General features: G+C 50.0%; 1 pseudogene; it reads left to right on the forward strand.

Annotated features, from left to right (window-relative positions):
• Window positions 1-26,399: 26,399 nt before the first annotated feature.
• LOC123068044 (cationic peroxidase SPC4-like) lies at window positions 26,400-47,877 on the forward strand (annotated as a pseudogene).
• The last annotated feature ends 24,212 nt before the right edge of the window (window positions 47,878-72,089 follow it).

Consider the following 72,089-nt stretch of genomic DNA (forward strand, 5'->3'; position numbering starts at 1 on the left):
AAGCAAGTGAATTACGTCACTGCTGACCTCTTACTACTTAGCTACTAAGGCACGCCTGCTGCTCTTGCAAGTAAATTTTTTTTTACTTGCTGCCGTGCCGACATGCAGCCATGCATGCATCTGAGACGTAAATGCTGCTGCTGCTGTTGTGTGAATCGCAAGACCAAGTTTGACTCAACAATCTCCCCCTCAAACTTGTCGAAGGAGTTTGGTGTCGATGATCCCGACCTTGTCGCGCAGCTCCTGGAACCGGACACGACCAAGTGACTTGGTCAGGATGTCCGCCTTCTGCTCACCAGTCCGGATGAACTCCACTATCACCGTGCCTTTCTCGACGCAGTCACGTATGAAGTGATAGCGGAGATCGATGTGCTTGCTGCGGTCGTGAAGCACTGGATTCTTGCAGAGGGAAATCGCCGACTTGTTGTCGATGAAGATGAGCGCAGGGGCGGTGTCCTGATTCAGCATCTCACTGAGAAGGCGAGCAAGCCAAATGCCTTGACAGGCCGCTGTAGCTGCCGCGATGTACTCTGCCTCGCACGAAGATACGGCGACAACCTTCTGCCTCACCGATTGCCAGCTGACGGGACTATTCCCGAGAAGGAATAGTATGCCCGAGGTGCTCTTCCGGGAGTCCACGTCACCAGGGGGTCGGACTCGCTGTACCCGACCAAGCTCTTGCCGTCGCCACGACGATACACGCATCCATGCGTGAGCGTACCCGCGATGTACCGGAGCAGGTGCTTGATGGCAGCCAGGTGATCGCTTGCCGGAGCTTCCATGAACCTACTCAGGTACCCGACAACAAACGTGATGTCCGGTCGAGTGTGCACGAGGTACCTGAGACTCCCGATGATGCTACGGTAGAGTGTAGCATCTACCGTCTTCTTGGAGCTCTCCTTGCTGAGTTTCAGCCGTGCTTCCATTGGAGCGTGCACGGCATGGCAGTCCTTCATGCCCGCTCGCTCAAGCATCTTGGTAGCGTAGGCCGTTTGTGTGATCGTGATGCAACCACCCTCCTGGTTCACCTCCAGCCCAAGGTAGTACCGGAGCAGCCCGAGGTCGCTCATACTGAAGAGACGATGCATCTCTCCCTTGAAGCATTGAACCTCTTCAGGCTCTGCCCCGGCGATGACCAGGTCGTCGACGTAGATGCCGACGATGAGCAGCGTGTTCGCGGTGCCACGCGAGTACACACCGTGCTTAGAAGCGCTGCGTGAGAACCCAAGGGATGCGAGGCTTGCATCGAGCTTGGAGTTCCACGCCCTTGGGGCTTGCCGGAGACCATACAGGGCCTTGTGTAGTCGATACACGCCCTGCTCGTGGCCCTTTGCAACGAACCCGGGTGGCTGGGAGACGTACACCTCCTCGTTAAGGTCACCGTTGAGAAATGCCGACTTGACATCCATGTGGTGTACCTCCCACCCGCGGTGAGCGGCCACGGCAAGGATGGGCCGTACCGACTCCAGCCTTGCCACCGGAGCGAAGACTTCCTCGAAGTCCACTCCCTCACGCTGCACGTAGCCCTTTGCGACGAGGCGCGCCTTGTGGTTGACAATGGCACCGTGCTCGTCCTTCTTTACCTTGAACACCCACTTGAGCCCGATGGCTCGGTGCCCAGCAGGCAGTGTGGTGAGTGTCCAAGTGGCGTTGTCGTTGATCGACGCCAGCTCGTCCAGCATCGCGTGGCGCCAGCAATCCTCTTGCTCGGCCTCCGCGAACGTGGTCGGCTCCTCGCCGGCCATCAGATGCAAGACCTCGTCGTCATCAGCGTCCTCATCCTCGGGCTGTTGCGGTGTTGCCGCAGCCTCGCCGAGGAGATCCCCCATGCGCCGAAACCTGTGGGGGGCGCCAACGCTGTCGGCGGCGTCGAATAGCTCCGACCTCGCCATTGGCGGGGTTGCGAACTGCCTCCCGAGACCCACGTTGCTTGACGTCGTGGTGTCCGGCGACACCGTACCTGGGTACGATGTTCTCGGGGTCGCTGTTCCCGGATCCACACCTCCCGAGCTTCCCGGGGTGGTACTTCCCGGGGTCTTGCTTCCCGGGGTTGTAGAGTACATCGGGTAGTCCACAGTGAAGGAACTGCTTGCCGGGGCCTCCCCCTATGCCTCCCAAGTCCATCGCGCGTCTTCGTCGAAGATGACGTCACGAGAGACATGCACACACTTTGAGACGGGGTCATACATCTTGTACGCCTTAGAGCCCATCTCGTAGCCCATGAACACCATTGGGGTGCTCCTGTCGTCGAGCTTCTTCAGCTGTGGGCGCGTCATCTTGACGTGCCCGACACAGCCAAAGATACGGAGGAAGCGTACATCTGGCTTCCTCCCATACCACGCCTTGTAAGGCGTCTTTCCGTCGACGCTCCTTGTGAAGGAGCGGTTGAGGATGAAGACGGCCGTGAGCACGGCCTCCCCCAATACGTGCTCGGCACCTGCTTTGCCTTGAGCATGCAGCGTGCCATCCCGAGCACCGTCTGGTTCCTCCGCTCAACGACGCCATTCTGCTGCGGCGAGTAAGGGGCTGTGAGATGACGTTGGACCCCTTTCTCGTCGCAGTGCTTGTAGAACGTGGCCGACGTGAACTCGCCGCCACGGTCCGTGCGCAGCACGCGCAGCTTGTGGCCGCACTCGACCTCTGCTGCCGCTTGCTGCTTGACAAAGGCTTGCTCCGCCTCGTCCTTGGAGGCGAGGAGCAGCACCCACATGAACCTGCTATAGTCGTCGACGAGCAGCAGGATGTAGCGACGCCCTCCTGGCGTTGCCGGGGTGATTGGGCCGCAGAGGTCCCCGTGAACCAGCTCCAGGGGTTTCTGCGCCCGATAGCGTGCCTTCTCGGGAAACGGCAGACGCCGCTGCTTCCCCGCAAGTCATGCATCACACAGCTCGTCGGCGTGCTCGATGTGAGGTAGCCCACGAACGAGGTTGCCTCGCACCATATTTCGCAACCCGTCGAAGTGCTGGTGTCCTAGCCAGGCATGCCAACGCCACGCGTCGGAGACATGGCCCACGGCAAGGCACACAGGATGCACGGGTTGAAAGAAGAATTTATAGAGGCGGTTTGGCGAGCGGGTTACCTCGATGAGCAGCCTCTTCTGCTGGTCGCGCACGGTGAGGACACCGTGCCGGATGCCGATGTCGAACCAGCCCTCGTCGAGCTGTCCGACACTCACGATGCTGCTTTTGAGCGCCGTGATGAAGTAGACGTCCGTGAACTCCCTGTGATCACCCCCTTTGTCGGCGAAGACGACGATCCCACGCCCATGGATCTCCACCACGGATTCGTCCGCGAACCGCACCTTCCCAGTGATTGAGCGGTCCAGCTCCGCGAACGCGTCGACCGAACCAGTCATGTGGTTCGTGGCGCCGGTGTCGAGGAACCAACCCTCACTTTGCTTGCTGCCTGCAAGCGTGGGTGTGGTCACGGCTCTCTCCTCGTTGAGGAAGACGTAGCCGCACGCACACACCGTTGTCGGGGAGCCATCTCCCATCATCACGGTGGACCCCAAACACTTCGGTGTTGGGGTGTGGATGACCTGAGTCTCCGTGCGCTCCTGCACGGAGTCGATGGTCGCCAGCATCATGGTCGGAGCATGGTCCGCCATATGCGTCATTGCCCGCGCCAACTTGCACGACCTTGTCGGGTCCCGAGGTTGTCGGGGACGCCATCACCGGGGTGTGGCTCCCCCACACCCGGGCCTTCATCGCCTCCCAGTCGACAGGCCCCGAGAATGTCGTTGTCGAGGTGTGGCTTGTCACTGGAGTGATGGTTTCCGTGGACGGGTTCCGTGCCTCCTGCACGGATTGGGTGGTTGTCGGAGCCATGGTCGCAGGAGACGCCGAGCTCTCCTGCACGGGCTCGACTCTTGCCAGCATCATTGCCGGCCCGCCATCCACGTCAGCCTGGACGAGGTTTGCCGTTGCCGCGGCTGCCTCGTCGGCTTTCCTCTTGTGGCAATCCCGGATCCAGTGACCCGGCCGGCATGTTGCAGTAGCGGCACTTGCCACCGTTGCCAGCGCCTCGCCCTGCTTGGCTTGGCCTGCAACCGCGGTTGCCGCCACCGCTCTGGGCGCGGCCTCCTCCTCTGCCGTGACCTCTGCTTCCCGTGGGGGCGCCTCCCCCACTGCCGGAAGAGCCGTCGCGGCCGCGCTGCTGAAGCTGCGCGTCCCACTGCTCCTGGTGAGCAGTAGTTCGCCGCCAGCACGGTTGTTGGCGTCGTCGCCGCGCTCCTCGACGACCTTCAGCCGCCCTACCAGCTCCTCGATCGTCATGGTGGAGAGATCCACCAAGCTCTCGATGGACCAGGCCAGTTGCTTGTACTGCCTGGGGACGACGCGGAGAAACTTGAGAATCACCATCTTGTTGTCGATGGGATCTCCGAGCGTTGCGAGCTCGTTGACGAGACCTTGCAGCCGCAAGGCGAAGTCGTTGACTTGTTCACCGGCCATGAACCGGATCTCCTCGTACTGGAGGCGCAAGGTCTGGGCCTTCGACTCCCGTACGCGCTCCACGCCGATGCGCAGAGTCTTGATGGTCTCCCATGCTTCCTTGGCCGTCTTCTTGGCGCCAAGGGTGAGCACCATCTCCTTTGGGACGGAGCGCAAGATCGCCTCCATCGCCAGCCGGTCCTCCTCGTACTCGACATCGCCGGTTTCCACGGCTTTCCACATATGCCGCGCCTCCATGATGACTTTCATCATGACCGACCAACTGGGGTAGTTGGTCCGCGTGAGGAGGGGAAGGAGGTGCTGGACATGCCCACGTCTCGCACGGAGCGTGGCGCACCCAGCTCACCTCCCGGCCTGCCTCGCAGCACGAGCGCGTCCGCCGCACGGGTGTCCTCAGCCGAGCTCTGCTCGGCGGTCTTGGAACCGTCATCGGCGACGCCTCCTTTCGGCATATGCTTCGGCATAACCAAGGCTCTGATGCCAATTGTTAGCCCAGAACTACAAGCAACTAACTCTCACTTGTACTCTAACAGAGGAAGCCTAGCTAACCAGCGGCTGCACACAAGCTGTTCTTACTCTCCCTCGCACTCACGAACAGCTGAACTCACACACACTGGAGTACTAGTTGAGCAAGTTGAGCACACACATGTAGTACAACACTTGAGGCTGGATGGGTTCGAAAAATGAAATGGCCTAGCTTACAACGATGGGCATCGGCCCTATATATAGTGTAATGAACCGACTATACTACGCATAGGCTGACGTCAAGCAAGTGAATTACGTCACTGCTGACCTCTTACTACTTAGCTACTAAGGCACGCCTGCTGCTCTTGCAAGTAATTTTTTTTACTTGCTGCCGTGCCGACATGCAGCCATGCATGCATCTGAGACGTAAGTGCTGCTGCTGCTGTTGTGTGAATCGCAAGACCAAGTTTGACTCAACAATCTCCCCCTCAAACTTGTCGAAGGAGCTTGGTGTCGATGATCCCGACCTTGTCGCGCAGCTCCTGGAACCGGACACGACCAAGTGACTTGGTCAGGATGTCCGCCTTCTGCTCACCAGTCCGGATGAACTCCACTATCACCGTGCCTTTCTCGACGCAGTCACGTATGAAGTGATAGCGGAGATCGATGTGCTTGCTGCGGTCGTGAAGCACTGGATTCTTGCAGAGGGAAATCGCCGACTTGTTGTCGATGAAGATGAGCGCAGGGGCGGTGTCCTGATTCAGCATCTCGCTGAGAAGGCGAGCAAGCCAAATGCCTTGACAGGCCGCTGTAGCTGCCGCGATGTACTCTGCCTCGCACGAAGATACGGCGACAACCTTCTGCCTCACCGATTGCCAGCTGACGGGACTATTCCCGAGAAGGAATAGTATGCCCGAGGTGCTCTTCCGGGAGTCCACGTCACCAGCGTGGTCGGAGTCGCTGTACCTGACCAAGCTCTTGCCGTCGCGACGACGATACACGCATCCATGCGTGAGCGTACCCGCGATGTACCGGAGCAGGTGCTTGATGGCAGCCAGGTGATCGCTTGCCGGAGCTTCCATGAACCTACTCAGGTACCCGACAACAAACGTGATGTCCGGTCGAGTGTGCACGAGGTACCTGAGACTCCCGATGATGCTACGGTAGAGTGTAGCATCTACCGTCTTCTCGGAGCTCTCCTTGCTGAGTTTCAGCCGTGCCTCCATTGGAGCGTGCACGGCATGGCAGACCTTCATGCCCGCTCGCTCAAGCATCTTGGTAGCGTAGGCCGTTGTGTGATCGTGATGCGACCACCCTCCTGGTTCACCTCCAGCCCAAGGTAGTACCGGAGCAGCCCGAGGTCGCTCATACTGAAGAGACGATGCATCTCTCCCTTGAAGCGTTGAACCTCTTCAGGCTCTGCCCCAGCGATGACCAGGTCGTCGACGTAGATGCCAACGATGAGCAGCGTGTTCGCGGTGCCACGCGAGTACACACCGTGCTTAGAAGCGCTGCGTGAGAACCCAAGGGATGCGAGGCTTGCATCGAGCTTGGCGTTCCACGCCCTTGGGGCTTGCCGGAGACCATACAGGGCCTTGTGTAGTCGATACACGCCCTGCTCGTGGCCCTTTGCAACGAACCCGGGTGGCTGGGAGACGTACACCTCCTCGTTAAGGTCACCGTTGAGAAATGCCGACTTGACATCCATGTGGTGTACCTCCCACCCGCGGTGAGCGGCCACGGCAAGGATGGGCCGTACCGACTCCAGCCTTGCCACCGGAGCGAAGACTTCCTCGAAGTCCACTCCCTCACGCTGCACGTAGCCCTTTGCGACGAGGCGCGCCTTGTGGTTGACAATGGCACCGTGCTCGTCCTTCTTTACCTTGAACACCCACTTGAGCCCGATGGCTCGGTGCCCAGCAGGCAGTGTGTTGAGTGTCCAAGTGGCGTTGTCGTTGATCGACGCCAGCTCGTCCAGCATCGCGTGGCGCCAGCAATCCTCTTGCTCGGCCTCCGCGAACGTGGTCGGCTCCTCGTCGGCCATCAGATGCAAGACCTCGTCGTCATCAGCGTCCTCATCCTCGGGCTGTTGCGGTGTTGCCGCAGCCTCGCTGAGGAGATCCCCCATGCGCCGAAACCTGTGGGGGGCGCCAACGCTGTCGGCGGCGTCGAATAGCTCCGACCTCGCCGTTGGCGGGGTTGCGAACTGCCTCCCGAGACCCACGTTGCTTGACGTCGTGGTGTCCGGCGACACCGTACCTGGGTACGATGTTCTCGGGGTCGCTGTTCCCAGATCCACACCTCCCGAGCTTCCCGGGGTGGTACTTCCCGGGGTCTTGCTTCCCGGGGTTGTAGAGTACATCGGGTAGTCCACAATGAAGGAACTGCTTGCCGGGGCCTCCCCCGACGCCTCCCAAATCCATCGCGCGTCTTCGTCGAAGATGACGTCACGAGAGACATGCACACACTTTGAGACGGGGTCATACATCTTGTACGCCTTAGAGCCCATCTCGTAGCCCATGAACACCATTGGGGTGCTCCTGTCGTCGAGCTTCTTCAGCTGTGGGCGCGTCATCTTGACGTGCCCGACACAGCCAAAGATACGGAGGAAGCGTACATCTGGCTTCCTCCCATACCACGCCTCGTAAGGCGTCTTTCCGTCGACGCTCCTTGTGAAGGAGCGGTTGAGGATGAAGACGGCCGTGAGCACGGCCTCCCCCCAATACGTGCTCGGCACCTGCTTTGCCTTGAGCATGCAGCGTGCCATCCCGAGCACCGTCTGGTTCCTCCGCTCAACGACGCCATTCTGCTACGGCGAGTAAGGGACTGTGAGATGACGTTGCACCCCTTTCTCGTCGCAGTGCTTGTAGAACGTGGCCGACGTGAACTCGCCGCCACGGTCCGTGCGCAGCACGCGCAGCTTGTGGCCGCACTCGACCTCTGCTGCCGCTTGCTGCTTGACAAAGGCTTGCTCCGCCTCGTCCTTGGAGGCGAGGAGCAGCACCCACATGAACCTGCTATAGTCGTCGACGAGCAGCAGGATGTAGCAACGCCCTCCTGGCGTTGCCGGGGTGATTGGGCCGCAGAGGTCCCCGTGAACCAGCTCCAGGGGTTTCTGCGCCCGATAGCGTGCCTTCTCGGGAAACGGCAGACGCCGCTGCTTCCCCGCAAGACATGCATCACACAGCTCGTCGGCGTGCTCGATGTGAGGTAGCCCACGAACGAGGTTGCCTCGCGCCATCTTTCGCAACCCGTCGAAGTGCTGGTGTCCTAGCCGGGCATGCCAACGCCACGCGTCGGAGACATGGCCCATGGCAAGGCACACAGGATGCACGGGTTGAAAGAAGAATTTATAGAGGCGGTTTGGCGAGCAGGTTACCTCGATGAGCAGCCTCTTCTGCTGGTCGCGCACGGTGAGGACACCGTGCCGGATGCCGATGTCGAACCAGCCCTCGTCGAGCTGTCCGACACTCACGACGCTGCTTTTGAGCGCCGGGATGAAGTAGACGTCCGTGAACTCCCTGTGATCACCCCCTTTGTTGGCGAAGACGACGATCCCACGCCCGTGGATCTCCACCACGGATTCGTCCGCGAACCGCACCTTCCCAGTGATTGAGCGGTCCAGCTCCGCGAACGCGTCGACCGAACCAGTCATGTGGTTTGTGGCGCCGGTGTCGAGGAACCAACCCTCACTTTGCTTGCCGCCTGCAAGCGTGGGTGTGGTCACGGCTCTCTCCTCGTTGATGAAGACGTAGCCGCACGCACACACCGTTGTCGGGGAGCCATCTCCCATCATCACGGTGGACCCCAAACACTTCGGTGTTGGGGTGTGGATGACCTGAGTCTCCGTGCGCTCCTGCACGGAGTCGATGGTCGCCAGCATCATGGTCGGAGCATGGTCCGCCATATGCGTCATTGCCGCGCCAACTTGCACGACCTTGTCGGGTCCCGAGGTTGTCGGGGACGCCGTCGCCGGGGTGTGGCTCCCCCACACCCGGGCCTTCATCGCCTCCCAGTCGACAGGCCCCGAGAATGTCGTTGTCGAGGTGTGGCTTGTCACTGGAGTGATGGTTTCCGTGGACGGGTTCCGTGCCTCCTGCACGGATTGGGTGGTTGTCGGAGCCATGGTCGCAGGAGACGCCGAGCTCTCCTGCACGGGCTCGACTCTTGCCAGCATCATTGCCGGCCCGCCATCCACGTCAGCCTGGACGAGGTTTGCCGTTGCCGCGGCTGCCTCGTCGGCTTTCCTCTTGTGGCAATCCCGGATCCAGTGACCCGGCCGGCATGTTGCAGTAGCGACACTTGCCACCGTTGCCAGCGCCTCGCCCTGCTTGGCTTGGCCTGCAACCGCGGTTGCCGCCACCGCTCTGGGCGCTGCCTCCTCCTCTGCCGTGACCTCTGCTTCCCGTGGGGGCGCCTCCCCCACTGCCGGAAGAGCCGTCGCGGCCGCGCTGCTGAAGCTGCGCGTCCCACTGCTCCCTGGTGAGCAGTAGTTCGCCGCCAGCACGGTTGTTGGCGTCGTCGCCGCGCTCCTCGACGACCTTCAGCCGCCCTACCAGCTCCTCGATCGTCATGGTGGAGAGATCCACCAAGCTCTCGATGGACCAGGCCAGTTGCTTGTACTGCCTGGGGACGACGCGGAGAAACTTGAGAATCACCATCTTGTTGTCGATGGGATCTCCGAGCGTTGCGAGCTCGTTGACAAGACCTTGCAGCCGCAAGGCGAAGTCGTTGACTTGTTCACCGGCCATGAACCGGATCTCCTCGTACTGGAGGCGCAAGGTCTGGGCCTTCGACTCCCGTACGCGCTCCACGCCGATGCGCAGAGTCTTGATGGTCTCCCATGCTTCCTTGGCCGTCTTCTTGGCGCCAAGGGTGAGCACCATCTCCTTTGGGACGGAGCGCAAGATCGCCTCCATCGCCAGCCGGTCCTCCTCGTACTCGACATCGCCGGTTTCCACGGCTTTCCACATATGCCGCGCCTCCATGATGACTTTCATCATGACCGACCAACTGGGGTAGTTGGTCCGCGTGAGGAGGGGGAAGGAGGTGCTGGACATGCCCACGTCTTGCACGGAGCGTGGCGCACCCAGCTCACCTCCCGGCCTGCCTCGCAGCACGAGCGCGTCCGCCGCACGGGTGTCCTCAGCCGAGCTCTGCTCGGCGGTCTTGGAACCGTCATCGGCGACGCCTCCTTTCGGCATATGCTTCGGCATAACCCAAGGCTCTGATGCCAATTGTTAGCCCAGAACTACAAGCAACTAACTCTCACTTGTACTCTAACAGAGGAAGCCTAGCTAACCAGCGGCTGCACACAAGCTGTTCTTACTCTCCCTCGCACTCACGAACAGCTGAACTCACACACACTGGAGTACTAGTTGAGCAAGTTGAGCACACACATGTAGTACAACACTTGAGGCTGGATGGGTTCGAAAAATGAAATGGCCTAGCTTACAACGATGGGCATCGGCCCTATATATAGTGTAATGAACCGACTATACTACGCATAGGCTGATGTCAAGCAAGTGAATTACGTCACTGCTGACCTCTCACTACTTAGCTACTAAGGCACGCCTGCTGCTCTTGCAAGTAAATTTTTTTTTACTTGCTGCCGTGCCGACATGCAGCCATGCATGCATCTGAGACGTAAGTGCTGCTGCTGCTGTTGTGTGAATCGCAAGACCAAGTTTGACTCAACAATCTCCCCCTCAAACTTGTCGAAGGAGTTTGGTGTCGATGATCCCGACCTTGTCGCGCAGCTCCCGGAACCGGACACGACCAAGTGACTTGGTCAGGATGTCCGCCTTCTGCTCACCAGTCCGGATGAACTCCACTATCGCCGTGCCTTTCTCGACGCAGTCACGTATGAAGTGATAGCGGAGATCGATGTGCTTGCTGCGGTCGTGAAGCACTGGATTCTTGCAGAGGGAAATCGCCGACTTGTTGTCGATGAAGATGAGCGCAGGGGCGGTGTCCTGATTCAGCATCTCACTGAGAAGGCGAGCAAGCCAAATGCCTTGACAGGCCGCTGTAGCTGCCGCGATGTACTCTGCCTCGCACGAAGATACGGCGACAACCTTCTGCCTCACCGATTGCCAGCTGACGGGACTATTCCCGAGAAGGAATAGTGTGCCCGAGGTGCTCTTCCGGGAGTCCACGTCACCAGCGTGGTCGGAGTCGCTGTACCTGACCAAGCTCTTGCCGTCGCGACGACGATACACGCATCCATGCGTGAGCGTACCCGCGATGTACCGGAGCAGGTGCTTGATGGCAGCCAGGTGATCGCTTGCCGGAGCTTCCATGAACCTACTCAGGTACCCGACAACAAACGTGATGTCCGGTCGAGTGTGCACGAGGTACCTGAGACTCCCGATGATGCTACGGTAGAGTGTAGCATCTACCGTCTTCTCGGAGCTCTCCTTGCTGAGTTTCAGCCGTGCCTCCATTGGAGCGTGCACGGCATGGCAGACCTTCATGCCCGCTCGCTCAAGCATCTTGGTAGCGTAGGCCGTTTGTGTGATCGTGATGCGACCACCCTCCTGGTTCACCTCCAGCCCAAGGTAGTACCGGAGCAGCCCGAGGTCGCTCATACTGAAGAGACGATGCATCTCTCCCTTGAAGCGTTGAACCTCTTCAGGCTCTGCCCCAGCGATGACCAGGTCGTCGACGTAGATGCCAACGATGAGCAGCGTGTTCGCGGTGCCACGCGAGTACACACCGTGCTTAGAAGCGCTGCGTGAGAACCCAAGGGATGCGAGGCTTGCATCGAGCTTGGCGTTCCACGCCCTTGGGGCTTGCCGGAGACCATACAGGGCCTTGTGTAGTCGATACACGCCCTGCTCGTGGCCCTTTGCAACGAACCCGGGTGGCTGGGAGACGTACACCTCCTCGTTAAGGTCACCGTTGAGAAATGCCGACTTGACATCCATGTGGTGTACCTCCCACCCGCGGTGAGCGGCCACGGCAAGGATGGGCCGTACCGACTCCAGCCTTGCCACCGGAGCGAAGACTTCCTCGAAGTCCACTCCCTCACGCTGCACGTAGCCCTTTGCGACGAGGCGCGCCTTGTGGTTGACAATGGCACCGTGCTCGTCCTTCTTTACCTTGAACACCCACTTGAGCCCGATGGCTCGGTGCCCAGCAGGCAGTGTGTTGAGTGTCCAAGTGGCGTTGTCGTTGATCGACGCCAGCTCGTCCAGCATCGCGTGGCGCCAGCAATCCTCTTGCTCGGCCTCCGCGAACGTGGTCGGCTCCTCGTCGGCCATCAGATGCAAGACCTCGTCGTCATCAGCGTCCTCATCCTCGGGCTGTTGCGGTGTTGCCGCAGCCTCGCCGAGGAGATCCCCCATGCGCCGAAACCTGTGGGGGGCGCCAACGCTGTCGGCGGCGTCGAATAGCTTCGACCTCGCCATTGGCGGGGTTGCGAACTGCCTCCCGAGACCCACGTTGCTTGACGTCGTGGTGTCCGGCGACACCGTACCTGGGTACGATGTTCTCGGGGTCGCTGTTCCCGGATCCACACCTCCCGAGCTTCCCGGGGTGGTACTTCCCGGGGTCTTGCTTCCCGGGGTTGTAGAGTACATCGGGTAGTCCACAGTGAAGGAACTGCTTGCCGGGGCCTCCCCCTATGCCTCCCAAGTCCATCGCGCGTCTTCGTCGAAGATGACGTCACGAGAGACATGCACACACTTTGAGACGGGGTCATACATCTTGTACGCCTTAGAGCCCATCTCGTAGCCCATGAACACCATTGGGGTGCTCCTGTCGTCGAGCTTCTTCAGCTGTGGGCGCGTCATCTTGACGTGCCCGACACAGCCAAAGATACGGAGGAAGCGTACATCTGGCTTCCTCCCATACCACGCCTTGTAAGGCGTCTTTCCGTCGACGCTCCTTGTGAAGGAGCGGTTGAGGATGAAGACGGCCGTGAGCACGACCTCCCCCCAATACGTGCTCGGCACCTGCTTTGCCTTGAGCATGCAGCGTGCCATCCCGAGCACCGTCTGGTTCCTCCGCTCAACGACGCCATTCTGCTGCGGCGAGTAAGGGGCTGTGAGATGACGTTGGACCCCTTTCTCGTCGCAGTGCTTGTAGAACGTGGCCGACGTGAACTCGCCGCCACGGTCCGTGCGCAGCACGCGCAGCTTGTGGCCGCACTCGACCTCTGCTGCCGCTTGCTGCTTGACAAAGGCTTGCTCCGCCTCGTCCTTGGAGGCGAGGAGCAGCACCCACATGAACCTGCTATAGTCGTCGACGAGCAGCAGGATGTAGCGACGCCCTCCTGGCGTTGCCGGGGTGATTGGGCCGCAGAGGTCCCCGTGAACCAGCTCCAGGGGTTTCTGCGCCCGATAGCGTGCCTTCTCGGGAAACGGCAGACGCCGCTGCTTCCCCGCAAGTCATGCATCACACAGCTCGTCGGCGTGCTCGATGTGAGGTAGCCCACGAACGAGGTTGCCTCGCACCATATTTCGCAACCCGTCGAAGTGCTGGTGTCCTAGCCAGGCATGCCAACGCCACGCGTCGGAGACATGGCCCACGGCAAGGCACACAGGATGCACGGGTTGAAAGAAGAATTTATAGAGGCGGTTTGGCGAGCGGGTTACCTCGATGAGCAGCCTCTTCTGCTGGTCGCGCACGGTGAGGACACCGTGCCGGATGCCGATGTCGAACCAACCCTCGTCGAGCTGTCCGACACTCACGATGCTGCTTTTGAGCGCCGTGATGAAGTAGACGTCCGTGAACTCCCTGTGATCAGCCCCTTTGTCGGCGAAGACGACGATCCCACGCCCATGGATCTCCACCACGGATTCGTCCGCGAACCGCACCTTCCCAGTGATTGAGCGGTCCAGCTCCGCGAACGCGTCGACCGAACCAGTCATGTGGTTCGTGGCGCCGGTGTCGAGGAACCAACCCTCACTTTGCTTGCTGCCTGCAAGCGTGGGTGTGGTCACGGCTCTCTCCTCGTTGAGGAAGACGTAGCCGCACGCACACACCGTTGTCGGGGAGCCATCTCCCATCATCACGGTGGACCCCAAACACTTCGGTGTTGGGGTGTGGATGACCTGAGTCTCCGTGCGCTCCTGCACGGAGTCGATGGTCGCCAGCATCATGGTCGGAGCATGGTCCGCCATATGCGTCATTGCCGCGCCAACTTGCACGACCTTGTCGGGTCCCGAGGTTGTCGGGGACGCCATCACCGGGGTGTGGCTCCCCCACACCCGGGCCTTCATCGCCTCCCAGTCGACAGGCCCCGAGAATGTCGTTGTCGAGGTGTGGCTTGTCACTGGAGTGATGGTTTCCGTGGACGGGTTCCGTGCCTCCTGCACGGATTGGGTGGTTGTCGGAGCCATGGTCGCAGGAGACGCCGAGCTCTCCTGCACGGGCTCGACTCTTGCCAGCATCATTGCCGGCCCGCCATCCACGTCAGCCTGGACGAGGTTTGCCGTTGCCGCGGCTGCCTCGTCGGCTTTCCTCTTGTGGCAATCCCGGATCCAGTGACCCGGCCGGCATGTTGCAGTAGCGGCACTTGCCACCGTTGCCAGCGCCTCGCCCTGCTTGGCTTGGCCTGCAACCGCGGTTGCCGCCACCGCTCTGGGCGCGGCCTCCTCCTCTGCCGTGACCTCTGCTTCCCGTGGGGGCGCCTCCCCCACTGCCGGAAGAGCCGTCGCGGCCGCGCTGCTGAAGCTGCGCGTCCCACTGCTCCCTGGTGAGCAGTAGTTCGCCGCCAGCACGGTTGTTGGCGTCGTCGCCGCGCTCCTCGACGACCTTCAGCCGCCCTACCAGCTCCTCGATCGTCATGGTGGAGAGATCCACCAAGCTCTCGATGGACCAGGCCAGTTGCTTGTACTGCCTGGGGACGACGCGGAGAAACTTGAGAATCACCATCTTGTTGTCGATGGGATCTCCGAGCGTTGCGAGCTCGTTGACGAGACCTTGCAGCCGCAAGGCGAAGTCGTTGACTTGTTCACCGGCCATGAACCGGATCTCCTCGTACTGGAGGCGCAAGGTCTGGGCCTTCGACTCCCGTACGCGCTCCACGCCGATGCGCAGAGTCTTGATGGTCTCCCATGCTTCCTTGGCCGTCTTCTTGGCGCCAAGGGTGAGCACCATCTCCTTTGGGACGGAGCGCAAGATCGCCTCCATCGCCAGCCGGTCCTCCTCGTACTCGACATCGCCGGTTTCCACGGCTTTCCACATATGCCGCGCCTCCATGATGACTTTCATCATGACCGACCAACTGGGGTAGTTGGTCCGCGTGAGGAGGGGGAAGGAGGTGCTGGACATGCCCACGTCTTGCACGGAGCGTGGCGCACCCAGCTCACCTCCCGGCCTGCCTCGCAGCACGAGCGCGTCCGCCGCACGGGTGTCCTCAGCCGAGCTCTGCTCGGCGGTCTTGGAACCGTCATCGGCGACGCCTCCTTTCGGCATATGCTTCGGCATAACCCAAGGCTCTGATGCCAATTGTTAGCCCAGAACTACAAGCAACTAACTCTCACTTGTACTCTAACAGAGGAAGCCTAGCTAACCAGCGGCTGCACACAAGCTGTTCTTACTCTCCCTCGCACTCACGAACAGCTGAACTCACACACACTGGAGTACTAGTTGAGCAAGTTGAGCACACACATGTAGTACAACACTTGAGGCTGGATGGGTTCGAAAAATGAAATGGCCTAGCTTACAACGATGGGCATCGGCCCTATATATAGTGTAATGAACCGACTATACTACGCATAGGCTGACGTCAAGCAAGTGAATTACGTCACTGCTGACCTCTTACTACTTAGCTACTAAGGCACGCCTGCTGCTCTTGCAAGTAATTTTTTTTTTACTTGCTGCCGTGCCGACATGCAGCCATGCATGCATCTGAGACGTAAGTGCTGCTGCTGCTGTTGTGTGAATCGCAAGACCAAGTTTGACTCAACAATCTCCCCCTCAAACTTGTCGAAGGAGTTTGGTGTCGATGATCCCGACCTTGTCGCGCAGCTCCCGGAACCGGACACGACCAAGTGACTTGGTCAGGATGTCCGCCTTCTGCTCACCAGTCCGGATGAACTCCACTATCGCCGTGCCTTTCTCGACGCAGTCACGTATGAAGTGATAGCGGAGATCGATGTGCTTGCTGCGGTCGTGAAGCACTGGATTCTTGCAGAGGGAAATCGCCGACTTGTTGTCGATGAAGATGAGCGCAGGGGCGGTGTCCTGATTCAGCATCTCACTGAGAAGGCGAGCAAGCCAAATGCCTTGACAGGCCGCTGTAGCTGCCGCGATGTACTCTGCCTCGCACGAAGATACGGCGACAACCTTCTGCCTCACCGATTGCCAGCTGACGGGACTATTCCCGAGAAGGAATAGTGTGCCCGAGGTGCTCTTCCGGGAGTCCACGTCACCAGCGTGGTCGGAGTCGCTGTACCTGACCAAGCTCTTGCCGTCGCGACGACGATACACGCATCCATGCGTGAGCGTACCCGCGATGTACCGGAGCAGGTGCTTGATGGCAGCCAGGTGATCGCTTGCCGGAGCTTCCATGAACCTACTCAGGTACCCGACAACAAACGTGATGTCCGGTCGAGTGTGCACGAGGTACCTGAGACTCCCGATGATGCTACGGTAGAGTGTAGCATCTACCGTCTTCTCGGAGCTCTCCTTGCTGAGTTTCAGCCGTGCCTCCATTGGAGCGTGCACGGCATGGCAGACCTTCATGCCCGCTCGCTCAAGCATCTTGGTAGCGTAGGCCGTTTGTGTGATCGTGATGCGACCACCCTCCTGGTTCACCTCCAGCCCAAGGTAGTACCGGAGCAGCCCGAGTCGCTCATGCTGAAGAGACGATGCATCTCTCCCTTGAAGCGTCGAACCTCTTCGGGCTCTGCCCCGGCGATGACCAGGTCGTCGACGGAGATGCCGACGATGAGCAGCGTGTTCGCAGTGCCACGCGAGTACACGCCATGCTCAGAAGCGCTGCGTGAGAACCCAAGGGATGCGATGCTTGCATCGAGCTTGGGGTTCCATGCCCTTGGGGTTTGCCGGAGACCGTACGGGGCCTTGTGTAGCCTGTACACGCCCTGCTCGTGGCCCTTTGCAACGAACCCGGGTGGCTGGGAGACGTACACCTCCTCGTTAAGGTCACCGTTGAGAAATGCCGACTTGACATCCATGTGGTGTACCTCCCACCCGCGGTGAGCGGCCACGGCAAGGATGGGCCGTACCGACTCCAGCCTTGCCACCGGAGCGAAGACTTCCTCGAAGTCCACTCCCTCACGCTGCACGTAGCCCTTTGCGACGAGGCGCGCCTTGTGGTTGACAATGGCACCGTGCTCGTCCTTCTTTACCTTGAACACCCACTTGAGCCCGATGGCTCGGTGCCCAGCAGGCAGTGTGTTGAGTGTCCAAGTGGCGTTGTCGTTGATCGACGCCAGCTCGTCCAGCATCGCGTGGCGCCAGCAATCCTCTTGCTCGGCCTCCGCGAACGTGGTCGGCTCCTCGTCGGCCATCAGATGCAAGACCTCGTCGTCATCAGCGTCCTCATCCTCGGGCTGTTGCGGTGTTGCCGCAGCCTCGCTGAGGAGATCCCCCATGCGCCGAAACCTGTGGGGGGCGCCAACGCTGTCGGCGGCGTCGAATAGCTCCGACCTCGCCGTTGGCGGGGTTGCGAACTGCCTCCCGAGACCCACGTTGCTTGACGTCGTGGTGTCCGGCGACACCGTACCTGGGTACGATGTTCTCGGGGTCGCTGTTCCCAGATCCACACCTCCCGAGCTTCCCGGGGTGGTACTTCCCGGGGTCTTGCTTCCCGGGGTTGTAGAGTACATCGGGTAGTCCACAGTGAAGGAACTGCTTGCCGGGGCCTCCCCCGACGCCTCCCAAATCCATCGCGCGTCTTCGTCGAAGATGACGTCACGAGAGACATGCACACACTTTGAGACGGGGTCATACATCTTGTACGCCTTAGAGCCCATCTCGTAGCCCATGAACACCATTGGGGTGCTCCTGTCGTCGAGCTTCTTCAGCTGTGGGCGCGTCATCTTGACGTGCCCGACACAGCCAAAGATACGGAGGAAGCGTACATCTGGCTTCCTCCCATACCACGCCTCGTAAGGCGTCTTTCCGTCGACGCTCCTTGTGAAGGAGCGGTTGAGGATGAAGACGGCCGTGAGCACGGCCTCCCCCCAATACGTGGTCGGCACCTGCTTTGCCTTGAGCATGCAGCGTGCCATCCCGAGCACCGTCTGGTTCCTCCGCTCAACGACGCCATTCTGCTACGGCGAGTAAGGGACTGTGAGATGACGTTGCACCCCTTTCTCGTCGCAGTGCTTGTAGAACGTGGCCGACGTGAACTCGCCGCCACGGTCCGTGCGCAGCACGCGCAGCTTGTGGCCGCACTCGACCTCTGCTGCCGCTTGCTGCTTGACAAAGGCTTGCTCCGCCTCGTCCTTGGAGGCGAGGAGCAGCACCCACATGAACCTGCTATAGTCGTCGACGAGCAGCAGGATGTAGCGACGCCCTCCTGGTGTTGCCGGGGTGATTGGGCCGCAGAGGTCCCCGTGAACCAGCTCCAGGGGTTTCTGCGCCCGATAGCGTGCCTTCTCGGGAAACGGCAGACGCCGCTACTTCCCCGCAAGACATGCATCACACAGCTCGTCGGCGTGCTCGATGTGAGGTAGCCCACGAACGAGGTTGCCTCGCGCCATCTTTCGCAACCCGTCGAAGTGCTGGTGTCCTAGCCGGGCATGCCAACGCCACGCGTCGGAGACATGGCCCACGGCAAGGCACACAGGATGCACGGGTTGAAAGAAGAATTTATAGAGGCGGTTTGGCGAGCGGGTTACCTCGATGAGCAGCCTCTTCTGCTGGTCGCGCACGGTGAGGACACCGTGCCGGATGCCGATGTCGAACCAGCCCTCGTCGAGCTGTCCGACACTCACGACGCTGCTTTTGAGCGCCGGGATGAAGTAGACGTCCGTGAACTCCCTGTGATCACCCCCTTTGTCGGCGAAGACGACGATCCCACGCCCGTGGATCTCCACCACGGATTCGTCCGCGAACCGCACCTTCCCAGTGATTGAGCGGTCCAGCTCCGCGAACGCGTCGACCGAACCAGTCATGTGGTTCGTGGCGCCGGTGTCGAGGAACCAACCCTCACTTTGCTTGCCGCCTGCAAGCGTGGGTGTGGTCACGGCTCTCTCCTCGTTGAGGAAGACGTAGCCGCACGCACACACCGTTGTCGGGGAGCCATCTCCCATCATCACGGTGGACCCCAAACACTTCGGTGTTAGGGTGTGGATGACTTGAGTCTCCGTGCGCTCCTGCACGGAGTCGATGGTCGCCAGCATCATGGTCGGAGCATGGTCCGCCATATGCGTCATTGCCGCGCCAACTTGCACGACCTTGTCGGGTCCCGAGGTTGTCGGGGACGCCGTCGCCGGGGTGTGGCTCCCCCACACCCGGGCCTTCATCGCCTCCCAGTCGACAGGCCCCGAGAATGTCGTTGTCGAGGTGTGGCTTGTCACTGGAGTGATGGTTTCCATGGACGGGTTCCGTGCCTCCTGCACGGATTGGGTGGTTGTCGGAGCCATGGTCGCAGGAGACGCCGAGCTCTCCTGCACGGGCTCGACTCTTGCCAGCATCATTGCCGGCCCGCCATCCACGTCAGCCTGGACGAGGTTTGCCGTTGCCGCGGCTGCCTCGTCGGCTTTCCTCTTGTGGCAATCCCGGATCCAGTGACCCGGCCGGCATGTTGCAGTAGCGGCACTTGCCACCGTTGCCAGCGCCTCGCCCTGCTTGGCTTGGCCTGCAACCGCGGTTGCCGCCACCGCTCTGGGCGCGGCCTCCTCCTCTGCCGTGACCTCTGCTTCCCGTGGGGGCGCCTCCCCCACTGCCGGAAGAGCCGTCGCGGCCGCGCTGCTGAAGCTGCGCGTCCCACTGCTCCCTGGTGAGCAGTAGTTCGCCGCCAGCACGGTTGTTGGCGTCGTCGCCACGCTCCTCGACGACCTTCAGCCGCCCTACCAGCTCCTCGATCGTCATGGTGGAGAGATCCACCAAGCTCTCGATGGACCAGGCCAGTTGCTTGTACTGCCTGGGGACGACGCGGAGAAACTTGAGAATCACCATCTTGTTGTCGATGGGATCTCCGAGCGTTGCGAGCTCGTTGACGAGACCTTGCAGCCGCAAGGCGAAGTCGTCGACTTGTTCACCGGCCTTGAACCGGATCTCCTCGTACTGGAGGCGCAAGGTCTGGGCCTTCGACTCCCGTACGCGCTCCACGCCGATGCGCAGAGTCTTGATGGTCTCCCATGCTTCCTTGGCCGTCTTCTTGGCGCCAAGGGTGAGCACCATCTCCTTTGGGACGGAGCGCAAGATCGCCTCCATCGCCAGCCGGTCCTCCTCGTACTCGACATCGCCGGTTTCCACGGCTTTCCACATATGCCGCGCCTCCATGATGACTTTCATCATGACCGACCAACTGGGGTAGTTGGTCCGCGTGAGGAGGGGGAAGGAGGTGCTGGACATGCCCACGTCTTGCACGGAGCGTGGCGCACCCAGCTCACTTCCCGGCCTGCCTCGCAGCGCGAGCGCGTCCGCCGCACGGGTGTCCTCAGCCGAGCTCTGCTCGGCGGTCTTGGAACCGTCATCGGCGACGCCTCCTTTCGGCTTATGCTTCGGCATAACCCAAGGCTCTGATGCCAATTGTTAGCCCAGAACTACAAGCAACTAACTCTCACTTGTACTCTAACAGAGGAAGCCTAGCTAACCAGCGGCTGCACACAAGCTGTTCTTACTCTCCCTCGCACTCACGAACAGCTGAACTCACACACACTGGAGTACTAGTTGAGAAGTTGAGCACACACATGTAGTACAACACTTGAGGCTGGATGGGTTCGAAAAATGAAATGGCCTAGCTTACAACGATGGGTATCGGCCCTATATATAGTGTAATGAACCGACTATACTACGCATAGGCTGACGTCAAGCAAGTGAATTACGTCACTGCTGACCTCTTACTACTTAGCTACTAAGGCAGGCCTGCTGCTCTTGCAAGTAAATTCTTTTTTACTTGCTGCCGTGCCGACATGCAGCCATGCATGCATCTGAGACGTAAATGCTGCTGCTGCTGTTGTGTGAATCGCAAGACCAAGTTTGACTCAACACTAACAACTCTGGAATCTCTGGACTTGAGCAGCGAGGGAAGAATTGGGCCAGAGCGGCTCTGAAGGCACCCGCCTGATCGTGCACGACCGCCCCTCCTCCCCCGTTGCCTGTTACAGAGGATAGCGCCCCATCCACGTTAACCTTAACCCAGCCGTGCTCCGGAGGCATCCATTTTTCCGGTGGTGGCTTGATCGTAGACCTGGCCGCCTTCTTCACAGCTTCACTCCATTCATCCATGAATCTAGACACTGATGCAGCAATATCCGGTGCTGCCTTGATTCGGACACCGTCCCGCGTCTCATTCCGTGCAAGCCACAGGCCATAGATACCCTGCATAAGCATCTCATTCTCTTCGTCCTTTGCGTCTCCCATCCAGTTCTTGAGCCATCTCCCCACCTCATGATTAGTGACAACCCCGTCAGGCGGGCAAGCAGCAGCCACACTTCTCTTATCCGCAAGCTCCTTCCAAAATAACCTAGAGTGATAGCAGCTCCAGAAACGATGAGCCAAGGTCCCCTCCCTTCCACAGGATGCACAGAAGATGCCCGGCTTGATTCGCCGCCGATGGAGCTCAGACCCATTGGCCAAGCCGTTCGTCATGAGCCTCCAGGTATGCACCTTGATTTTGTTTGGCACATGAGGCCGCCCTCCTCCGATCCATAGCTAAGTGGTAAGCAGAGCGGCCACTTTTTGTATAGTTCCATGCCATAAAATCCTCCATGCCCGCTCCTCCAACAGGAATTTTCTTAATATCCTCGGCATCATCCGCTGTAGACATGGCCTCAACCTTTTCATCATTCCAGCCACCCCCATCTGCAGTGAGCAAGTCTGCTACCCGGAGATGCTCTAAGGTGCCTACCTTCACACAATGTTCCCCTTGGAAACGTGACGCCATGTCGCAGGGCTGTTAGTATCACAGTAAAGATAAGGAAATAATCCACAAAAACAACATTCATACAAATACAACAACTCACAGAACAAGAGTGATGTGATAAAGATGCAACTCATATGAATAAGCGAATAAATTTAGACAGGTAAGAATACATGTTGCTTTTCCTGAAAAAAATAAATATTCACTAATATGTATTAATGAAAAAAATTAAAATGACAATTTGCTTTTCCTGATATTTTTTTGGAATAGTTACTGAACTAATTATATTGAAATATTCAGTACAATAATTATTTCTATTTTTTTAATCTTGGGGTTATTTCTAATTTTGTCAGAAATGATAATATAGTATTATGACCTATTTATGGTACAGTACCGAAAATCAAACATCCATATTTCATAGTAGATATATGCATTACACAATACCCTGCCTGCCTTAACATGTGGCGGTGGCGCGGCGCTAGGGGACAATATGCAGGGGAATTTCTTTAATTTCTATGTACCACCAGGGGTCCTATATATATACCCCCTATTGGCGCTAGGGGACTCGCGCGCCGGTGTCGCAGGTCACGCCAGAAAAGAAGCAGTGTGCAGGCGAGGGCGCGGCCGGATCCCAGTCTCCGAGCGCGGTGGCGTTGCTGGTGGTGACGAGGGAAGCCTTGAGCTTCCCAAGGGCGTAGACGTCGCGCTCTGGGGATGCGGAGGAGGACGTTGTGCGGAGGAGGAGGAGGATGAAGACGACGAGGAAGGGAGGCATTGTTGTGAGAGTCTAGACTGGAGACTGGCCTCGAGAGCTAGCGGAGGAGGCTGGAATGTAAGGGGCAATAAAGGATTCGAACGAATCGAGGATGGCGGGGACGGCGTGCAAGACTAGCAAAAGTGGTCTCGCTGGGTGATTTGGGTGGATGTCACGGCCGGCTGCCGTCACCAAACTTCCCATGAACCTCATTGGGTTTCCGGTGATTCGGTGGGTGGCGCGTGTCAAGGGAGTCAAGGAACCTTTTCACATCATTTTAGACTTTCAGAGCCTGGGTAGATTTCTTTGTTCTTTTTTTTTTTAAAAAAAAGGGAAAGACCCTTCTTTGCGTTTGCATTGGAGTGATCGCAATGCACACAGCCATGATTGGCATATAGATGATAATCCTCTTTATATATTTAGACAATTGTGGGCTATAAGCTTGCTTACATGACATTTTGTCTATGTAAAAAAGAGATATAAGACAAAAAAGGACGAATTGGACTCTAATACAAGAGCCAGCCCTTACACGTGCTCTTAGAAAAAAATGACTAAATGAGAGGAAAGCGACGGAGAGAAAGTGAAAAAAATCACTAGCCTAAGAGTCAACCTTATAGTCTATCCTATTGTTTGATTGAATAATATTGCTAGCTCTTACTGACATGGTAATCTTATATACTCAGTTGTTGGCTATATTATTAATCATGCACTTAACGACACTTGACGCATACCCACATGCTAGTATTTATGAATTCGAGATAAAAGACATCTTTTTTCCTTTAACTAGCAAATAGGCTTGCGCAAATGCAAGGACAACACCATTGTACTTAGTTCATATTTAAAATGCGCAGGCAGCATAGTTCAAGAACACCTTTTCTAAAAAACATAGTTCAAGAACTGAGAAGAAATTTTAATTTCAAGAAATTACTATTTGAACTTGAAGACTACTCCCTCCGTTTCTAAATATTTGTCTTTCTAGATATTTCAACAAATGACTACATACGGAACAAAATGAGCGAATCTACACTCTAAAATATGTCTATACACATCCGTATGTGATAGTTCATTTGAAATCTTAAAAAAAACAAATATTTAAAAACAGAGGGAGTAATAATTAACTCAATATCATAATAACCAAGGAAACTACCTCGCACGCTCTCTTTTGCACCTAGGGCTCATTCAATTTTTTAGAAGATAGTCCTTAGGCTACAGAAAAATATATTTTTGTCTTGTGCTTACATATACGTCGTCGAGAATTTCATATCGATACAGTGGTCGCAGTTGCCACTGATTACGAGTACGCGTGTACGCCGTTAGATTGCTTACTAAATCTCCTCAACATATGTAAGCATTCTCCTATTTTTGCTGCCCTTCGCCTTCACATGTAATGTAAACTTATTAGTGGCAAGGCGAAGGTGGAGAGGTGGAGTGCAGACACTGAATGCATATGTTCGTTTCTCACATGGACGCTCGTGCACTACTCACTCACACGATCATCTTGTCTATCCATCATCGTGTCAATGTGTCATGCCAAGGCTTGTATCCACCGAGCCGTTAACGGCCGATTTGCCTCACGCCGTCACATCTCTCACCACGTGTCCACTTTGCCATGTCAAAATGAGGTTGAAATTTTGGTCGATGTTTTTTACCATTGTCAATAGTTTCATGCGGTGCATTTTTTCTCATGATTTCTATTCTGGCGTATTTTTTTTGCTAATTAGAACAATATTGCGGTGGTTTTATGCATTTCACTCTCTCCTCCTCCTTTTTCCCACGAACCGACTTATCCAAAATTTAAAATCATAAAAATATCTTTAGCTAAACTTAGAATAGTACTCCCTCTGTAAACTAATATAAGAGCGTTTAGATCACTAAAGTAGTGTTCTAAACGCTCTTATATTAGTTTACGGAGGGAGTACATGGCTAGTCTTGGTTCCTAAGATGGGCAGGTGGCGCGTCGATGAGTAGCTGTCACTGGTGCAAAGTGGTAGCATTTGCAACTGATTAGATTCCTTTCTAAACTCCTCGACAAATGTAAGCATTCTCCTATTTTTGCTGCCCTTTGCCTTCGCATGTAATGTAAACTTATTAGTGGCTAGGCGAAGATGGAGAGGTGGAGTGCGGACACTGAATTCCTATGTTCGTTTGTCAGATCGACGCTGGTGCACTACTCATTCCCATAATCATCTTGTCTATCCATCATTATGTCAATGTCTCATGCCAAGGCTTGTACCTGCCGAGTTCGTGCGGTGCATTTTGTCATGATTTTTATTGTGGCGTATATTTTTTTTTTTGCTAATCAAAACAATATTGTGGTGGTTTTATGCATTTCACTCTATCCTCCTCCTTTTGCTGCCCTTGGCCTTCATATGTACGCGCTTATCAGTGGCAAGGTGAAGGTGGCGACGTGGAGTGCGGACACTGGACTCCTGTGTTCAACTGCTACGTGCTAAATCTGGTCGTAAGGAAGAGATTGGACTCCCACCATCATCATGTCGGTTCATGTGTTAGTGTGTCATGCACGCTCGTACAGTGGCTGGGCTGAACGGTGGACAGGGTGGTCCATGGACCACCCTGTACATCGGCCCGATACTTGAGTATACCTGTAAGAAAAAATTAACCAGACCACTGTGCACATCTAGACCTAAGCCCAAAAATTATGAATCTGATAACTAGCTCGCTCGTTACTTCCTACGTTCTAGGTCTACGCTTTACCCAAGAAACATTCCCTCGTATGCTTAAAGCAGTTTTTTTTGTACACTAGAGGATGGACTTGATCACTCAAAGTATCCAACCGAACGCACCGCGACGGCAAACCCTAGCGTTCAGCGTGATAGAATCCGATGACGCATTGTGCCAGGTAGCCATAAGGCGGAGGAACGCCAGTGAGGCGGATGAGTAGTAATGCATGCACATGGGTAGAGCTAAACACCGAGGCAGGAGCTCCCACCGACTTCACACCTCTACAATTTAAAATATGATTTTCATTTTCAATTCAAAGTTTGACTTTGCCTTTAAGGTTTAATTATAGGGTTTTTTATTGTAGAATTGTTGCAAAAATTAAACTTCCACATACATTCTATTGATAAATTCTATACTAGTATGCAATGGCGGAGCAAGTCGACAAGTCAGTTTGGATTCTTTCTGTGCTCGCTATATGCCAATATTGGTGCGTCAAATAATTGGTAGAGGATTCTGCTGCCGGTCATGGCTTAGAAACCAACAGGGAAAGTTGTTGCGGCTGGGGCGAACCAAAAAAATTGAACAAGGTTCCGATAGAGGCCAACACTGAAGTCAACGCCAATTTTTTGCTAGATTGCTCGGAGTGCCAAACCAAACAGATCCTATATCTCTTCCCGCGGAGGGCAAAAACCATGAGTGTTTGGGGAGGAGGGGTGGGGGAGGCTATAACATTTCCTATCCAAGTCCTTCCATTATTATTTTAAAAAATAAGTTTAAAGCTAGGGGAGGGGGGCATTGGCCCCCTCATCTTAACACACATAGCTCTGCTTTTGTGGAGGGTGTGAGGGCATTGTATATATCAATTGGACCACCCTGGCCGAAAATCATGGCTACGCCATTACAATCGTGCCATCGTGTCAAAGAGAAGCATCGCCTATAAAACCAAGGCTCTACCCGTAGCAGAGCCGAGCAGACGAGTCACACACGGGAACACACAGGGATACATACACGAACAGTCAGAGGAAAGGAGAGATCGATGGCTCGTGCTCCTCTTCTCGCTGCAGCAGTTGCACTGCTACTCGTGGCGCTTGGGGCTGCAGATGCGGTGGCAGAGCAGGACGAGCTGAGGTTGAGGGAGCCTCCGGTGGCGCGCGGCCTCTCCTTGGACTTCTACCAGCGGAGCTTCCCCAACGCGGAGTCCATCATGCGCGACTTCGTCCACGACGCCGTCCGCAAGGACGCCAACCTTGGCGCCGGCCTCCTCCCATTACTAGGGAAAAGCCCAGCAGTAGCACGCGTATTAGGTGTATCAGTAGCGAGGGGCACTATGCTACTGATACGGCGCTACAGCTAACAAGTAGCGCGTGTTGACCCATGCTACTGCTATACATGGCTAGTAGCAGCAAGCTTTAGCACAACGTGCTACTACTAATATTTGCAGCAATTTAATCTAGGGCGCGCTGCTGCTAACTCTACTCTCCTTGCTACTGTCAGCTTTATTAGTTTTTTTTCTGCATATTTGTTTTGTATTTGAACAGGCTTTATACAATAATCTTTAGCATATCATACACATACAAATGTAATCATAGCATCAAATCATGTCATCATCATAATCATCATCTAACACAAAGTGGTCTCTCGTCATCATCTAGAAAATAGCGATACAAGTTCTTGCAACTACATCGTCATCCATCTAAATAATAATATACGCGAGAAGAGCTATCACTATGAGTGAGAGCGGAACTATGCAGTAGATGAGTTCGTATCCCTCTCTCGCACTAGCCTGAACCTAAACTAACTACTGGCTGTCGCTCGGAAACCGGAAACCGGTACACCTGGGCCTGACACTCTGGCCACTCATTATATACTCCTGGCATAGCACTTCTTCTCCATCGATGATCTATGCACCTGTATCGTCACATGAGTCGATGATATGCAACATATATAGTTGAGCAACAGAAAGAGACAGACATAGCAAAAATAGAAGCAACATATCATAAGCATAAATAACAAAGTTCATCGTACCCAAAATGCCCTAACTAGAGTGATCTTCGCTAGTCAAGGAGGACGATTGTATTACATCACAAATAAAGTTTTGTCATGCGTAACTCAAAGTTTTGTCATACATAAAGTATGGACTAAACAGACACATTATCATATATCGACAATCACAACATGTCGTGCCATCCATCAAAGTCAGGGAGATAGTCCCCGAGCTTAGCTTAATGAAAGGCTTCAGGTCGAGACGCTGAGCGGCTACGCATGTTCGGACGTCTTCCCGCGACATTTGCCCTTCCTCGTAGAACAACCCTTTTTTCGAGGACCTCCTTCATGATCATTTGGGCAAGTTCACGCTAGATTTCATAGAACTCAGCTCGAAGCCGATGATCCTCGATATCTCCTACGTTCCTTGCCCATTGCAGAATATGGGCATCCCCGGATGTAGGTGACATGCGAAGGTTCTGCTGATCCCGTCTGTACTCCAGCATGTGGTGTAGGACATAGAATCCATCACTAAGAGTATCACTCGGTTGCTGGATGCAGCAGAAGTCGGTGTTGTGGCTGAAGGCGGGCCTGCCGCTCCTCTTCTTCTTGTCCTTGATCTCTCCACCCCGTACGCCGTAGAAAAAGATAGCATTGTCGAGAACAGACTTGATGTGGGTGTAATCCTTTTTGTTCACATTCTTCGACGAGTCCAAGTAAACAGCGCGGGAGTATCGGGGGTAAAGGATGATGAGGATGGCGCGCTCGTCGCTGCGCAAAATAAGTACACCTCAAATTAATTAGCCTCCACCATGCAAATGAATGATTGGAATTAAAGGAAGGATATCCGCGCGGATGACTTACAGGGGATGATAAGGCACGAGAATCGTCTCCTTGTCCTTATTTGCTACCATGAAATCGATGATGTAGTCCCTCGCGTATTGACGGTGTTCTACGCAGACTGCCAAGAACCCTCGTGCATGAAGTACGGGTCAGCGACACAGATCTAAGGTATCTTCTCAATCCCAATGATGTAGTTCATGTACAAGGCACAAAGGACGTCACGCTCCTGCGGGACGGTGAAGTCCGCCAAGGGGTCTGGGATGCCCAGACTTTCGCGTTTCGCGTCCTCCATGGCCCATATGGACCTCTTCCCCGCGTAACCACGACTTCCGAGGTGGTGGCACCCCATGTTCCTCTCTTGAAGCCCCTTCATGTACTTCGACTTTTTTTGACATCTTCGGCATCGCAAGCCGCCATGAATATTTGAAACTGCTCTTCCGTGATTGTTGGATGATCCTTTACAATCTCGGAGTAGGGTTCTTTTTTGTTGATGGCGCGTTTCACCCTTACTTTCCAGGCGGCCAACGCGTCGCTAAACTTGGTCATGGAGCGTTTGTTTATCTTCTTCATTGCCGGTCTTTCTGTGGATCAGTAAATTGGATTTCATCACGGCCTGGGAACAAGAATATCTAGTGCAGTAGGGGTTAGGAGGGAGTGCTTCATATTTGGCCTCTTCTTTAGTTTCTCATCATTGATGGTGGTGCATGCTCGTACGATGCAGCCTATTTGATTGCCGTAGCAGGAGCGTGCTTCCACAGGCAGTTTTGGCTCAAAATTGCCGCCGTCCAACTCCGTGACCACTAGTCTAGTAATGAGGAGCTGGTTTGGGCGTCGACATCTCCTCTTCGGTTTCGGTTCTATGGCTTTGCCAGTCTCAGTGCCGGTCTCGGTGCCGGTATGGGTCTCAACGCCAGGTGGGCCCAGCAACAGCAACCGTTGATCGTTGGCAAGGTTCAAATATTCGTCTGCCGCCAGGTAGATGTCGTCGCAATCAGCAGAACCCTGTCCTTCATCGTTGCTAGCCATGTTTCCTATGATTAAATCTAGTCAATTAATTCTAGACCTAATAAAATGAATAATGACATAAAAAGACGTTGATTTCTTCCCGGTGCGGCAAATTCCGGGCACTCGATATGTCCTAGTTTGTAGCACAAGTCATCCCGAAATTCATGGAAAATTTCGGCATGACCTTTGCTAAAAAGTGGACAAATCAAGCACCTGAAATTTGCCGGAACGGAAATGAATCAATATTCTGGCAAAACATAAGCAACTCGACTTCATTCCCTGGAAACAACAAAAAGGCCACTTGGGCACAATCAAGGAATTTTCATATATCATTACCACTTCAATGTTTCACACTTCAAGAAAATCTACACAAATTTCAAATTATGAACCCTAGAACTCAATTCAAATTATGTCCTACTGCCCTAACCCTACTGCCCTAGTACTTAAGCAACTATATATACAACCCTATAATATATTTAATTAACTACTTAAGCATATACAAGTTTGTCCTAAAAATAATATTTAGTTAAGTACTTAAGCATATACAAATTTGTCCTAAAAATTCATTTAACTACTAATTTCATTCATTTAGGTCATTCATTTAACTTCACCTAATTAACCTAATAAAACCCTATTTTCCTAACTAGAAAACATCGAATTAACATCTACTAGTACCACTACTGCCCTAACCTAATTTACATGTACTTAGTTACCTGACCTAGTTAGTTAACCAAATTAACCTAAATTAACATCTACTTAGTTACCTAACCTAATTAACATCTACTTAGTTACCTAACCTAGTTCCCTAACTAAAAAACATCTAATTAACAGTACCACTACTGCCCTAACCTAATTAACATCTACTTAGTTACGTAACCTAGTTAGTTAACCAAATTAGTTAACCAAACATCTAAAAAATATCTAATTAACCTAGTTAGTAAACCAAATTAACCTAGCTAGTTCACTTAGTTACCTAATGAACTAAATTCACCTAAGTTAATTAACCTAGAGGGAGGGGTGTGGGGCTTACAGAGAGGATGGACGACGAGGGAGCAGGGGCGGTGAGGAGCGGACGAGGGTGGCAGGGGCGACGAGGGAGCAAGGGCGCGAGGGAGTAGGGGCGGCGAGGGAGCAGGGGATCTGGTGAGGGTGACGGTGGCTCTGGCGGTGATGGGGCAGGGGCGACGAGGGAGCAGGGGCGGCGAGGAGCAGACAAGGGTGGCTCCGCGGGCGCTCGGCTCCGGTGGCAGTGATGGTGTGCAGCTCTGATGGTGGCGACGGAGGCTGGGTGACGAGGGAGCGTCGGGGCGTCGAGGGAGAGGTTGGGGTCTGGCGAGAAGATTATGGAATTGGGGAAAGGAGGGACGCCCGTGAAGCGGTAAGTCAAACATAGTAGTAGCGGTTTTTCAAAACAAGCGCTATAGCTACTTAGCTATAGCCTTTCGCATAAACGCGCTACGGCTACAGATAAGTTAGCTATAGCGCATGTTGGGAGAACGCGCTATAGCTAAAGTAGCTACAACGCTTTTGCAGAAACGCGGTGCTTCTATTGCTCTCATTTTTTCTTTTTCTTTAATTTTCCTTTTCTTTTTTCCTTTTCTTTTTTCCTTTCTTTTTTTCCTTTCTTTTCCTTTTGTTAGTTGCAGCACTGTCGCCCTAAAACGTGCTGCTACTATTTTGTTAGCGGTAGCGCGGTCCTTAGAAGCGCGCTCCTACTATACCAAGCCTGGCAGCAACCGTTCTGTTCGTCGTAGTAGCAACGCGTTTTGTGGTGCACGCGCTACTGCTATCTTTGTAGTAGTAGAGTGCTGCCCTTACACGCGTTACTGCTATGTAGCAGTAGCGCTTCGCTTTAACAAGCGCTACTGATAAGTGTCTGTGTATAAGATTTTTTCTAGTAGTGTCCGCCTTCACTTCCACGACTGCTTCGTCCAGGTACCTGCCTTGCCTTGCCTCAGTTAATTGGCTCCCATCAACCCATTAAGGCCTTGTTTGGCCACAAGGCAAGATGTTCCCTGAAAAGATTTGCCCTGGGTGGAATATTCATACGAAAATAGAAACCCCGTCGAAAATTCGCTTCACCACTTGGGAGGAGAAAATGGTGAGGAGAGCGGCGTGGGCCAGAACGGAGTCGAGGAGGGCAACGTCAGCGTTTGCGAACAGAAGCGAGCGAGAGAGACAGCGAACTCGTCCCACGAGTCGGGACCAGTTGTTTCCCTTCCCGGGGATTAAACAGGGGTGGGCGAAGATTTCCCAGCTGCGGGCCACAACCAAATTTACTGGTAGTATACCGCGTACGTGCCTTTTCTTTCCGGGGATAGGGCAGGGATCCCGGAGTTTCCCCTGTCCACCAAACGAGCCCTAATTGATTCATGCATCCATGGGTGCCCGCGTCATGCATGAATGCAGGGCTGCGACGCGTCGGTGCTCCTGGACGGGTCGGCCATGGCGCCGGGGGAGCAGCAGGCGCCGCCCAACCTCACGCTCCGCCACTCCGCATTCAAGGCTGTTAGAGTTGTGTCGAATATTGTGTACAAGGTAGGTTACAGTTGGACTTGTAGTTGTATTCACTACAAGAAATATGTCAACTTGTGACCTTGACTATTGGTCACTGAAAGGTCATTGTTTTTCATTTGCGACCTTTTTTTGACCAAAAACAGAAGGTCAAAAGCTGGTGGTCGTAAACTGACTATAGCGACCTTCTCTGTGAGAAGGTCGTGGACGTTTACGACCAAAATATTCCTACTGTGGCGTTTTGGTCACTAGCAACCTCCCCAGGCCACGTAGGCATCCAGCGTGGCAAGCTGATGTGGCACAAGATTCAGCCCGGTCCATTTCGGTACTTTAGATGGGCCGAGCCCATTAATTCGGCCTTTTACATTTTTTTCTTCTATGAATTTTTTGTCAGCTTCACGGGCCAAGCCCAACATTTAAGCCTTTTTATTGCATGGGTCATGGCCTTTTTGTATCAACAGTTTTAGTTTTCTTTTTTATAAAATGGGTGCACTAGTCAAAACAGGTCCCACTTGTCAGGTTCTGATAAGTGGGCCGCAGCTATTAGGCCCAGATTTTTCATATTTCAATTTGACAATAAGAAAATAACTAGTAGTTAAAATGGCAAGCAAAAAACACACATGATACTTCAAATATCAATTGCCAGATTCAGTACAAGCTCTACAAATGACACGTACTACAAGCTGTAACATATATTCAAATAAGAGCCAAATCACCAATATACCAATCAAGTTTATTACATTCCACCAATCACAATATAACCATACAATATTACACCAATCACAATATAGCACTCTACAGATAAAACGCTCAACAAGTACAGGCACGTCTCCAACACCTTAGCGCCTTGAGCCTGCAAAACATCACATCCAGCCACATATTAATGATCAAATAAATTCACCCCTTGACGGCAATAAAAAACGATGCTAATCTATGAACGAAAATAAAATAAACAATCTTTGAGGCCATAGCATGTGCTACAAAAATCTTAGCAAATGCATAGATGTCCACACAGAGCACACATCCTACATGCACCAAGCATCAGGCATATGTTCAAGAAGACAAGTAATTTGAGATGGAAACAAGTACAGCTAACAATCTGACATGTGTAGTAGCACCAACAAAATAGCAAGACATGGAAGAATTTACAAGAACAACACCCTGGGAGTCCAATTACATGTACATGAGGTACTGCTGCTAGTGTATAACAAAGCATGAGTCCAGCTTGTGTAGGAGCAGAGCATGAGTCCAACAAAGCAAGCTAGCTATAGGAGCAGAAAAGAGGGAGCTAGGGGTAGGAGATGGAGCCAGCTCACCGAAGAACTTGGGAGTCCAGCTTGGGTCCTTGTTAATCTGTTGCTGCTCCGGTAGCTCTCGTGTGCGGGTATAAGATCAGATGAAGCGGCCATTTGTCGAGCGATCTTTCATTTCCTGGTCTGCAACAAGAGGTAAATGCTAGAGATTAGCAACTGCTACCAAACCCAATGTGACAAAGAGATTAGGCATTTGGCTCCTAATGGGTTCCTGATTCACCAAGTACACATGCATAATGATAATGAAACAAATCAATAGAAAAAACCTGAATCTTTCATCATGCCACACTAACAAGATGTCATCTAACCAGGGTGGATTCAAACAACAGAGGAGACATCTAATTTGACTGCCACAATCGTTGAGTGAATGCAAAATGAAAGCTAAATCCTTACTCCTAATTTTATGATATTAACGAACAAGAACACATGTTAAATAACTTATTACTGGACCTTACTTGAGTTACTACTGCCACTATCAAGCAAGGACTGCTGCAAGCAGTACAACACAATAGCAGCATGTTCTACCAGCCGCAATTGCTTGCAAGACCATGGCTGCATTCAAAAGAGAAATGCTTGCACAAAACCATGGTTCATCTGATGTCTGACGGTATTGACAAGGAATAAAGTTACATGCACAACAGCCCGACCTTACTCTACATCCCAACATTGGCAGGTGACAACTAATAACTCATTTCCAACAGAAAAACTGCAGGAATTCTTTGCTTATTTTTAAGAAAAAATGCTACAAGTTAAGCCTTTGTTTAACAGTAGGTCTAAGGAAATAAAATGTGCATTTAGTGAGAATTTAGCAACAGATTAACAACATATTGTTCAGCATCACACAGATAGTAGAACAATGGTACAGGCAGCTATTGGCATAAAGTAGAGATTTTACATGAATAAATCACATAAGTAACTATAACAGAGAAAGAAAACATAGAAGTGGTAGCAAGGCATGAACGGTGTCCTGAGTTATTGCTGCATCGGCCGTAACAGAGGCCGAGGAAGTCGCTGTGATGGGTTGCAGCATCTGTGCTGATGCAGTCTCAGCCACAGGCTCCTCCTCACACCTGAAGTGAAACACACAGGCTGGTCAGCAGAACTACAACAGTTTAGCTTTGAAGATGACGAATAACTCAAATTACCCTTGTAATCCGTTTCAAAAAAAATTAACCTTCTAGTATGGCCATGCTAATAGATAAAATTAACCTTTTCCCTTTTACTTTCAATGAAAAAGGTAAGAGGCCAGAATTCTACATGCAGCTTCTGTAGACACAAATCCAAGAGAAATACATCTCTATATGAGAACCACCCCAAATATGAACAGAACAATTCGATCTAAATTAAAGGCTGAACAAATATATGAGAACCACCCCAAATACATGCAGCTTCTAGTACGGCAAGTATTCAAGGGTCAGAGAAAAATCAGTGGTAAACGATATGTGGGCAGATCAACCAAACACATTACTGATGGATACATGGAAGATCGGGCAGTGCGTCACTTTGGCAGGCGGATAAACAAAACGGCACGAGAAGCTGGCGTTGATAGGAAACCCAACCCCCCGTATACATATACGTCGTCTGATGGAACTGCTCTCTGCAGCCAGGCGTGTCCCATCTGAACTAACGATCCGAAGACAAGGAAATCACGTAGCTGTATAATGCAGGATCGTGAAAGAGGAGGAGAAACAATTCGAGGGAGACCAACACCTGGCCGCTAGCAACGCAAGTGAACCCAACCGATCTATCTATTCTAATTCTAAAAGTGTTGTGCTACTGGTATTTTTGTCCAGGCAGACAGGTCACAGGAGGTAGTTTGCTAGAGTTGGTAATGTCAAGACTGAATCCACTCACAACTGATGTTCATCCCTCTGACCGCCAAACACGATCTTGTCGGAGACCATCTCTTCGTCCAGCATACATGTAATCAGCACAGCATACATGTAATCTTCAATATGGCAGACTGCATCTTAATTAGTGGGCAAGTGAAGTGCAAAAAAAGACTGTAAATCGACGGACTAGCTACAAACAACAAATGGCATGGCACATAGACTGACGAATCTCGTAACTGTTACACGGCCAACCCACGACAGCGCTACACGGCCAGGACGGAATGGGGCGCTCGCGAAATGGGGAGGGGAGCTGAGCGTACATGTCGGAAGGACGCGGAGACGGCCTCAAGGCCGTCGCCTGAGCGGAGGTCGGCGCAGAAGGCGCGGACGCTGGGGAGTGCGTTGAGCAGCGCCCGCGGCGCGGCCCTGCGGTGGTGGGTGAAGGCCACGTCGACGTAGACGCCGTTGCCCCCCGCACCCGGCGGCGAGCGCGGCGAGGGGGTGCTGGCCGAGGTAGCCGCTCCCGCCCACCACCAGCACCCGCTTGCTCTCCATCTCCGCCAACGCCCGCTGCTCCGGCGCCCTTCCTCTCTGGCGGAGCGAGCAAGCTAGAGTAGGTCGGATGCAGGCGCGGGGCGGATCTGAGGGGCGGGATCGGAGACGACGGGTTTGGGCACGCGGAGCAGGTGGAGGACGAGGGTGGGGTCGGGAGGAGGAAGCAACGGGGAGGGGGCTGCGGTGGATCTGGCCGGCGACAGTGTTCGGAGGGTAGGGGGAGGGGTGGAGGTGGCGCCGGCGGCGGAGTGGATGCGGTCACCAGCGTGTGGTTCGAGGGGATCCAGATCGTGGGGACGACACCATTCATGGGGGACGGCGGCGGCGCTTGGTAACAAGGTGAGGGCGTGTGGTGGGCTGGTTGGTTCGATTGGGTGGTGAGGGAAGGGCAGGGGCGAGAGGAGGGGCATGGGGGAGGCCATGAATGATGGCGAGCTCCTCCGGAGGGAGGTGGTGGCGGCGGCGATGGATCTGGAAGGGAGGAGGCGAGGTCTCTCCATCGGGCGAGATAGCGAGGAGACGGGGGATCTGGAATGGGATGGATGTGGAAACTGGAAAGAAAGGAGGCGGGGGGTGGAGGGATGCAAAATGACCATTTAGGGTTTCGGGGTTGGTGTGGAAGGGTTGAGGACGGCCATTGGATCCGCGAGCATTCATCGGCGTATGATGCATGATCCGCGTGAAACGTCTACAGACCAATCAGAATGCAGTATGATGCTATGACCATCTAAATTTGTCATAGTTGTCTAAAAATAATATGTTAAAATCATATCAGCTATTTTATGACCTGAGAAATTCAAAAAGAAAATAGAAAACCTTCTCATTGTGTCACAAAAATGTGAACGAGTTTTCGGAAAAAATAACAAACATGGAAAAATATAAATATCTTCAAAAAGGTGTAGTGAGAAATGAGTTTTCTTGCAAAAATAAATATTTTTCATTTTTCGAGAGCCCAAAATGAGTTTTTTTGTGAAGGACCTACCATATATTTGTTGCAAAATTGGACCAAATCATTTTTCTAAAATACTAGGCCATACTTAATGCACAATTGACAAAATGGTTGGGTGTCAAAAGTTTTGATCCACCTCTGGTGAAAAAGACAAATTCCCGCTGATTCACTTGGAAGCGGGTCAAATTTGAACTGCAGGTGCCTCATAGTTTGCTATTTATTTTTTCCAAAAATCATTTCTAGGTACATAAGTACCTATTTAATCAGAGAAACACCAAAAAAATTCCAAGATTCAATCACTAGCTAGGAACGGTCATTCCCACCGTTTTGACCGCATTTTGAAACGGGCATAAAAAATTTAAAAAAAATCAAAAAATTGGGAAACCTTCGCATTGTGTCATTATATGTGGCCAAGTTCCCAGGAAAAATAACAAACGTGTAATACTGCAATTATTTTTAAAAAGTGTTCTCAGAAACGAGCTATCACGTGTGGAGATCAACGGCTTTCAAGCCAAATGATCAATCTTATGGCCACATTCATGGCATAGTTTGTTCAAATGATCTCATATTGTGCACAAGGGTGCATATTGGAATGGCAAACAATGTTGCCTAAGGAAGTTTTCATTTTCTTTGGACGAAAAAACCATTTTCCATTTTTCGAGTGCCCAAAAGGAGGTTTTTTTGTGAAGGACCTCCCAAATAATTGTTGCAAAATTGGACCAAATCATTTTTATAAAATACTAGGCTATATTTAATGAATAATTGACAAAATGGTTGGGTGTCAAAAGTTTTGATCCACCTCTGGTGAAAAAGACAAATTCCCGCCGATTCAGGTGGAAGCGGGTCAAATTTGAACTGCATGTGCCTCATAGTTTGCTATTTACTTTTTCCAAAAATCAATTCTAGGTACATAAGTACCTATTTAATCAGAGAAACACCAAAAAAATTCCAAGATTCAACCACTAGCTAGGAACGGTCATTCCCGCCGTTCTGACCGCATTTTGAAACGGGCATAAAAAATTCAAAAAAATTAAAAAATTGGGAAACCTTCACATTGTGTCATTATATGTGGCCAAGTTCTCAGGAAAAATAACAAACCTGTAATACGGCGATTATTTTAAAAAAGTGTTCTCAGAAACGAGCTATCACGTGTGGAGATCAACGGCTTTCAAGCCAAATGATCAATCTTATGGCCACATTCATGGCATAGTTTGTTCAAATGATCTCATATTGTGCACAAGGGTGCATATTGGAATGGCAAACAATGTTGCCTAAGGAAGTTTTCATTTTCTTTGGACGAAAAAACCATTTTCCATTTTTCGAGTGCCCAAAAGGAGGTTTTTTTGTGAAGGACCTCCCAAATAATTGTTGCAAAATTGGACCAAATCATTTTTATAAAACACTAGGCCATATTTAATGCACAATTGACAAAATGGTTGGGTGTCAAAACTTTTGATCCACCTCTGGTGAAAAAGACAAATTCCCGCTGATTCAGTTGGAAGCGGGTCAAATTTGAACTGCAGGTGCCTCATAGTTTGCTATTTATTTTTTCCAAAAATCATTTCTAGGTACATAAGTACCTATTTAATCAGAGAAACACCAAAAAATTCAAAATTCAACCACTAGCTAGGAACGGTCATTCCCACTGTTTTGACCGCATTTTGAAACGGGCATAAAAAATTTAAAAAAAATCAAAAAATTGGGAAACCTTCACATTGTGTCATTATATGTGGCCAAGTTCCCAGGAAAAATAACAAACGTGTAATACTGCAATTATTTTTAAAAAGTGTTCTCAGAAACGAGCTATCACGTGTGGAGATCAACGGCTTTCAAGCCAAATGATCAATCTTATGGCCACATTCATGGCATAGTTTGTTCAAATGATCTCATATTGTGCACAAGGGTGCATATTGGAATGGCAAACAATGTTGCCTAAGGAAGTTTTCATTTTCTTTGGACGAAAAAACCATTTTCCATTTTTCGACTGCCCAAAAGGAGGTTTTTTTGTGAAGGACCTCCCAAATAATTGTTGCAAAATTGGACCAAATCATTTTTATAAAATACTAGGCTATATTTAATGAATAATTGACAAAATGGTTGGGTGTCAAAAGTTTTGATCCACCTCTGGTGAAAAAGACAAATTCCCGCCGATTCAGGTGGAAGCGGGTCAAATTTGAACTGCAGGTGCCTCATAGTTTGCTATTTACTTTTTCCAAAAATCTATTCTAGGTACATAAGTACCTATTTAATCAGAGAAACACCAAAAAAATTCCAAGATTCAACCACTAGCTAGGAACGGTCATTCCCGCCGTTTTGACCGCATTTTGAAACGGGCATAAAAAATTCAAAAAAATTAAAAAATTGGGAAACCTTCACATTGTGTCATTATATGTGGCCAAGTTCTCAGAAAAATAACAAACCTGTAATACGGCGATTATTTTAAAAAAGTGTTCTCAGAAACGAGCTATCACGTGTGGAGATCAACGGCTTTCAAGCCAAATGATCAATCTTATGGCCACATTCATGGCATAGTTTGTTCAAATGATCTCATATTGTGCACAAGGGTGCATATTTGAATGGCAAACAATGTTGCCTAAGGAAGTTTTCATTTTCTTTGGACGAAAAAACCATTTTCCATTTTTCGAGTGCCCAAAAGGAGGTTTTTTTGTGAAGGACCTCCCAAATAATTGTTGCAAAATTGGACCAAATCATTTTTATAAAACACTAGGCCATATTTAATGCACAATTGACAAAATGGTTGGGTGTCAAAACTTTTGATCCACCTCTGGTGAAAAAGACAAATTCCCGCTGATTCAGTTGGAAGCGGGTCAAATTTGAACTGCAGGTGCCTCATAGTTTGCTATTTATTTTTTCCAAAAATCATTTCTAGGTACATAAGTACCTATTTAATCAGAGAAACACCAAAAAAAATTCAAAATTCAACCACTAGCTAGGAACGGTCATTCCCGCCATTTTGACCGCATTTTGAAACGGCATAAAAAATTAAAAAAAAATCAAAAAAATTGGAAACCTTCGCATTGTGTCATTATCTGTGGCCAAGTTCCCAGGAAAAATAACCAACTTGTAATACGGCAATTATTTTAAAAAAGTGTTCTAAAAAATGAGCTATCATCTTTGAAGATTCATGGCTTTCAAGCCAAATGATCAATCTTATGGCCACATTCATGGCATAGTTTGTTCAAATAATCTCATATTGTGCACAAGGGTGCATATTGGAATGGCAAACAATGTTGCCTAAGGGAGTTTTCATTTTCTTTGGACGAAAAATCAATTTTTCATTTTTCGAGTGCCCAAAATGAGTTTTTTTTGTGAAGGACCTACCATGTATTTGTTGCAAAATTGGACCAAATCAATTTTATAAAATACTAGGCCATGTTTAAAGCACAATTGACAAAATGGTTGGGTGCCAAAAAAATTTATCCACCTCTGGTGAAAAAGACAAATTTCTGCTGATTCAGTAGGAAGCGGGACAAATTTGAACTGCAGCTGCCTCATAGTTTGCTCTTTATTTTTTCAAAAAATCATTCCTAGGTAGAAAAGTATCTATTTAATCAGAAATACATGGTTTGGTGGCGATACGTTGAGGTTTGGATGATGGCCCAGGGCCCCAACTCCAAAGCGCGTAGACTCACATGCCCGCCGCGTGGTCACCGCGTGACCGGGGTGTTGCCACGCGTTCCGGGCGGCCTAGGCATGTCTAGTGGGTTGGGAACTCCCTTGATAGGTGTCAGGAAGAAGAAGGCAATAGAAGAATCTCACGGGCAGACTTAACCGAGCTCAAACATGAATTAGCACCCAAGCGTTTGATTAGTGGTACCGAAAATGCACATGGCCAATGGGCCTGAGTTTTGGCCGAGTATGATCAGTTACTAAGAAGACCGTCTTCAGAAATTTTCAGCTCAAAAGGAGGAGCCTAGGTGGTACTTCTTTGCAAACTACCACACTGGACATAACTACAAATGTTGAAGCTCGGCTCAAAATAATGAATGGATTGAGCTGGCATTTGGTGGAGGATGGTTATTTGGGCATAGGAAAGCACTGTAGAAAATGGATACTATTTGGACATGCCAAAGTGGTACTTCCTTCACAAACTGTTGTTCTGAACAGAATAGGAAAATGAATATTTTTGAATTATTTTTGAACTAGGCAAGGAAGGTTTTTACATATTTGACGAAGATATGACTCAAAGAATTTGTGAGATTTTTTTGGGAATTTTGGGAATGACAGAAATATAGGTTGCTTCACAACCTAGGGCAAAAACTGCCACATGGACATGACACATAGGCAAAACTGATGAGGTGGCGCCTAGTCATAGCAACCCACCACAATTTACAAGGCTATGACCATCTATATTGGTCGTTAACAACTAGAAATAAGGCAACAGACTAGCGTTGTTTGCTTTATGACCATTTCGTGTAAGGAAATTACGACCTTTCTGACCAAAATGGTCGCAATGGTTTAGGGTTTGGAGCCCCCAGAACAGCTTTTGACCAGTTGGTCTGATATGGTCATAGATCTATGACCAATTCTTGCAGGGTCACTGACAGAAGGTCACTAGTTGACATATTTCTTGTAGTGATTGTGTTTAGATAGGATCTGGAGTCGTGTCCTAATAGGACACTTGTATCCTAGGCCTCTCATATATAGCAGGGGTAGACACGCGATGTAACCTATGCCAACATAATCGCATAGGTGCGCATAGGGATGGCAATGGGTACCCATTACCCGCGTATCCTGTGGGTAAAAACCCTATTAGGGTAAGGGTATGAGACAAAAATTTATCCATGGGTACTTAAATGGGAAAAATATTATACCCATCGGGTTGAGAGGGTGCGGGTATGGGATCATATAACCCATGCCCGCGTACCCATGCACCCATCTAAAATGTTGACAAGTGGGTTCCCTTTAATATTCAATTTATTAATTTTCCCCTCCTAATCGCGCTACATAAAACTCTAATGTGTAGTCAAAGTATCACTATAATTTATCATGGTTTTGTGAACTTAAAGTGTATGCCTATGTGTTCTTGTTTAACATTTTTATGTGTCGCTTTATAGACAAGTTTTTTTATGAGAATGCATTGTTTTTACAGTATGTTGTTGTACATTATTGTTTAAAATGTGTTTCTATTAATAATGATTATATGTAGCTTTTTACAACTATTTTCTACTCAATTGATGTGTTGTATACGCGGGTATTTTTACCCGCGGGTACCCATATACCCTGTCGGGTGACGGGTATGGGAAAAAACTGTACCCTTGATGGGTATGGGCATGAGTGATGGGTAAGTTCAGGATGGACAGGTAAGGGTATGGGGTGGCTCCACCCGTACCCATACCCTGCGAGTGCCATCCCTAGGTGCGCGTGCGCAAGGGGGAGCCGGCGGCATGTGCCGGTGCCCGTGTGGCCGGTGTGCGGTATTGTGACGGTGTCACGGGAAGGAGCGCCCGTAGTCATGCCCCGGAGATGTAGCCATATCGGTGAACCTCGTTAACAAATCTCGGTGTCGTGCTTGTTTGATTGCTTGGTCCTCGGATGATCAACGGTATTGCCTCGAATTCATTCTAACAAATGGTATCATGAGCTAGGTTGTTCGGAGGTGGATCGTTGACCTGGAGGAAGAGCTGGAAGAAATCGTCGAGAAATTCACAGGAGGCGCTGTCGAGAACAGCAGGGCGATCGTACCGCGGGTTCCACAGACGAGGTGATAGATCGACTGAAGATTTTGCGGCAAAGTAGCGATCAAAGGTGGCGTCGGCGGCTGTGTACAGATCGAATTGATCGGGCCAGCCTATGCCAGGCGGCGTGTTTCTGGGAATTCTCAGCGAGGTCGGATCGGCAGGCGCGTCATGGTTCCAGATGAAGTCGGTCTCGACGGGATCGAGGTGGTCGATGGAACGTAGATGCAGCGGAATCCGAGGCGCGTATGAGTGACAGAAGCAGCCCACGTACGGGAGGCGCTGGGCCCAATAAGAGGTTTATGCATGCGGCGGCCCACAGGCTGGCGCGTGCGGCTAGCAGCAAGGCACGCTCGCACACAGCGAAGGGTCACGCAGCTATTTGATGCTGGTCGCTGGAGCATGCAGCACATCGTGAGGATTTGTTTGGACCAAAATGTGGACCGAGTCCACGTATGACACGGCGAGAGGCAGATCAGATCAAATATTGTGAAGGAAAAATCTATTGATACATCCATTGGAATTAGCGGGGGGGCGTTGACAAGGCAATTGCGAGCATCGAGGGAGTTGAGCCAAGGGAGCAAATCACGTGAAGGTCAAGTTTCTTGGTGGACTGCTACTAGTGCACGCAGGCAAGACCACGCTGGGTTTGCTCGTGTACTCCGGCGTCGCGGGATAGCTCGCGTATTTTTCACATGGTCAGTCATATAAAGGACCATGGCGCCAACGGGTACCAGGTTTGAGGTAGAGAAGTTCACGGAACTGAAAACCTTGGGTTATGGCAGACAAGGGTGAAAGATTTGTTGGCACAACAAGGATGCTTGAAGGCGTTGCGGGAAGTCAATTCAGCTAAGATGGAATTATTATGTGATGGATGGAAATTCTTGAAAGACGATTTGAGAGCCTCGAGTGTGTCATGCAGCCGGACAAGTTCGGTTGGGTCAGACTAGATAGTCTGACGGATCGACGCAAGTCGGTTGGTATAGAAGACGGTGCGGGATCGGCGGCAGCGACATAGGAGCGTGATGCTGATGGTGACCGACTTCTGGGCGTGGAAACACGTGGCGCAGGCCCCGAGGGCTTGTGTGGCTTCGACAAGACTATGGCGTGGAGTTGATTCAAGATGGCGTACGCATGTGAGCTTGAAGTCGACGGGACGCGTGGATGGACTGATCATCTACCATGGAGTCATGTTGAAGGTGGAGCTGGATTGAGGGGTTACGGTGTAAGGATCCTGAGAATCGAAGCCTATTCAGCGGGGAAAAGCGAGGGACACGTAGTTCGGACTGGAGCCCATTGGATTGATGAAAGCGTGAAACTCGTCACCGGTCGGCGATGATCGGTGGTACTCTGCAGTGGGGGTTGAGTGGTGTGGGTTCGTGACCCTTGAGACTCGACCGGGACAGCGGAGGCTTGACGCGGTAACAGCGGCGAGGCGTGCGGTATGCACGGGACATGGAGACGGGCCAGGGCTCTGGTAGTCATACATGTGGTGAGACGACTGCGAATTTGACTCGGGATGACTACAAGCAACGGTGAAATTCCTTCATGTTTCAGACAAGCGGTCATGAAAGGGACGGTGATGTTGAGTTCAGGTAACTCTTATGTGTGACACCCAATATGTGAGTTATTCATTTTCACGCAGGTCAGTGATCAGTGTGTGACGGCGTTGAACTGATGCTCTAGAAGTTGGGAGCACAAACTAGAGTAATGTGGAACTTAATTTTGCTTGAGCGTTGACTATGGTCAAGAAAAGAAGGGACTACAAGTTGCAGGTGGAGTCATATGGAGTCTTTGGAGTAGCAGCGGTACTCGTGGCATAAACTCAAGTCCAATGTACATGGAAGTTTGACGCATTGATGAATTCAAGGTGGTGGAGAATATTCGCCAAGGTGAAGTTTGTTAGAGTTGTGTCGAATATTGTGTACAAGGTAGGTTACAGTTGAACTTCTAGTTGTATTGTGTTTAGATAGGATATGGAGTCGTGGATGAGGATTTTTGGCACCGAGGTGCTCCACCCACTCATATCCACGCCTCACATTACTTTAGGCAGATCATGTCATTGAATGCTGAAATCATTTTACAATTCAGAGATACGCCCCAGATACATCTTCTAAATACCAAGAACTAGTGGGTCCATCTTTAAATGACTCGTGTCAGTAGCTGCATTTATGAAGTGGTGTGGGGGTGCTGCAGCCAAAACCTGCTGTGAACTAGGAAAGTTTTGGGGTGAGAACCAGATTACGATTATAAATGCCATGCAGTAAATGCAGGAGAACAGTTAGACGTTTTGGATTTTTTAGCATTATACACCAGACATTGACATTCAGAGACTTATTTGTGTCCCCCTAGCAATTCCTTCCATGCTTTTCAGGGGAATATTTCAAATTTTTTACTGATGCAACAATTCAATAAATCAATTTCAGAGAGACAACTCTGTTTTTCATCACATAGCAAACTTGTCAGTACCTTCTAGAACAAAAAAATGTCAATTTCTGTCCAAATAGCAAAAACAAAAGTTGACTTTCAGAGAACAATTTCTTTCCAAATACCATCCCTAGTGGGTCCATCTAAAAACTGTCAATTTCTGTACAAATAGCAAAAACAAAAGCTGACTTTCATAGAACAATTCTATATTTATTGATCACCTAGCAAATGAGACAGTGTCACTGGGAAGGTTCGGAATTTAACACCTGAATTAGCAAGCGTTACACAAAGATGACAACACCATAACAGAGATACTTGGTACTAAATTAGATGAACCATAGTTGCTTGATAATCTGGTGTGGGTACATCATGTTAACTAGATGAACCATAGTTGCCTGATAATCTGGTCTGGGTACTAAATTAGATGAACCAAATGACTAAGCGCTGACTAGGGGAATTGTCAAGCATACATGCTGGCAAAACACATGCACAGCAAGGTTCTATACATAGGATTCACTGAACATGCTACTGGATAAGATCAAAACATGATCTTCCTGGTTGATTACTTAACTAGTAATTACAAATAGCTTCGCCGTCGAGCGACCTGTCCGACAGCTACATAACAGCTAACTACAGACAACATATGTTCAGTGAGCAAGTGAAAAGCAGAAAAACGAAGCTTACATCAGTGACCATGCTTGCTGGGAAATTAATTACCTAGAAAGTACTAATCAAACTGGGGATTAACACTGCGAATGGGGACTGACAACCACATGGAAAATTCACTGCCTAATTTTGATTAGTTGCAAACAACTCTCTTTATCAGAACCATCGATGCACAGAAATAACTTGATACTGAATCTTGATGCACTGGTTAACCATCATCACATACATTTCAGATAACATGGTTCATCAGCAAATACATTCCAAGACGATAGACCCATCAGGTAATTTACAACATTAACAGTGATAGTACTTGATGACATTGTTCTATGATGCATCAAAAAATAATTACTCCCTCCATTCCCTTATACAAGGTCACTATGAAAAATACATTTTGCATCTATACAAGGCCACTAACAATAATTGAGGCAACATTAAATGATGTTTTCTCGTAGTAGCAACTTATTTAAACTTGCATGCATGTAGTCATAATGATATTGTGCTACTTCCTTTTCATTTTTCCCTTGCATGCACGCAAGCATATTAATAATCCCGGTTAACGAGAAGAAAAATTGACTTGCAAAACAGTCATTAATTTTTACCTTGATACCTATATTTTGAGTTTGTGGCCTTGTATAAGGAAATGAAGGGAGTAGTATAATTACAGATCCATCAGCAGACACATTAATCGGGCAAACTCAGAAAGCATACAGTGAAAATTCACTGATTAATAGACAAAATTTCGGATAAGACCATGATAGTTCGTCCCAAAAATTCTGAATGGAAACCTATTAATTTCCCAGATTCCTCCCCGTCGAAAAAATAACAGATTTGAACACCACAAATCTGATCTTGTACACAAGGATTTTAGGAAACTTTTCAGAGAGAAGAGGTCGATCGAACAATCTGATCTCATACGGAAAAATCCACAAAACCTGGAGAGAAAAAAGAGGAAAGAAAATGACTTGGAGAAGAGCTCGCTCGTACAAAAAAAATCCAGGAAACTTGGAGAGAAAATCGAGGAAAGAAAATATTCAGAGAGAAAATAATGAGAAACGAACATGACTTGGAGAAGAGCTCGCTGGATAGTCCTTGCCTTGTCGCCTGCCTTCATCCCCGAAGTCTCAGCATGTTATGGATCTGTAGTGACAGGTCGTCAGCGTCGTGCTTCCACTGTACCTGGATTCATCGGTGGCCGTATGCGGGGTGGCAGGGAGGTCCGATCCGTCGGCGGCTACGGGCGATGTGGCCGCGGAGCTTCGTCCCGGGCACCAGCGACGCGTGGTTGGTGTTGGAGACGGTGCCAGGCCGAACAGGAGGTAGGGGTAGCCGTGGTTGGACCTGTGGGTTGAGGGCACGGCGGCGCAGGCCGGAGCACGGCGGTTCCTCGCCGGGAGCCCGAGACGGAGGAAGGCAGAGGGATCGTCATGGTGCGGGTCGTGGGCGTGGGGGAGGAGATAACGATGGGAGCAGAGAAACAGTAGACGGCGGCTGCAAATATTACCACGGGAATGGACATTTAATGGGGTGGGTCCAGCTTGTAGGCAGGTATAGTAACATAAATATATACGTTTAGAGATACTTCAGGGATACAGAACCTAATACAAAGCATTTAAAGCCAGCGATCCGAATCTGCATGCAAAGGAATGGTGGTGATGTCGTGGGATGGAGCACCTATGTGCTCGTGTGCATTTTCCATGGAGTCGTGTCCTAATAGGACACTTGTATCCTAGGCCTCTCATATATAGCGGGGGTAGACACACGATATAACCTATGCTAACATAATAGCACTGGCGCGCAAGGGGGAGCCGGCGGCATGTGCCGGCGCCCGGGTGGCCGGTGTGCGGTATTGTGACGGTGTTACGGGGAGTAGCGCCCGTAGTCATGCCTCGAAAATGTAGCCATATCAGTGAACCTCGTTAACAAATCTCGGTGTCGTGCTTGATCCTCGGATGATCAACGGTATGCCTCAAATTTATTCTAACAAAGGCAATCAACGACATGACCTGCTGGAGCGCGAGTGTCACGGCGCTGTCATCTTCTACTCCGACATCCTAGAGCTCGCCGCCCACGGCTCTGTGGCCGCCACCGGCGGGCCCGAGTACCGCGTGCCCCTCGGCCGCCGCGACAGCGCACGGTTCGCCACGCAGGATGAAGTGGGCTCCGGCCTCCCCCGGCCGTCCTCAAACGTGACAACCCTCCTCGCCGTTCTCCACAAGCTTAGCCACGACCTGGACGACACCGACCTCGTCGCGTTCTCCAGCGGCCACACCATCGGTGTCGGGCACTGCACCTCCTACGAGAAGCAGCTCTACCCGTGGCCGGACCCCATCATGAATCCTTCCCTCGTCGCCAGCCTGAAGCGGACGTGCCCGGCCGTGGGCATGGACGCCCGCACCGCGCTGGACATGGGCACACCCGAAATGTTCGACAACAAGTACTTCCTCAACCTGTTGGACCGGAAGGGGCTCTTCGTATCCGACCAGGACCTCTTCACCAACGCCATTTTTAAAAAAATACCCAGCCCATCGTCGAGCGCTTCGCATGCAGCCAGCGTGACTTCTTCAACCAGTTCCGCGTGTCCATGGTCAAGATGGGCCAGATCAAGGTTCTCACCGGTGGCCAGGGCCAGATCCGCCGCAATTGCGCCTTCCGCAACCCCGGCATCGTCGACAGCTCGTTTCTCGTGCAGACCGTTGTCGATGCCGCCGCAGAGAGCTTCGGCTTCTAGAATCTAGTGGAGTGGTAGCTGTTAACCATGCATGTCGAAATAAGAGCTGAACAGGGCAAGCCATGATCGTACAGTGACCAGTTAGTTTAATCGATCGAAGCTTATGTTTCTTTGTTTCAAAACCAGTGGTAAAATTGAATATAATTCAAGAGGCGAAGTTGCCAGATCTCTATTTTATTTCAAAATGTGGAAGCAGGTAGTAGTAGTACGACTTGTTTCAACACAGGTACAGTTGTACTACTCCTTCCGTTCCTAAATGCTCCCTCCGTAAATTAATATAAAAGCGTTTAAAATACTAAAGTAGTGATCTAAACGCTTTTATATTAGTTTACAGAGGGAGTATAAGTCTTTTAAGACATTTCAAATGGACGACAACATACGGATGTATGTAGACATATTTTAGAGTGTAGATTCACTCATTTTAATCCGTACATAGTCATTTATTGAAATCTCTAGAAAGACTTAGAGGGTGCTTGGATACGTTTTAGTCCCATGACTAAAAGTAGTGGGACTAAAACTTGCTAGCCTCATCCATGCTTGGATACAAATATTAAATAGACTAAAATCGAGTTAATGAGCATTTATTATCCTTCAAATCCTCCAATCCAGAACTCACATGTGTTAAAGAAGAGGAGTTAAATGAGGAGAGAGAGGAATAATCCACATTTTAGTAGGGTTCCCCTGACTAAAACTTTTTAGTCTCAAGACTAGTTCTAGCCTCTCTTTAGTCAGGGGTGATTGGAACTTTAGCCTTTAAAAGAGACTAGTTTTAGTCAAACTAAAAATAGTCCTTTGGATCCAAGCATGCCCTTATATTTGGGAATGGAGGGAGTACAATTTATCACTAAGCGAGCTCACGGAGATGCGTTCTACTACTAGTGTGCCGTTTTGATCACATTATGGGATAAGCTACTGTAGGAGGTGGCGGTTCAAATCGTCAATGCATGGCACGGATGGCCACTAGTTGAGCTTGATACGAAATGAAGACAAGGCCCGTTAAAAAAAATAGACTTAGGGGAAACCCTCTTTCTCAAAAGATAGAATAAAAATCTTGATCTACAGTATGATACAAGGATGATATAATCACTTTTTTTTACATCAGGACAATATTTTTCCTTTTGCAAGGGTTGAACTGAGTTTATTCCAAATCAACAGGATTACAGTCAGCTAATACAAGCGAGTAGGAAGACCAACAAATAGTTTTGTTTCTAACATATTCCATCACAACTTGTTGCCACAATCCATCCTGCGTTTCAAGTCACACCACCAATTTACCAGGAGACTTAAGTTTTGTTTTCCACTCATTCTTTGTTTATCTCATTTCTTCACCAAAGCTATTCATCAGGAACAAAGACATGAGGTACGTACGAAGGGATACCAGCTAACACAGAATTAAGGACAGTGGTTCTGGATCCCATGGACATGGGAATTGCCTTTCCAAGTACCAAGTTTATTTTTTGATAAATATAAACTTGTCCTCCAAAAAAATCCAATCAGATTTCTTTAAACCAGTAGAACAAATAGGCACACCTAAGTATTTCAGAGGGAATCTTTTAACTTGGCAATTAAGGATATCAGCGTAAGTTTGCACAATATAAATTTATATTAAGCAGTTTTATAGACAATACATGACGCAGCTCTTCTGTTTGACACGTACTCCCTCCGTCCGGAAATACTTGTCATCAAAATAAATAAAAGGGGATGTATCTAGATGTATATTAGTTCTAGATACATCTCTTTTTATCCATTTTGATGACAAGTATTTGCGGACGGAGGGAGTACTTGGCTAGCACAACACATGGATGCACAGGAGCGACATGATTGGTGATCATGGGGGCCAGTAGACGCGAGCATCGATGGGGCAAACCAAAATAGGAGAATGCTTAGACACATGTGCCAAGGAGATTAGTAAGGAATCTTGTGGTATAAGCACCTACTCTTAATCAGTTGCAACTGCCACCACTTTTCACCACCTCCTTTTCAAAAGAAAGGCACGTGTGCATATGTATACATGGACAGACCGACATGATGATCATGGGAGTGAGTAGACGTGAGGATCGATGTGAGAAACGAACAAGAGATCCTATCTATGTATACGTACTTCTTCCTTGCGCCGAGGTTTATATATTTGTAGTAGCTGAACACATAAATTCAATGTAGAACCGCGCTCTGTGAATACTAGCGAGGAGGGGAGACCCCATATGCTTATAAGTCGTGTAGACCCAACTGAAGAGCAACACCGTGAGAGGCCTCGGGATCTCTCTTCCAAAAGACTAGCATGCCAGGAGAGGATAACCACACCATTATAAGTCATGTTCTGTCTTCTATCACAACAGATGGCAGACTATACCCAACAAGGATCCCGCATGAGAATCAAGGCGCCGCATGCATGCATGAGAATCAAAGGGTCATCATCGGCTTGTTTCCACACTGGAACGATATGCCGGCGGGCTGCCGGTGTGACGATCAATCCAGAACAGCAACTAGTCAGGTGGCCTGACCCCTGAACGGGGACTAGCAGGTAGTAGCTGCACACAGTACGTGCATCTTGCAGGCTTCGAAATGCCATGCAAACATGCATGCATGCCACAAGGCTGGTTCAGCGTGCATGCATCCAGCTCGTGCTGTATCAGGCAATAAATTCCCAAAAATGTTTGAAAAAGAATTTGATATGCTACATGTACTTTATTTGGTAGTACTATTTTCTTCAAAACATTGCAATAATTCCAGTGACATTATAAAAATTAATATTTTCCAAATTCTAGAAATTTGATTTTCTTCAGTGACTCATTATTTGTTTCAAAAGGGTTACAAATGCAGGTTTTAGATTATTTATCACACCCAGTTCAACAATTACATTTCACACTACTTTCATTTTTAACTTTCAATTCTTTCATTTGAGTTATTCCAATTTTGCATACATATTTCACTAATTTGAGTCATATTACCACACCCCATTGAATTTCTCGAAATAGTTACACTTATTTCCACTATTTACAATTCAGAAATTATTACACACATTTCCACTATTTATTTTGTATTTCAATCAATTTCAAAATCATTACACTGGCATTTGACATATATTATTATTAGAAGCATTTCAATAATTTTAGTCCTCATCTAAGAAACTAGGACATGCATTTCAATTTCTGAAACAATTCATTAATTTATTTTGAAGTTTTTCATAAAGAATACTTTTGTAAGAAAATAGAAATTTATGGATATAATGTATCTTTTTGGTATTCATGCAAATGTCTCGTGTATGCGTTGCTATATGAATGGTATTGAACCATTCCTTGAAGAATTAAACAACTGACTCACAATGACAGGTGTCGATTGAGCAAGTAGAGTATTACCATTGCAATTTATCTATATTTTCTTGAAGTTTTAGGATGTTCAGCCACGCGGATTGTAAAGGCTTCTTGAGATTGCAAAAGTGGAGAGAATATAGTGAATAGTGGTGGATCGTTACTGGAACAAAAATCCTTACATCCAGATGTATGCGGAGAAAGATAAATCGTTTGCACCTATTTGAAGCAAGAACTACAGAAATGGTATAAAAGCCATAATTGTTTTCTTGTCTTAGCGGTCGTGTGCATAAATATGTGGGTTGAGGCTCAGTCTACTTTTGTCATCACTACTGGAATCAGGATCTTTGCCTTCAGCCGGCCGCCCCGCCCCGTGCCGCCGCCGCCCCGTGCCACCCACAACGCCGCGCCGCACCCGCCGCCCCGGCGACCCCGACCTCGACCTCGACCGCTCCTCGCCCTCAAGTAAGTGTGCCCGGTCTTCATGGTGCCCCAATTGCACTTTTGATGCATTGATTTGGTCACTGTCTCCGCCTAGGGTTCAAAATCTGTTATGATCTTTGTGTTATGTTCATATGTACAGTTCTAGTTAGTTTCGATTTGCCTGGTACTGTCTGCCCATGATGCGAAAATGATAGCACAATCAAAAGGCCTGCCCTAGGTTATCTCAATATCTTAGAAGAATATGCCCTATTTTGACATATGGTATAGTGCTAACAACTCTGCGAACCATGAGCTCGAGAAGAACATATAATACAAGAATGCATCGAGCTTTAACTATCAGGGCGCTACAACAATTCAATCCTATTGTTGAACATTGCTAAAATGCCTGTCAAGTTTCTAGTTTTCAAAGCAAGGGTTCACCGCACAAGTTCTAGTTAGTTTTTGTTTCTGGTTCAGATTGAATGCTCCCTCTTGATTGTAGTTGAAGATCTGCATCGGTAGTAATAAGTGCGAGAAACACAGAAGATCTGGTGGCCGTCATATAGGTTCAGAATTAACAATTTCAGAGTAGTTCAGACTTGTTTCAAAATTTCAAAGTATATTTCCATGTCAAGTTTTTTTAGCTGTTAAGAGTTATGGACTCGTTGAGGGTGAATACAGTACACCGGGCATAGTCGTGTATATGTTGTTCTTATTTTCATGGCCCTCAAGAAACCATGCTTTATTATTACAGTCAATCTCCACCACTCTTAGATCCTCATAGCATGTTTGTTCTCATGATCCCAAAGCAAATCATCTTGGTTGAGATGACTGACCGAAACTGAAACTTTCAGGTGATTGTGTGTTAGCCGTTCTTCTTCATTTTCTTCTTCTTCTTCTAACTTTCTTGTTTCCCGTTTTGCAGATTTCATTTAATTCACGGAAGCTTGCATGGATGGTGTGCTTCTTTTCCCTTTCTGCTTTTATTTTGTATCGATGAACTTGCATGGATGGAACTTGTTATATGGATGGATGGATAATGGTGTTGGATAAACAATGTGAAACTTTTGTAATATGCATGGATGGAACTATGTGTTGGTTATGTATGTATATATATGATGAAACTTGTGTGTTGCATATGGTTTTTGTGAAATTTGTGTGTTGAAACATGTGTGTTCAAATTGAATGAATTTAAGAAAAAAAAACAGGGGCTATACAGGATCTTTGCCGTCAGTTGGCGGATGGCAAAGAGATTTGCTATAAGCCAGCAGACGACAAAGATGCCATGTGGCAGTTACCTGTACAACCTGGGGGCTGGCCTATTTGGTTATTTGCCGTCGGCTAGTTGACGGCAAAGGTGCAATGGTCTTTGCCATCGGCCAGCGGACGGCAAAGCGCACCGTTAGCCCCCTAACGCCCGTAAGCTGCCACGTGTGCCGTCCAGGTCCTTTGCCGTCAGTCGGCTGACGGCAAAGACCATTTCATCTTTGCTGTCCACCAGCGGACGGCAAAGAAGCCTTTGTCGTAGCCTATTCAGCCGGACATGTTGTCGTCTGCTGACGGACGACAAAGGCTTTTGCCGTCCGCTAGGTATGCCCTTGCCGTCCGCCATGGCGGACGGCAAAGTGCCTGATTCCTATAGTGCATGTAGCATGAAAAAAATCAAAGTCGTCATCGGTTACAAGGGATGCTCTCGGAAGTGAGTAATTTATTCGATGTGTTGACAAAGATGATTCTGGAAAGTCAAGATGGTCCATGTATATAATCTGGAATAAAAAGTAGGATGAAAACATGTGAATTTAAGTAGAAGAGAAAGGACCTATCAAATTTGACATAGTAAAAAGATGTGTAGTATAGTGTGGATACCGCTAGCAAAGGTAGGCAGCTGCCAACCATATTTTTTTGAGGACACCATCTAATAGTGTTTTTTCTTCTTCTTTTGGAATGTATCGACCTCGGACATGACATATTTCAGAATTTGATCTCCCCATGCATACTTGCAAGCCTCGTCAGCAACTTCAAGGCTGCCTAAATACTCCAAAGAACCCATATTTCCAGTTCGGGGTGCCATAGGAGTAGCCAATGCTACTAGGAAGAAGGTTCTGAAGAAGGTCTCATCATGTAGATCATTGCCTTTATCTAGCATAGTGGCAGAAGAGTGAATGGGCGCCCGTCTCCCATGTTCATATTTCGTCTTGTAGAATTCTCGGTGAGGTGATTCTTCGTGCTTGCTTATGATAACCACCGGCCTAGTACCATGAGGAAGCCCGAGAATCTTTTCAACCATTTCTTGAGTGAATAAGATGTTGGTACTGTTTCGTGGATTCCGAAATTCACCTAGCTTCAGATCAATCCGGTCAATGATCTATTCTAGGAGACCCTCTGGAGCTGAGAATTTGTTAATATTAAGTAGATTACCCTATTTTTCAGAAATGAGGTCTTTCCTTCTCGGTCGGAGACCCTTGACAATATCATGTAACCGGCCTGCTGAATATTGACTCTGGAGCATGATCGACTCCTTTTTACTCATTGTTAAGTGTCACCTGAGAACACAGAATGTACTGTGTTAGCATTTCTGTAAATATGTTTTGTAAGGAATGAAGTGATAGATTTGGTCTGTCATCGAATTATTTGCATCGAAGCAATACACTAGAAATAACAATATATATTGGTTGACTAATGACATAAAGAATGACAGAAGCACATAATATGGACACAAATAGTACGGCGCATGACATTGAAATTAGTAAGCTTGGTGCCATGATGAGGATGCATCTGCATGTATTTTCGGCATGGAAGCATTTTTCTATAGAACTGTATGGAAAGGGGACAATTTAGGAGCAATTTTGTGTGATGGAAGCATAGAATTCAGGGTGCATTTTCAATCTTAGATGAAAGAGCATAGAATTTCAAAAAGGGAAAACATAGCAACTTTACCGCCAATCTGAGTGTAATTTGGCTTGGATGCTCTGTTTACAGTAAGCATTGTAGGATGCACTAAAAAGGGGTGTCGTAGCAATTGTAAAATAGATTTAAAGCACCGAAAAAAATGAAAACAACTTATAATAGGATCAATACTAGGCCGGCAGTGAACATAAATAACAAAATCTAATCCAGCTGATGGATGCATTACACAGCAAACTCCGTTGCAAAAATTAGAAATCCCTAAATGTGGGGCGCTCCACCAAGTGCACATACCTTTGATTCAGGATTGGGGAGCTTCAAAAAGGGCCGCAATTTTGAAATCCAAATGCCTATACTCAGGCCGGCCGATTGAAATCGATGGGGATGCAGCCGATTCAGTAGATGGGGGAGCCTGGCGAGTGGCGACTGAAGAAGACTCTGCAGAATCGCACGGGGGTCGTATCGGTGGAGTGTACTAGGGGGTAGCCATGCTGCTCGGCGGGGAGGCTCGATTGAAGAACAATGGGGCAGGAGGCTTGGCGCTGCGGTCCACCGATGCGAGGCGGAACTAGAGGTGCGAGGCGGATGGAGCAGGCAGGTGAGGTGGAAATGCGAGGTTCCGTCCTTGGCCGGTATGGGGAAGAGGGCGCCGTTGTCTGGTGGAGTTGCAGTGAGACGGCGATGGAGCAGCGGATTTGGTGACAAGAGCTGGCGGCGAGGCTAGAGAGGTGGGAAGTAGAGCTCGGCAAGGCCGGCAATTAATGCTGGCAATAGATTAGGGGAGGTGATTGCGAGCGGGGCCGAGGATTTTCACGGATCAGTTTTTCCGATTTTTCCATTTCTTTTTTTAGCGAGACGAAATCTTGAGGGTCAACTATCGAACAAATCGATGGGCATCGAGTGGTCTGCCTCTCGTGTTTCTCCAAACTACAGATATGAGGCGTTTACCTTGAGGAAATGGCCATTTGACTTTGTCATAAGCTTTTTTAAAGTCTATTCTCAGTACCACCCCATTCAAAAAATTTCCAATGTATTAATTCAAGGACTATTTCATGAAGGATAACAACTTCAGTTAGGATGTGTCTACCTTGCATAAAAGCAGTATGTGAAGGACGAAACACGTGTTCAGCAACTGAATTTAACCTGATAGTCGCACCTTTGCGAATATTTTAAAACTAACATTGAGGAGGCTAATAGGTCTATATTGTTGTATCCTTTCAGCCTCATTAACCTAAGGTAATAATGTAATCTCGTCAAACTTTAAGAGAAATAATTCTAGTTGGGCAGCATGTAGGTCGTTAAACTAAAGTAGGAGATCCGGTTTGATGACTCTCATCAGAGACCTGGGGGATGTCATCTATTCGAAACTCATGCATCGAGAAGTTTCCTTCCTCTGGTGCTCCGAACATATTTATATAATAATTAGTGATATAAGATTTAGGTTGCTCATGCCCCTCAATCATACCCTCATCCTGTTGTAGGGAATGAATAATTTTCTTCCTATGTCTGCCATTGGCGACTCCATGGAAATAGCTTGTATTCAAATCATCTTTGAGGATAAATTGAGAGTTAGAATGTTGGTACCATTTGAGTTCCTCTCCACGCAGCATACTAATTATATGTGCATTCGAATGACTCTTGATCTTGATTTCATGCTCAGGTAGAGGTCTAACCTCTGCCAAAGCTTCTAGTTCCTCAATGATAGATGAAGGACGAAACTTCTCCTTTTTGAGGATATCCACCGTATGCCTAGCCCACCCACCAAGGAATTTGCGTAATGACACATTTTATAATTCCATTTGTGAATTGGGGTATGCCCGGCCACCAGTTTCTCCCACACCTGCTTGACCATGTCATGGAAGCCATCCCCAAGCAACCACCCCGGTTCGAACTTGAAATTGCGTCTATGTTGTGGTCGTTGCAAACCAGTAGTTAGGAAAATGGGTGTTGGTCTGATATAGCCTCAATATGAGGTAGAGCACGAACGGAAACCATAGGAAATTTAGATTCCTAGTCAGTATTCATTAAGACACAATCTAGTTTCTCACATGTTGGTTCTGCTAGACTATTTGCCCAAGTGAATTGTCTTCCAATCATGAAAACGTCTCGCAGATCTAGACTGTCGATCACAGCGTTGAAAACGAAAGCCCAATGATTATCAAACCTACCGCAGCTTTTCTCATTTGAAAATCGAAGCAAATTAAAATCCCCATCTATAAGAATAGGGTAGAGATTATCTTTCGCCTCAGCAAGCTCAGTGTTGATAATTGGAGATCGGGTGTGTGGTACTGCTCCGATCGTGCAAGGGTGATTGCTGGTAGGATCATGGTGTGCAGCGATGAGCCCTACTGAGAGCTAAATATCTGAAAATTTTGTATTAAAGCGACAAATTACAAAAAAAATCTCACCAAATATTTCTACTACGCAGATTGGATTGCCACAATGAAGAAGCTTGCTTAACAGAAGAGATAGATCATTTGCATTGATACACTTTTGAAGACAGAGTGAGTTGCTTGATGCACACATATTAGAAGCCACGGTGGAAAAAGCAAGAGTGCTGCAACAGATTACTCATGCATCAATACAGAGTCAATCGTCAGAATCAGTATCCTCCTGAGAGGCTCGGAAAAGAAGGTCCCCAAGCCACACGTCACAGGACCAGAGCTGCTCAAGAAGGTTATCTTCGTACTTCAACACCTTCGACACTTCATGAGACTGCGTGTTCAAAGTGTAGGCGGAGAGCAGAAAAATGATGGTCCAAGGATGCCCGTTCAAAGGATTACAGATAAAGGGGGGTAGGTCCTCAAGCAACAGCTCACCGGACAGGATCTGCTCAAGTAGATTATAATCGTACTCCATCTTAATCACGCTCACGCTGCTCTGACCTTGTGGCCCGTGCTCGAGGTGATATATTTCAGTGCACGGCCAGCCCTCATGAGGCGTGAGGTATATGCAATCGGCTTCAATGGACGGAAATGCAGAGGCGTCGACAGAAAGGCACCTGTAACCACCGCTGACAAAGATTGCACGGCCGCCGATGCTCCTCACGCGCTCGAGCGTTTTTCCGTCCTTCTCCATCTTGAAAACCTCCATGCGGCGATTCTCAAGCTTGAAGATAACCAGCGTGTCTCCGGCGGATTCCACCACGAAACAACTAGGCCAAGCAGCCAAGTCAATCTGGTTTTCAGCAGATTCGGCAAACGGTGTCATCAGATCGGTGATCTTGGCGACCACTGTGGCCGGAAGCGGCGGCAGAACATTCTGGTGGCCGTCGATGGCGACACAGCCCTGGACGGCCTTCCTGACTAGAGGGTATCCGTACTTCTTCTTGTACCTGACGAACTCCTCGCTCCTAGGGTTGGCCCTGTACAACTTACTGGAATCGGTGCAGTAGATGACGAGGTAGAGCGGCGAGGAGCCGGAGACGGCGGCTGCCATCACTTTGGGACGCATGCGCGCCGCGAACCGGACCATGTAGCCCGTGAACGGGTTGAGGACGCAGGCGACGTGAGGCCGCGCCTTGGCCACCAGGACGAGGAGCCCGTCGCCGGTGACTGATGCGACGTAGTAGTTGCGGAGCATCGGAATGTTCCTGACGTGGAAGCGGCCGGTCTCGCTGTTAACAAGGACGCGGGCGTCCTCGCCGTGGGACACGTAGTCGAGCATGACCCAGTTGTGCGGACAGAAGCGGCGGTCCATCACTACCGGAACAGGGCTCTACGCCGACAGCCGTATATATGCCGACGGCTGCCGTCGGCCTAGTCCGAGCTATGCCGACAGCTAGCTCCTGGCCGTCGGCGTACAATGGCCGTCGGGCTATCCGTGTCTACGCCGACAGCAGGCGTCGGCATATATAGGCCATCGGTGTATCCCAGACTACGCCTACAGCTGCCGTCGGCATATATAAGCCGTCGGCATAGATGCGGGCCCGCTGACAACTGTCGTCACGGCCGGCTAACGACGTCAAATCTATGCCGACGGCCGTGACAGTGGCCGTCGGCATAGATACGGGTGACACGTCAATGATCCAGAGCGCACCGACCAGGAGCTATGCCGACGGCAGCCGTCAGCATAGCCGACACGTCATCGATCCGCGGCGCTGTCCATCTGCCCTCGCCGCACCTATGCCGACGGCTTTGCCGTCGGCATAGTTTTTTTTTTCTTTTTTCCCATAAAGTATTATTATTATTATTAAGCATACAGTATGTGTTAATAAGCATACCTATAGATTGTGTTAATAAGCATACCTATAGATTGTGTTAATAAGCATATAGTATGTGTTAATAAGCATACATATATTTTTTTTCTTTTTCTTCACTGTTTTCTTTATTATTTTTATTTAACTAACTTACATACAGTATGTGTTAATAAGCATACATACATTATTTATCGGTTCTGTACAGAGCGTCGTGACCCCCCTCACGAACGGTGCCGCTGCCAGCTGGCAACTGGAATAGGGAACAACCGCATCGGGTCTATACGAAGGGGACTTTGCTCCAAGTGTTTATATATATCGGATGACCTACCACAACCGGATGGTGTTATGGCATGTCCGAAAAGGCGGCACGCATCTCCAGGGTGTGGCCCCGTCACGGACGGCGCCGCCGCCGGCACCTAGAGGGGGGGAACGGACGCGTCTGGTCTACATGGAGTGGATTTAGCTGTGGGTTTGGCCCGGATGTTGCTCCATGGTGTCCCTCTGGGCCGACCCGACACAACCGGGTGGAGAGATCCACTGGTCAAAGCCCGTCCGTGCAAAGTCAAAGGGCTAGATCCCGTGGTCAACCGCTCCAGGGTTAGGCGGGACGGGGGCCCTGGGGAGTAGCAATGCCACCGGAGCATCGTACCAGGCCCTCACTCATACATGCGGGGTGGTGTTGTGGCATGTCCGAAGAGGCGGCACGCGTCTCCGGGGTGTGGCCACCGTTACGGACGGCGCCGCCGCCGGCACCTGGAGGGGGGAAACGGACGCGTCGGGTCTTCACGGAGTGGATTTAGCTGTGGGTTTGGCCCGGATGTTGCTCCCCGGTGTCTCTCTGGGCCGACCCGACACAACCGGGTGGAGAGGTCCACTGGTCAAAGCCCGTCCGTGGGAAGTCAAAGGGCTAGATCTCGTGGTCAAACGCTACAGGGTTAGGCGGGACGGGGGCCCTGGGGGTAGCAATGCCACCGGAGCGTCGTACCGGGCCCTCATACATGCGGGGTGGTGTTGTGGCATGTCCGAAGAGGCGACACGCGTCTCCGGGGCGTGGCCCCCCTCACGGACGGCGCCGCCGCCGGCACCGGGAGGGGGGAAGCGGATGCGTCGGGTCTACACGGAGTGGATGTAGCTGTGGGTTTGGCCCGGATGTTGCTCCGGGTGTCCCTATGGGACGAACTAACACAACCGGCTGGAGAGGTCCACTGGTCAAAGCCCGTCCGTGGGAAGTCAAAGGGTTAGATCTCGTGGTCAACCGCTCCAGGGTTAGGCGGGACGGGGGCCCTGGGGGGGTAGCAATGCCACCGGAGCGTCGTACCGGGCCCTCATACATGCGGGATGGTGTTGTGGCATGTCCGAAGAGGCGGCACGCATCTCTGGGGTGTGCCCCCCCTCACGGACGGCCCCGCCGCCGGCACCGGAAGGGGGGAAGCGGACGCGTCGGGTCTACACGGAGTGGATGTAGCTGTGGGTTTGGCCCGGATGTTGCTCCCGGGTGTCCCTATGGGACGAACTAACAAAACCGGCTGGAGAGGTCCACTGGTCAAAGCCCGTCTGTGTGAAGTCAAAGGGCTAGATCTCGTGGTCAACCGCTACAGGGTTTGGCGGGACGGGGGCCCTGGGGGGTAGCAATGCCACCGGAGCGTCGTACCGGGCCCTCATACATGCGGGATGGTGTTGTGGCATGTCCGAAGAGGCGGCACGCATCTCCGGGGTGTGCCCCCTCATGGACGGCGCCGCCGCCGGCACCTGTTGGGGGGAAACTAACTCATCGGGTCTTCACGGAGTGGATTTAACTGTGGGTTTGGCCCGGATGTTGCTCCCCGGTGTCCCTCTGGGCGGACCTGACACAACCGGGTGGAGAGGTCCACTGGTGAAAGCCCGTCCGTGTGAAGTTAAAGGGCTAGATGTCGTGGTCAACCGCTCCAGGGTTAGGCGGGACGGGGGCCTTGGGGGTAGCAATGCCACCGGAGCGTTGTACCGGGCCCTCATACATGCGGGGTGGTGTTGTGGCATGTCCGAAGAGGCGGCACGTGTCTCCGGGGTGTGGCCACCGTCACGGACGGCGCCGCCGCTGGCACCTGGAGGGGGGAAACGGACGCGTCGGGTCTACACGGAGTGGATGTAGCTGTGGGTTTGGCCCGGATGTTGCTCCCGGGTATCCCTCTGGGACGAACTAACACAACCGGCTGGAGAGGTCCACTGGTCAAAGACCGTCCGTGGGAAGTCAAAGGGCTAGGTCTCGTGGTCAACCGCTCTAGGGTTAGGCGGGACGGGGGCCCTGGGGGGGTAGCAATGCCACCGGAGCGTCGTACCGGGTCCTCATACATGCGGGATGGTGTTGTGGCATGTCCGAAGAGGCGGCACGCATCTCCGGGGTGTGCCCCCCCTCACAGACGGCACCGCCGCCGGCACCTGGAGGGGGGAAACTAACTCGTCGGGTCTTCACAGAGTGGATTTAGCTGTGGGTTTGGCCCGGATGTTGCTCCCTGGTGTCTCTCTGGGCGGACCTGACACAACCGGGTGGACAGATCCACTGGTCAAAGCCCGTCCATGTGAAGTCAAAGGGCTAGATCTCGTGGTCAACCGCTTCGAAAAGGCGGCACGCGTCTCCGGTGCGTGGCCCCCGTCACGAACGGCGCCGCCGCCGGCACCGGGAGGGGGGAACGGACGCTTCGGGTCTATACGGAGTGGATTTAGCTGTGGATTTGGCCCGGATGTTGCTCCGAGGTGTCCCTCTTGGCTGACCTGACACAACCTGTGGCCCCCCTCACGGTCGGCGATGACACGGTAGTAGACGGATCAGGCACTCGTATAGTTATCGGATCAGGCACTCGGTAACGGTACCCCTCAGTCAGTTGCTCTCCTATGTATCACCTTTTGCGAGACCATAGAAAATATTTATATCATAAAGAAATGTTGCTGACCGTAGAAGAAATTCGGTTTAGAAAAATATATAAAATAAGATCATGTAATTATAAATAATGTTTCAAACCATTAAAGAAAATGTATGGTACATTTTAAATAATGTTAATGCATGTCAAAAATATGTATACCATGTATTATTTTTAATATAATTGTATACCTTGTATCATTCAAAAAAATTCAAAAACGTGTATTTGAAAATATTTAATATGTACGTACAAATATTTTATATGTATACGAAACTTTTCAATGCGTATGAAAATAATATACACTAAAAATATATTTGAAGATAGTTAATAATAATTTTTGAAAAATGTTAAACATGTAAAAAAGTTCTTGCAAATATATATATATATATATATATATATATATATATATATATATATATATATATATATATATATATATATATATATATATATATATATGCCGACGGCTAAGCCGTCGGCGTAGGTGCCACGTGGCGCTTTCACCTATGCCGACCGCTAAGCCGTCGGCATAGAGGGCTATCTTATCCACTCGCGCGGCCACCCTCTCCACTCGTTCTCTCCCACCCGCAGCTAGCTCGTCCACTCGCCGCCTCGACCCCGCCGCGGACCGCCGCCCGTCGCCGCTCCACCCGCGCCGCTCCTCGCCGCCCGCTCCACCCGCGCCGCTCCCCGCCACCACCCCGACCCTCTCCGCCCCCTCCTCGCGGCGCCGCCGTCCATCGGCCCAACCCGCCCCGGCCTCCCAACCCTACCCCGACCCCACAACGCCTCCGTCCACCCGTCCCGCGCCGACCCCGTCTCGCGCCGCCGCCGGCAGCAGGGCTCCCCCAGCCCCTGGCTCGGCCGCCCGGAGCCCGCAGGCCGCCCCGACGAGCATGCGTGGGCGCGGCTTCGGCCGGCCCTGCCCTAGTGAGCACCTCCGTCCACCGCCCCAGTGAGCACCTCCCTCCACCGCCGGACGCCGTCGCGCCCCCTCCCAGCCCCAGTGAGCACCCCCTCCCACAAACCGTTGTTGCCGTTGCTTGTGTGTTCATGGTGGCTGGATAAATAGATAGATGCTAGATAGATGGATGGATGCTAGATGAATAGATAGATGGATGCTAGATGAATAGATAGATGGATGGATACATAATAGATAGTTTTGTGTAGTTTTATTAGGTATTTAGATACATACTAGATAGTTTTTACTAAGTTTGTGAATATAGATGAATTAGATGTTGGGCAAGTTTGTGATAGATGGATGGATATTGGTCAAGATAGTGTTTTGGTAATGTTGATTCATATATAAGAAGCAAATCAAGGCACATGGTTTCTAAAATACTTAATAAAGATATTTTTTGCAATTTGACATGTTGTTTCATGTCGATTCATAATGTTGTGCCAAATGGTTAATGTGATGTGATGACCTAATTTTTTTCACTCGGTGTAATTAACAGGATTTGTGGCGTTCCATCTTCGTGGAGTGATCGTCGATGTTGGAGGTGTTGGTCCACGATCGTCCCTCTCCTTTGATCGACTACATCGGAGGGTGAGCAGCAATTCCATGACCTCGTCCACTTTTTTCCATGTCACTAGATTGAATTTTCACATCAAGTCGCGTAACCTAGGTCTCCCGTCCGAAAGGGTTGCATCGATAAATATGCATTCAATTGCATATTTATCACCGCAGCTTTTTCGGATTGTCCAGCGCTTTCCACGGACAGCCCGAGGATGTGTAGATTGGGTATGTTGTTCATGTTGTACCCCGTTCCGAGACAGGATTTCGGCGGCGCCTCCCTATTGTTCTCCGGATCCACATTCTCTCGGCATTTTGCCGAGACGTGTATTTGGAGAACAGCGGGGAGGTGCTGCCGAAATTTTGTCTCGAAATGGGGTAGAGCATGGACCGTACTCAATCTACACATTCTCGGGTGGGATTAGGACCCATCTTTACCTATTAGAGATGTAGGTGGATTACTCGTCAACCTTGTAAAAAATAAAATATTGATGTGGGTAATTTAAATGAATCATTAATTTTGTTGTGTGGCTTCCAATAAAGCAGAGATGGCAGATAATCAGTGGATGTATAGTGGGTTTTTCCGTCGAAATCAAGTAACAACAGAGTGGGTCGAGAAAATTGATGTGTTTTTGAAAGAGATATTCCGTAGTCCAATGAGGATGGTGCCAGAATGCCCGTGTGCCAGATGTAAGAGACGTATCCGCAGAGATAAGAGTGAGATGACTAAGCACCTTCACACGCATGGATTTATGCCCAACTTTAATATGCCGATAACCTTTGCCCAGCGGGACCGTGGTAGAGAGGATGTGATACGACAACGCGTCGCTGGTTATGAGGACGATGGGGTTAGAGACATGCTAGATGATGTCTTTGCTGCACAGCCGACACCTCCGTCACATTCAGTGAAAGAACTGGAGGAGCCGGAGGAAACCGCAAAGGCCTTCCTGGAAATCTTGGCCTCGTCAAAGAAACCTCTCTATGAGGGTGCCAAGCTGTCTGTGCTGGATGCCATCTCGCAACTGGTGGAAGTGAAGGCTGAGTACGGCTGTAGCCGAGGTTGCTTCAAAGCATTTCCGGGAGTATGGGCTAACAGCCTGCCCGAGGGCCATGAACTGCCGAAAACCCTGTACGGTACGAAGAAAATCATGAAGGCGCTCTCCATGGACTATGAGAAAATACATGTTTGTCCAAAGAATTGCGTTTTGTTTAGGCATGAGTATGCGGATGACAACTACTGTAGGAAGTGCGGTTCCTCTCGGTATATTGAGGTGGTCGATAAGCATGGTCAGAAGCGGCATCTAAAAATCCCTGTGAAGGTTCTTCGGTATCTTGATTTTATAAAAAGACTGCAGCGCCTTTTCATCACCGAGGAGTCTGCCAAAATGATGAAGTGGCACAAGGAAGGGAAAAGGTACATTCCAAAAAAAATTGTACATACATCAGAAGGTGAAGCATGGAAGTCATTCGATATAAAGTACCCGGAGGAAGCAGCCGAGGCTGGGAATGTCAGAATTGCTATAACAGGTGATGGGTTCAATCCATATGGTATGTCGTCTAATCCATACAGCTGCTGGCCCATATTTGTTATTCCGCTCAATCTCCCTCCCGGCGCCATAATGCAACGCAAGACCATGTTCCTGTCGCTTATAATTCCGGGGCCTGAATATCCAGGGAAGAATTTGAGTGTGTTTATGCAGCCGTTGGTGGATGATTTGCACCATTCTTGGTACTTCCCGAGGTTGACATACGACCGGCATCTGCAGAAAAATTTCTTGATGAAACCTCAGGACAGCCTACTGTCCGGATCATGTTCCCACGTTGCACAATAAGGTGTCTCGATACAATACAGAAGAACCCAAGTATAAACCCAAGTTGCCTCTATTCACCGGGCAAGGTGGCAGGGCTGGATGCTCGACATCTTATGTCATGCCACGAGATGAGTAGGAGGATGTAATGTTCTATATCTTGCACAACATCAAGGAAGTTGAGGATGAGTGGATGAGGTAATACCTTTGCACCATTCTTTTAGTCAATTCGTTATGTTCACTTTGCCTAGTTCTTATACCGCTTTTCTTATTGTAGTCGATTCGTTGAGGAAGAATGGACAGGAATGCTGCCTCCTATTGAAGCGGAGGCACTTGCTCTTCTCCAAAAGGGTGCTGATGGAAGGAAAATTTTCGTTGCGTGGTTCATGGAGAAAGTAATATTTCACACTTCCCTATTACCCATTTCACACTTCCAATTAAACTCATGCACCCTATAATTTCAACTACACTTGTAGGGAAATGATCCGAACGAATCAATGGATGAAGAATTGAGATGGGTTTCCATGGGTTTTGACCCTACCGTCATGACATGCCAAAAGTATGATGTGAATGGGTATCGCTTCCATACAGAGGAGCACCAGAACAGTCGGCCTGATCCCAAAACCATAAATACCGGAGTCTTCACCGAAAGAGATAATAATGTAGATTACTACGGAAGGGTAGGAAAAATATACGAGCTTACATTCAAATGTGGCCGTAAACACCTAAGTCTCACTGTGTTCAAATGCCGATGGTTCGACCCCAAAAAGGGTCTGAGACATACGCCTTCTGTTGGTTTAGTTGAAGTTAAGCCATCAACCGTCTATGCCGGAGCTGATCTCTTTATCGCCGCTACCCAGGCCACACAAGTATATTATCTGCCTTACCCATGCCAGAAAGAGTACCTAAAGGGTTGGGAAGTTGTGTTCAAGGTGTCGCCACATGGTAAGCTACCGGACCCGAACGATGATGATTACTACAACATAAACCCCATGACATACGAGGGAGTGTTTTTTCAAGAGGAACATGATGACGTGGTCCGAAACAAGGAGGATGATGACTTGGGTTATGTTGACCTGGACCCAAACAACGACAGCACCCGGATTGATGGTGAGGCAGTTGTGAATCAAAGAGACATAATTATGCTTGAAAAGTTAAATGAAGACGCTGACGCTGACGATGAGGAAGAGCCTCCACCTCCGTCAGACAACGAAGAAGATATGCGGGATAGTGATGATGAGACCGGTCGACAAATAGATTACAATAGTGATGATTCATATGGGTTCTAGAAAATGTATGTTCTTTTAATAATGTTCTCTTCTGTTATTAATGTCTTTCCTGTATGCTTGTTTTTTATATCCTTACTAATTGTTTATTCTCTTCTCAATGCAGGTCTGCTAATCATGGGCAAGTCCAGCGGTGCTAGTTTCCTCAGTAAACTCAAAGGAGGACTTACTCGGAGTGGACAAGCCCACAAGGTTCCCTCTCGACTACGCGAGGATGGCACCTCACAGGGAGGTGGAGGGGTCGGGGGAGGAGACCCTAGAGGAGGAGGGGGTGGGGGGAGAGCCCCTAGAGGACGAGGAGGTGGGGGGAGAGGCAACCGGGCCAAAAAACTCCGGGCCGTGTCCGAAATAGGAGGGTCTTCTTTGATGCCCTCCTATGCTGATGCAGCTTCTGAGTCTGAGGAGGAGGAGTATATTCCTGATGTCGAGGAGGAGGAGGGTGAGGAGGAGGAGGCCGAGGAGGAGGAGGCCGAGGAGGGCGAGGAGGGTGGAGGGGAGGTTGACCCCGAGTTGTGGGGTGACTTGCCACCGGGTGCTCCGCAGGGGTGGCTGCGTGGTAATGCCGGAGTACCTACACCACCTTCTATCGAGGCGCACAAGTGGCTCATTGAACCTACGGGGACAGAGTAAGTGCATCTCAATCATACTTTCAACACATGACAACATTTTTTTATTGTACGCATGGCAACCCTTTGATTCTTTTGCAGTAACTGGATCCTTCACGGAAAGGGCCGTAAACCGAACGGCCTTCTCACTGTCCTGTTGAAGCAGTTTTGGCCTGGCCTATTCTGCCCGCGGCCAGACAGGGACCCACAGCTGCGTGTTTTGGCCACAAGCTGGGCCCACTACGAGGCTTGCAGCAACGCAGAGTACGGGACGGCCGCTAAGGCCGTGATCACCAAATTTTGGGTAAGTTCCCTTTTGAATCACTTGTCTTTAGTTTCGTTCATAGTTTATCATTGAATCACTCAACTCATGCCTTGTTTGCTTCTGGTTTATGCATGATTGCAGCAACTCTATAGAGTTCTTGACGAGCACAAGGCCAGAGCAGACGTGGTCTTACTTGCGTCTGCAAAGAAGAAAGCTCGTCAGTTGCAGTACGAGGTGCGTTGGGTTGCCGTCTCACAGTACTACCACATCTACCTGCAACAAAAGATGACCAAAACTCAAGCACAGAGGCAAAAAATTACCATGAGCAGGGAGCAGTTCATGATGGTAACTATTACTGACTTTTCATTGTTTCAAGGAGTCAACTATATGTTTCGTGCTCACATGTCATGCTTCCAAAATTTGCATAGGTTGTTCCACGTTGGTGCTATGGAAGGCATGACGGATGGGCGTGTTTGGTGGATAGGTGGGTCGGTGACGATCCAGAGTTTGTTGCCAAGAGCATCAAGGCCCGGGCTAACCGTGGAAAAGACGGGACACACGGCAAAGAAAACAGGAACCACTGGGGCTTCAAGGCCATGAAGGTATATCTATATGAAAGATGCATTTTGGTTCTTCTTTACCGTCGTGTTCTTATGTATGGTTAACTTCTGTTTGACGTTGCAGGAGGACAAGTTGTAGAGGCCGCTCTTAGACATGGAGTCGTGGAAGCTGGCCCGCGAGCGGAGTGATCGCAAAGAGGGCGAGAGCCAGTACTAAGGAACACCGAGCAACACCTGGAGTCTTACACTCAGAACTATCAGAAGTTGCATCCGTATGTTCCCGTTCCTGAGGTCGCCCAGTCTCAGATCGACGACACGGCGGTGGTGGCCATCCAGGGTAAGTCCCATGGCCGGTATCCGTGTTTCGATGGCTTGATCACTCTGTCGATCTCGTACACACGGCTTCGAGCTACCAACCCGAGCCTGTTAGAGAGTACGGGGCGTTCGCAGCCTCCCTTAGTCCGCCAACGTGCTGTAAGTACTTCCCCTTATCTTCTTTGTCTCTATCTTTCTTAGTTTATTTTCATCACTGCCCACTTAGAAACAACCTCAATTTTGTAGGCATATCAGGCCTTTCTTGAGCATAGGCATATTGAGGTGAGGGAGTACTTGCAACGAGTGAAGGCAAACGATGATTACAGCCGTCAAGTGATGGCGGTTAGTTTTGCCCTCTTAGACCAAGCTCAAATTTGCACTTTCATTCCTTCTGACTTTGTTGATCATGGCTTGTTTCTAAGTGGACTGTTTAACTAACATTCAGGCTATGTTGGCGTCTTGGACTAACCGCACGGAGCCACCACAAGTTGGACCCCCACCACCACCTGCGGGAGACGCCCCACATATTCCCACGTTCGAGGAATGGCTGGCACTAGGCGGTGATACTCCGGTTAGTAAATTTTCCTAACTAATGACAAACTAGTTCTCGTTCATTCAACACTATCATGTCATATTTACCGTTAGAAACTTCTTTCAAACATGTAGGGGACTGGTGGCTCGACTCCTGCTCCGTCGACCCCAGTCACTCCGATCTGGCAGAGTGATGGTGGTCGCGGTGGCGGTTTTGGCGGAGGAGGACTTTGGCAGTGGCGGTTTTGGCGGAGGTGGACTTGGTGGTGGTTTTGGCGGAGGTGGACTTGGCGGAGGTGGTGGTTTTGGCGGAGGTGGACTCGGTGGTGGTGGTGGTTTTGGCGGAGGTGGACTCGGTGGTGCTTGATGTCGATGATGATTCCGTGTATGCGGCCGTTGTGCCATGTCTTTCATGTTTCAACTTTTATGATGTTTCATGTCTTGCACTATTCTTATGTTCGTGGACTTTCGCCGGTGATGATCTTTAGACGATGAACTTGACCATGTTTAAATGTTGTTGATGAACTGTCATATTTCATATTATTCTGTTTTGAAATGTTGTCAAATGCATTGGAAAAGAGAAAACAGGAAAAAAAAACTATGCCTACGGCAAAGCCGTCGGCATAGATACGCTCAGGAGGCACCAGGAGGCGACACGTGGCAGGGCTATGCCTACGGCAAAGCCGTCGGCATAGATTTATACCTATGCCGACGGCTTTGCCGTAGGCATAGCCCTGCCGCCAGGTTAAACCAGGTGGTGACACGTGGCAAAGATATGCCGACGGCAAAGCCGTCGGCATAGATTTAACCTATGCCGACGACATATATTTGCCACGTGTCGCCTCCTGAGTCGCCAGCAGTTTTGACGGCGCCGTCCGTTGCCGTCAGACGGAAAACTACGCTGACGGCTAAACTATGCCGACGGCTGCGCCAGGGCCGTCGGCATAGCACCCTATGCCGACGGCATTATTATGTCGACGGTCTGACAGGAGTACGCTGACGTGATCTACACTGACGGGGCTATGCCGACAGCAGCCATCAGCATAGATCTATGCCGACGGCTTTGCCGTAGGCATAGCCCTGCCGCCAGGTTAAACCAGGTGGCGACACGTGGCAAAGATATGCCGACGGCAAAGTCGTCGGCATAGATTTAACCTATGTTGACGGCATATATTTGCCACGTGTCGCCTCCTGAGCCGCCAGCAGTTTTGACGGCGCCGTCCGTTGCCGTCAGACGGAAAACTACGCTGACGGCTAAACTATGCCGACGGTTGCGCCAGGGCCGTCGGCATAGCACCCTATGCCGACGGCATTATTATGTCGACGGCATTATTATGTCGACGGTCTGACAGGAGTACGCTGACGTGATCTACACTGACGGGGCTATGCCGACAGCAGCCATCAGCATAGATCTATGCCGACGGCTTAGGGGCCTATGCCGACGGCCCCTGGCCGTAGGCATAGACCGCGAGTCCGGTAGTGCATGGTCTTCGTGGGGTCGTAGGTGGCGGCGCGCCAGTTGTGACAGACGGCACGGAGGGCCATGTAGCAGTCAAGATCGGCGGTGTCAAGCAGGCCGCTGGCGATGTGGTGGACGAGCTCCGGCGGGAGGGACGACCAGTCCATGGCCGGCTGCGGAAGCGTGGGAGGGAGGCGTGGGTGAGGAATGTGAGCAGGTTTCTTGTCGGCGTGTACTGGCTGATGCTTTTGTACTGGTCCATGGGCAAACGTCTCGGCTTCTCCGCCGGCGACTTCCCAAAGCAGGCGACTCGAAGGGGCGGGCACGAAGGGTCACCCACGCACGTTAATCAAGAGGCCGCATGCATGCACCTTAACCAAGGGTCAATCTCTGCTTGTTTCCACATTGCAACGATTGCTCGCCCCTCTGCCGGTGTGACGATACGATTCAAAATGTATCTCGCCAGCTTAAAAATACCGTGCAATCATGCATCCATCCAACAAGGCTGGTTCCAGCGTGCATGCATCCAGCCCATAAATTTCCAAAAAAGTTTGAAAAATAGTTAGAAATGTAATTTATTTGGTATTAGTATATTTTCAAAACATTTCAATAATTCCAGTGAAATTACAATAACTCATATTTTTGGAATTATTTTTTTTTGAATATTTCAGTGACCCTTTACTGTTCCAAAACAGTGGCAAAAGCGGGTCATAGATTATCTCACACATTTCAATAATTTCATTCATATTTCAAAAGCATTCTACATTCATTTCACAGAATTTTCATTTTCAACATTTCAATAAACTAAGTCATATTGTAAATTAAATCATATTGACGCATTAATTTAAATTATTTCATTTCAGTTATTTCAATTTTTCTTACATATTACCTCTGTTCCATAGTATAGAGCCTATTTGTTTTTCAAAATTCAAACTTTGCAAAGTTTGACAAAGTTTACAGAGAGAAAAAAAATTGATAGGATACCGAATGCATATCACTGGATACATCACGAGATATACTTTCATATTGCACATCTTCGGTATTGTAGATCTACATAGTTTTCTCTATATATTTGGTCAAGTTTGGTAAGTTTGACTTTGAGACATATATGCACTATATTGTGGAACTGAGGGAGTTCACTAATTTCAGTCATAATATTATCACACACAATAAAATTATGACAAAATAGTTGTACATAAAATACATAGATTATTTCACACTTGTCAACTATTTCTTCTGTATTTCAATCAATTTCAGAAAACATTACACAGTCGTTTAACACAATATAATTTTTTGACACATTTCAATAATTTTTAGTCCTATTTTAAAAACTAGAAAACTTGAAGTGCGATTCTAAAACAATTTATAAATTTATTTTGAAATTTTGAAGCTTTTTAAACAAATAGTTTTGTCAAACAATATGTAGAAATTCATGGATAAAATGTTATTTTTTTGTATTTTATCAGTATTCCTGCAATTTTTTGGTATATGCATTGTATTGAACTACTCATATAAGTTCTCACTAATCTTAAAGTAGGAGTGAGAAACCGATTCGGCTCCCGCCGTTACAAATCCGTGCTTGTAGCAGGACTTCGATTGTGAGTCAACTCGCAAAGACAGATGTCAATTGAGCAAGTTGAGTTCTGCCATTACAATTTGTCTATGTTTCCTTCATGTCGTAGGATATTGGGTAGTGCGGATTGCAAAGACCTCTTTGGACTACAGAAATTTGAAACCGTAGGAATAGGGAAAATGTATAATTGAGATGTCATGTACTATAAATTTATACATGGTTTCAAAGCACCTGTTTCTGACCGGGGAGCCTTTAGATGGTGCATAGGAACTAAACACACACGATTTCAAAGGAAAATAAAATAAAATGAGGTTAGTTTAGATTTGTATGCATGGGGCGGCGCAACGGATTACGTAAAAAAAGTAGTTCCAATCCTATGATCCAAAAGGCCTTCATAGAAACAATTCCTTAGGGTTCCAGTCCTCCAATATTCCTATAAAAATCCTACAACCAAAAGAAGCTCTAAAAGTCGATAGAAAAGAAAATACCTCTACTTGGTAATTTCCCAAATACCATTAAAATGGTTATTGGACCTTGGACTGCTAGCATCCAAATAGTATATACGGA

The sequence above is a fragment of the Triticum aestivum genome, chromosome 3B, assembly GCF_018294505.1.
Source record: "Triticum aestivum cultivar Chinese Spring chromosome 3B, IWGSC CS RefSeq v2.1, whole genome shotgun sequence".
In the NCBI taxonomy this organism is placed as follows: Eukaryota; Viridiplantae; Streptophyta; class Magnoliopsida; order Poales; family Poaceae; genus Triticum; species Triticum aestivum.